Source organism: Apodemus sylvaticus, chromosome 2, assembly GCF_947179515.1.
Source record: "Apodemus sylvaticus chromosome 2, mApoSyl1.1, whole genome shotgun sequence".
NCBI classification, from domain to species: domain Eukaryota; kingdom Metazoa; phylum Chordata; class Mammalia; order Rodentia; family Muridae; genus Apodemus; species Apodemus sylvaticus.
Window position 1 is genome coordinate 98375587 of NC_067473.1, and position 72089 is coordinate 98447675.

Here is a 72089-nt window from a genome sequence, read left to right on the forward strand (position 1 = left end):
CCATAGGAGGAACAACAATATGAGTCACCTAGTACTCTGAGAAGTCCCAGGGACAAAACAATCAACCAGAAAGTGCAAATGGTATTACCCATAGCTCCAGATACATATGCATCAGAGGATGGCCTTGTTGGACATCAAAGGGAGGAGAGGACCTTGGTCATGGGAAGGGTGGATGCTGCAGTGTGGGGGGATGTCTGGACAGGGAAGGGGAGAGGGTTGATTGGGGAGCAGGGGGAGGGAAAATGGGTTATGAGACTTTCAGGGGGGCATTAAGCAGGAAAAGGGACATTTGAAATGTAAATGAAGAATATATCTAATAAAAAAATTAAGAAAAAATATATTTGAGAGGCAACCCAATCACAAAAGAACACACATGGTATGCACTCACTGATAAGCTGATATTAGCCCAAAAGCTCAGAATACTCAAGATACAACACACAGACCACATGAAACTCAAGAAGGGAGACCAAAGTGTGGGTACTTTGATCTTTATTGGAAGGTGGATCAAAATATCCATGGCTCATGACTAACCAATAGACTGAGCATTGGGTCCCCCAATGGAGCAGGTAAAGAAAGAACCCAAGGAGCTAAAGAGATTTGCAGCCCCATAGGAAGAACCATATGTAATAACCAGTAACCCAGAGCTCCGAAGGACTAAACCACTAACCAAAGCATGCACGTGGAGGCACCCATGGCTCCAGCTACATACTGGCAGAAGATGACCATGTCAGACATCAATGAGAGGAGAGGCCATTGGTACTGTGATGGCTCAATGCCCCAGAGTATGGGAATGCCAGTCATAAAAGTGGGTTGGGGAAAGTGAGCTGCAGGAGTGGGGAAGGGTCTAGGGGTTTTTGGAGGGGTAACAAGGAAATGGGATACCATTTGAAATGTAAATAAAGCAAATATCTAATAAAAGTCATTTTAAATTTTTTAAAATTAATAAAAAAAAGGAAAAAAAAGAATGAAAGAAATATGGGAGAGCTGCCTGTCCTTACTGCTGGGGCAGACTCTTGCAGCGTCTGCCACAGTGAGGACACCATCTCCTGATACAGACACCATCTCCTAAATAACCCACTGCACTCAGGGCATTTGGTCCCTCCAAAGCAGTGAGGAGAGGCTTGGGGCACAGTGTGACATATCCCGGTGGAACAGGGAGATAGCTGACTTAAAGTAAGAACTATGAGATTTGGGGATATTTAAAAGTGTATGGCTCTTAGCATGGATAATATATGTTGCATAATAAAGAAATAATTTTTATCTTGGGTATAAATGAGAAATATCACCTAACTTTCCACATTATAGCTGGTCAACATACTAATTTTTTTAACATACTAATTTTGAATACCAAAACCAACTAGAAGTGAACATACCTCAAAAAAGAAGGTAAAATGTGAAGAATAACTTCTTAATTTCAGGCAGTGTATATACGTTTTTCCCTGTCTATCTCAACTTTGAACTGTAGCTGGTTCACTACACTGAATGTGCATAATAAAACAAAAGGAGGCAGTGCAGTGCTGGTGGTTGGCAGGGTGCTTGTCAAGTGGTTGTGTCTCTCAAATGCTGTATGACCGCATTATGGCAGGACCCGGGCTCTGAAGGCAGCATTGAGGCACAAGCTATGTCCCAGGGCTCCGAGCCAGGCACCACCAGTCCCTGGTCAGCCACTCAGGTGATGGTGCTCCTGATGCAGCAGGACAAGGCCTAGGCGGGCGGTGCTCTAAGGCTGGACCTGGCTGGGCTTGAGGTGGAGGCAGATGCAGCAGATGCCAGAAAAAGGCAGGGGAGGATGACGCTGACCTACTGGACACATCGGACCTGGCGACTAGCAGCGAGCATGTGGAGGATGAGTTGGAGACAGACCGGAAGAGTTGGAGGATGAGGATGAAAAGGGTGGCAGCAGCTCACTGGCAAGGCTCCAATACCTGTACCCATGAGGGCTTTCGTGAGACCACCAGCCAGGTAGCCAAGCAGCACAAGCCCTGGATGTGCAAGAAGCACCTCAACAAGATGTACAAGGACAAGGACAAGAGTGACCAGGCTCTGGGCTCTGGCGGCCCCTCTGCAGCCAGCACAGGCAGCATCAATCTGGAGGACAGCACAGACAACATATTCTCCATTGTCAAACAGAGAACAGGATCTTTTGTCAATTGCCCTGCAAGACCTACTCTTTTAGAGCAAGTGTTAAATCAGAAAAGACTGTCATTACTAAGAAGTCCAGAAGTTGTCCAGTTTTTACAGAAAGAGCAGCAGCTACTAAATCAACAAGTGTTGGAGCAAAGACAGCAGCAATTCTCAGGAGCGCTGGTGTAAGGCTGAGGAAGTCTGCTGTGCTTTATCTTACTGTAATGGACAGTCAGTTGTGCTTTTAGACTAATACAACACCTTGAGAATGGAAAACTGAGCCAAGAGGATCCCAATTCCAAAGCCAGCCTGGGCTACACAGTAAGTTTCTTGACAGAGAAAGAGAGAGAGAGAGAGAGAGAGAGAGAGAGAGAGAGAGAGAGAGAGAGAGAGAGAGAGAGAGAGAGAGAGAGAGAGAGAGAGGAGAGAGAGAGAGAGAGAGAGAGAGAAATGGAAAAAACCACTTTCTGTTAATGTGCATGTACATTTGAGGATAAATAAGTACTGAATTTTTACATTTAATTGTTTCACATCATTATGTTTGAAAAAAAATCACCTTTATACTTTTTAATGTTTCTCTTCAGTTATGCTTGCTGAAGCTAATGAGGCAGTTACTTTCTGTGGAAGTCATAAATGCAATAGCAATACCAGTGCTGTGATTCTCATCATGAGGCACTGAACAGGAATGACATGTCTTGGGTTGTCACTATGACCTTCAACTAGCCAGGCTGCAGTGAGGGGCCAGGAACCTTAACATTCTGCAGCGTCTGTGGTATTCCACCAACTAAATGCTACCTTGCTAGCAATGCGCCTCAGGTGCATTGATGACCTGAGGTCAGTACTAGGTCAGTTGCTTGTACTAACCTTTTTGTAGAGTTAAAGTGGAGTTGTGAAAGCTAAGCAATTTTACACCCACAAGGAACATTGTCACTGACTCTTCATGGAACTAAAGAAAGAGAGGGCATTAGAATTGGTGCCTCAGTGTTTGAGGGTCACTCTCCTTTAAAGCAGGTTGTCTCCTCAGTTGAATTTGTGAATAGTTCAGACATACTCAGCCCACTAAGGCCAGGACAGAGTTGGTTTTCTTAGAGTCATTCTTAATGTTCTTTATAAAGGAGATCCTGAAGGTATTGTAATATTCATGTATTGTCAGTGCTTTTCTTGATCTTTTAAGCTTTATTTATTTACTATATGTGAGTACACTGTAGCTGTCTTCAGACACTCCAGAAGACAGCTACATTTAATTTAGATCTCATTACAGATGGTTGGGAGCCACCATATGGTTGCTGGGATTTGAACTCAGGACCTTTGGAAGAGCAATAAGTGCTCCTAACCACTGAGCTGTCTCTCTAGCCCGTCAGTATTTTTCAAAATTGAGTACTTATTCCTGGCCACTGTTAAAGGAATGGTGGATTACCTGGGTAATTTTTTTTTAACCTTTTCCCAGGAAAACATTAAAAAGGCAAAGATACCATAAGATACAGATTCAGATGTCAAGAGAGTAGTATATCCAGGGGTAAGTTAATAAGTGATTCAAGGCAAAATGTGTCAGTTTGTTGATTCCTAAACTCTGAAATATATGTGATGTGAAACATAGCTATGGTAAGCCCCCACAGTGCTACAGATGTAGCATAGCCTTACTGTACCCACTTAGCATGTACAAGGCACTCACCCCACTCCCCATACTATCCACCACAATAAACAAATACACAGAAGAGTAATTTTTTTATTATTTTCTACATTCTTTGTTTACATTCCAAATGTTTTCCGTCCTTCCTTCCTACTCTACACATTTCTTATTAAATTAAAATACTACTGTCACATCCCACATTAAAATCTTCCTAGGAAGTCCATACTGCTGACTGGTTAAACCTAGAAAGTGGCAGAAGACTGAGAATATGAAGAAATATTTATTTCTCTATCTACCTATCTAACTATTTATCCATCTATCTGTATATCTTACAATTTCTCTGGGGAAGAAAGAAGAGTTTCATTAATTAGCATTTATCACCATGACTAAATACAAGATATAAGTCTTTTAACAATATTGGATGTTTTTAAGAACTACATAAAAGATGTATCTGGGCACATCCCTGTTACAGGCTTCTTTTCATCATTTTTGAACTTCTGTATATCCTGCAGTATTATTTCAGTTCAATAAAAAGAATTTCCTCTCACTGGATTTACATGAAGACAATGGGTTGGCAGGGTGGGTCTGTGAGCAAAGTGCTTGTCACATATGTGTGAGGACCTGGATCACATCCCAGGTACCTACAAAATCCCAGACACAGCAGCAGCATGGACTGTATTTGGTGAGATGCTGTGGCAAGAGGGGAGACAGAAACAAGAGAATCCCACAAGAGCCTGACCTAAAAAGCATTTCATGAACAGAGGTGAACAACAGACCTCTCTCAGATCTACACCCAAACTTGTCTTCTGATCTCCACCCACACACCATGATAAGAGAGGTTGACTTCAAACATGAACATGAACAAATATATAAAGATAGAAACACACATCATACACACGGATCTAAGACATGGATCTGAAACAATAAGGCACTATACCAAGACTTACGTAACTCTTTTTCATGGAATCATTTCTCTCTATTCACTCTCAGATAATACTTTCAAATGGGTGGATAAAATTTTGAGGGATCAAGTTCTTGCTGAAGTAGCTGACATTCTCTACATACTGCATCCATAATAGGGTACAAATTTAATAGAGTAGAGTGCCAAAAAGCCTGGGTGTGAGTTGTACACACCTTTAATCACAGCTCTCTGGAGGCTGAAACAGAAGGATGTGGTCTACAGAGTGAGCTTCAGGACAACCAAGAATAGAGAGATCCTGTCTCAAAAAGATGTATTTAGAAGGCTCTTTTAAGACACATGTGATGCTCTAGTAAATTTCCTGCTGACACCAACTCCCTGTGGATGAAACAGGAGCAGGTACCCTTTGAGCAGAAGTACACACTCTGCTGAGCTGATTTGCATATGGAGTCATTATCCAACAGCCTAGGCTCCTTTAAGGAGAGCTGCCAGGTGCCTAAGAAGCATCCTCTCTTCCAGCTCTCAGAGATGGAGACAGACACACTGCTGCTATGGGTGCAGCTGCTCTGGGTTCCAGGTGAGGATGCAGAAAAGTGCTGGGAGCTAACGCTGTGGCCATCATGACTTTCCATTGCTCTGGGCTCTTGGTCATTGTAATTACTGCATTTGTAATGTCTGTGTGTTTATCATTCCAGGCTCCAATGGTGACACTGTGCTGACCCAATCTCCAGCTTCTTTGGGTGTGTCTTCAGGGTAGAAGGCCGCCATCTCTCCTTCAGGGCCAGCCAAAGTGTCTCTTTATTTGACACTATACATTTAATGAACTGGTACCAATAGAAATTAGGACAGCCACCTAAACTCCTCATCTATGAGGAATCCAACTTAGCATCTGGGGTCCCTGACAGGTTCAGGGGCAATGGGTCTGGGACAGACTTCACTCTCACCTTCAATCCTGTGGAGGTTTTTGATGCTACAACCTATTACTTTCAACAAAGTAAGGAACTTCTCACAATACTCCAGGGCTGAACAAAATCCTCCTGGGGTTGTAACTCACTGAGGCTCAGTCTCTCAATTCTCCCTTACTCTCTGTCATCTCAATACAGAGCTCTAAGCTTATGTGAAAAAATATCTCAAATAATGAAACAAACTTTATAAACAGATATATATATATATGTGTCCCATCCTTCCTGCTTTGTAATTTAATTATTTTCCAACAAAATATATGATTTTTTAAATTATCATTTACCATTTAAATTTTTATTAGCACATATGTATCTTTGGATAATTTTCCCTTCTCCCCTCACACCCTGACTACATCTCTGCCTACTTTTCTTTTCTTTCTTTTTTTTTTATTCGATATAATTTATTTACATTTCAAATGATTTCCCCTTTTCTAGCCCCCCCTCCCCGAAAGTCCCGTAAGCCCCCTTCTTTTCCCCTGTCCTCCCACCCACCCCTTCCCACTTCCCCGTTCTGGTTTTGCTGAATACTGTTTCACTGAGTCTTTCCAGAACCAGGGGCCACTCCTCCTTTCTTCTTGTACCTCATTTGATGTGTGCATTATGTTTTGGGTATTCCAGTTTTGTAGGTTAATATCCACTTATTAGTGAGTGCATACCATGATTCACCTTTTGAGTCTGGGTTACCTCACTTAGTATGATATTCTCTAGCTCAATCCTTTTGCCTAAGAATTTCATGAATTCATTGTTTCTAATGGCTGAATAGTACTCCATTGTGTAGATATACCACATTTTTTGCATCCACTCTTCTGTTGAGAAATACCTGGGTTCTTTCCAGCATCTGGCAATTATAAATAGGGCTGCTATGAACATAGTAGAACATGTATCCTTATTACATGGTGGGGAGTCTTCTGGGTATATGCCCAGGAGTGGTATAGCAGGATCTTCTGGAAGTGAGGTGCCCAGTTTTCGGAGGAACCGCCAGACTGATTTCCAGAGTGGTTGTACCAATTTGCAACCCCACCAGCAGTGGAGGAGTGTTCCTCTTTCTCCACACCCTCTCCAACACCTGCTGTCTCCTGAATTTTTAATCTTAGCCATTCTGACTGGTGTAAGATGAAATCTTAGGGTTGTTTTGATTTGCATTTCCCTAATGACTAATGAAGTTGAGCATTTTTTTAAGATGCTTCTCCGCCATCCGAAGTTCTTCAGGTGAGAATTCTTTGTTTAACTCTGTACCCCATTTTTTAATAGGGTTGTTTGGTTTTCTGGAGTCTAACTTCTTGAGTTCTTTATATATATTGGATATTAGCCCTCTATCTGATGTAGGATTGGTGAAGATCTTTTCCAAATTTGCTGGTTGCCAAATTGTCCTCTTGATGGTGTCCTTTGCCTTACAGAAACTTTGTAATTTTATGAGGTCCCATTTGTCAATTCTTGCTCTTAGATCATACACTATTGGTGTTCTGTTCAGAAACTTTCTCCCTGTACCGATGTCCTCAAGGGTCTTCCCCAGTTTCTTTTCTATTAGCTTCAGAGTGTCTGGCTTTATGTGGAGGTCCTTGATCCATTTGGATTTGAGCTTAGTACAAGGAGACAAGGATGGATCAATTCGCATTCTTCTGCATGCTGACCTCCAGTTGAACCAGCACCATTTGTTGAAAAGGCTATCTTTTTTCCATTGGATGTTTTCAGCCTCTTTGTCGAGGATCAAGTGGCCATAGGTGTGTGGGTTCATTTCTGGATCTTCAATCCTGTTCCATTGATCCTCCTGCCTGTCACTGTACCAATACCATGCAGTTTTTAACACTATTGCTCTGTAGTATTGCTTGAGGTCAGGGATACTGATTCCCCCAGATTTTCTTTTGTTGCTGAGAATACTTTTAGCTATCCTGGGTTTTTTGTTATTCCAGATGAATTTGATAATTGCTCTTTCTAACTCTGTGAAGAATTGAGTTGGGATTTTGACGGGTATTGCATTGAATCTGTATAGTGCTTTAGGCAAAATGGCCATTTTAACTATATTGATTCTACCGATCCAAGAGCATGGGAGGTTTTCCCATTTTTTGAGGTCTTCTTCCATTTCCTTCTTCAGAGTCTTGATGTTCTTGTCATACAGATCTTTCACATGTTTGGTAAGAGTCACCCCAAGATACTTTATACTGTTTGTGGCTATTTTGAAGGGGGTCATTTCCCTAATTTCTTTCTCAGCCTGCTTATCCTTTGAGTATAGGAAGGCCACTGATTTGCTTGAGTTGATTTTATAACCTGCCACTTTGCTGAAGTTGTTTATCAGCTCTAGGAGCTCTCTAGTGGAGTTCTTTGGGTCACTTAGGTAGACTATCATGTCGTCTGCAAATAATGATAGTTTGACTTCTTCCTTTCCAATTTGTATCCCTTTGACCTCCTTATGTTGTCGAATTGCCCGTGCTAGTACCTCAAGTACAATATTGAAAAGATAAGGAGAAAGGGGGCAGCCTTGTCTGGTCCCTGATTTCAGTGGGATTGCTTCAAGTTTCTCTCCATTTAGTTTGATGCTGGCTACCGGTTTGCTGTATATTGCTTTTACTATGTTTAGGTATGGGCCTTGAATTCCTGTTCTCTCCAAGACTTTAAGCATGAAGGGATGCTGAATTTTGTCAAATGCTTTTTCAGCATCCAATGAAATGACCATGTGGTTTTGTTCTTTGAGTTTGTTTATGTAGTGGATTGTATTGATGGATTTCCGTATATTGAACCAACCCTGCATTCCTGTGATAAAGCCTACTTGATCATGGTGGATGATCGTTTTGATGTGTTCTTGGATTCGGTTGGCAAGAATTTTATTGAGTATTTTTGCATCGATGTTCATAAGAGAAATTGGTCTGAAGTTCTCTTTCTTTGTTGGATCTTTTTGTGGCTTTGGTATCAGCGTAATTGTGGCTTCATAGAAGGAATTGGGTAGTGTTCCTTCTGTTTCTATTTTGTGGAATAGTTTGAAGAGTATTGGTGTTAACTCTTCTTTGAAGGTCTGGTAGAATTCTGCACTGAAGCCATCTGGTCCTGTGCTTTTTTTGGTTGGAAGACTTTCTATGATTCCTTCTATTTCTTTAGGCATTATGGGACTGTTTAGATGGTCTAGTTGGTCCTGATTTAATTTTGGTATTTGGTATCTGTCAAGGAAATTGCCCATTTCTTTCAGATTCTCCAGTTGTGTTGAGTACAGGTTCTTGTAGTAGGATCTGATGATTTTTTGGATTTCCTCAGTTTCCATTGTTATATCTCCCTTTTCATTTCTAGGTTGTTAATTTGGATACTTTCTCTCTGCCCTTTGGTCAGTCTGGCTAAGGGTTTATCTATCTTGTTGATTTTCTCAAAGAACCAGCTCCTGGTTTTGTTGATTTTTTGTATGGTTCTCTTTGTTTCTACTTGATTGATTTCGGCCCTGAGTTTGATGATTTCCTGCCTTCTACTCCTCCTGGGCGAAATAGCTTCTTTTTGTTCTAGGGCTTTCAGGTGTGTCATTAAGCTGGTAATGTATGCTCTCTCCATTTTCTTTTTGGAGGCACTCAGGGCTATGAGTTTTCCTCTTAGCACTGCTTTCATTGTGTCCCATAGATTTGGGTATGTTGTGTTTTCATTTTCATTGTGTTCTAAAAAGTCTTTAATTTCTTTCTTTATTTCTTCCTTGACCAAGGTATCATTGAGTAGAGTGTTGTTCAGTTTCCACATGTATGTGGGTTTTCTGTTGTTTCTGTTGCTATTGAAGACCACTTTTACTCCATAGTGATCAGATAGGAGGCATGGGATTAGTTCTATCTTCTTATATTTGTTGAGGTCTGTCTTGTGACCAATTATATGGTCGATTTTAGAAAAGGTACCATGAGGTGCTGAGAAAAAGGTATATTCTTTTGTTTTAGGATAGAATGTTCTATATATATCTGTTAAATCTAATTGGTCCAAAGCTTCAATTAGTTTCATTGTGTCCCTGTTTATTTTCTGATTAGTCCCTTTTCCTGATCGGTCCATTGAGGAAAGTGCAGTGTTGAAGTCACCCACAATTATTGTGTTAGGTGCAATGTGTGCTTTTAGTTTTACTAAAGTTTCTTTTACGAAAGAGGGTGCCCTTGCATTTGGGGCATAGATGTTCAGGATTGACAGTTCTTCTTTTTGTATTTTTCCTTTGACCAGCAAGAAGTGTCCCTCAGGGTCTCTTTGGATGACTTTGGGTTGAAAGTCAATTTTATCTGATATTAAAATGGCTACTCCAACTTGTTTCCTGAGACCATTTGCTTGTAAAATTGTCTTCCAGCCTTTTACTCTAAGGTAGTGTTTGTCTTTGACCCTGAGGTGTGTTTCCTGTAAGCAGCAAAATGTAGGGTCCTGTTTACGTATCCATTCAGTTAGTCTGTGTCTTTTTATTGGGGCATTAAGTCCATTGATGTTAAGAGATATTAAGGAATAGTGATTGTTACTTCCTATCATTTTTGACGTTATTTTTTAAATTTGAATGCTTAACTTCTTTTGGATTTGATGAAAGGTTACTATCTTGCTTTTTCCAGGGTGAAGTTTCCCTCCTTGTATTGGTGTTGTCCTCCTATTATCCTTTTTTGGGCCGGGTTTGTGGATAGATATTGGGTAACCTTGGTTTTGTCATGGAATATCTTAGTTTCTCCATCTATGGTGATTGAGAGTTTTGCTGGATATAGTAGCTTTGGTTGGCATTTGTGTTCTCTTAGAGTCTGCATGAGATCTGTCCAGGACCTTCTAGCCTTCATAGTCTCAGGTGAAAAGTCTGCTGTGATTCTGATAGGTCTTCCTTTATATGTTACTTGGCCTTTTTCTCTTACTGCCTTTAGTATTCTTTCTTTGTTTAGAACATTTGGTGTTTTGATTATTATGTGACGGGAAGTATTTCTGTTCTGGTCCAGTCTGTTTGGAGTTCTGTAGGCTTCTTGTATATTCATGGGCATCTCTCTCTTTAGGTTAGGGAAGTTTTCTTCCATAATTTTATTGAAGATATTTGCTGGCCCTTTAAGTTGTAAATCTTCACTCTCATCTATGCCTATAATCCTTAGGTTTGGTCTTCTCATTGTGTCCTGGATTTCCTGGATATTTTGGGTTACAAGCTTTTTGCATTTTGCATTTTCTTTAACTGTTGAGTCCATGGTTTCTATGGAATCTTCACCATCTGAGATTCTTTCTTCTATCTCTTGTATTCTGTTGTTGATATTTGCATCTCTGTCCCCTGATTTCTTCCCAAGGCTTTCTATCTCCAAAGTTGTCTCCCTTTGCGTTTTCTTAGTTGTTTCTACTTCTGATTTTAGATCCTGGATGGTTTTGCTTAGCTCCTTCACTTGCATGTTTTTGTTTTCCTGTAATTCTTTAAGAGATTTTTGTGTTTCCTCTTTCATGAGCTCAGCCTGTTGACCAAAGTTCTCCTCTATTTCTTTAAGAGGTTTTTGTGTTTCGTCTTTCATGACCTCAGCCTGTTGACCAAAGTTCTCCTGTATTTCTTTAAGTGTTTTTTGCATTTCCTCCTTGTTGGCTTTTGTATTCTCCTGGATTTCTTTCAATGATTTTTGTGTTTCCCTTGCAAGGGCTTCTAACTTTTGATCCATTGTCTCCTGAATTTCTTTAAGTATGTCCTTCATGTGTTCCTGTACCAGGATCATGACCAGTGATTTTAAATCCAAATCTTGTTTTACTGGTGTGATGGGGTATCCAGGACATGTTGGAAGAGGAGAATTGGGTTCAGATGTTGCCATATTGCCTTGATTTCTGTTAGTGACGTTCCTGCGTTTGCCTTTTGCCATCTAGTTCTCACTGGTGTTAGTTTTTCTTGTCAGTGCTGGACTCACCCGTGCAAGCTGCCCCTTCCCAGTTGGCCTCTGGTGCACAGCTTACCTCCTGCGATGCTTGTAGACAGGGTGCTGCTGCCCAGGCTGTTCAGATCCCAAAGCAGGCACCCGAAAGCTCCCGCTGGGGCCCGCTGGATTCACTGGAGCACACTGACTTCTCCCAGCTGGCCGCCCAGAAGCCCAGCTAGCCACTTGCAGGACTTGGAGATGTGGTGCTGCCGCCCAGGCTGATCTAGATCTGGAAGCGGAGAGAGTAGAGCTGAGGGCTTCTGCCTGAGGCCTTGCCCCAGATTGTGTCTGTGGACCAGATGGAGCCCGTGTGCACCCCCAGGGAGTGCCGATGTTGTATGCTGCTGTGACCTCCCCTGTGTTCCGATCACTCCGCTGAGCAGCCGATCCGCCAACCGGGCTGTCGCACACAAGGTTAGCCTGGCCGCCCAGTCCCTGAGTCCAGGCAAAAGCCTGGGAGGCCAAGGTCCGAGCAAAGTTCCCCTAGGGCTATGACTGTTAATTGGGTCCGCCAGGTGACCTGGATGGCCGGCGTGTGCGTCCGCGCTCCCCGAAAGTACTGGGAGAGTCTGCTCTGCTAACAATCTCCTGGGCGGGTTGACTCACAGATGGCCCACCAAGCTGCCCAGTTCTTGGGGTCAGTCCTGTGCCTTTTGAGGCCTAGACCCCCGCTTTGTTAGCCTCAGGCTATGCCTGTTACAGGTCTGCCCGCCAGAGCTCTCTGTTGTCCTGCAGGCAAAATGGCGGCGGCGCGCGCGCAGGCCTGGGCAAAAAACCTCCTGGCTGGGTTGGCACCCCGATGGCCCCCCAACCAGCCCAGGGCCTGGGTGCAGGCCAACGCCAGTCGGGCTCAGACCACCGCGGTGTTGGCCTCGGATTATGTTTGTGTACCTCAGTCTGTCCGATCTCTGTAGTCCGGAACCAAGATGGATGCACCTCTCCTGACAGGTGGGAGGCCGAGTTCTGAAGTGGCTTCCGTGCAGGAAAGGCGCCGCACAACTGCAGCTGCTTGCCGCCCGGCTGGTCAGCGAAGGTCAGTGGTCGTGGGCGCAGGGCCTAACTGGTCCCTGTGTCGCCTTGGTTCCACTGCTGATGGCCCTTCAGCTGGACCAGCCGCTGCTGCACTCTTCTGCCTACTTTTCTACCCTCAGAATCCTCCTTTGACTTTCGTCATTGAGGATTTACTGTCTTTTACTTATAATTCTGGAAATAGAAAAAAATCACTGGTCAGGATGCTGATGGAGGTCTTCAAGAAGGACATAAATAATTCCCTTAAAGAAATACAGGAAAACACAAGTAAATAGGGAGAAGCCCTTGAAGAACTAAAGAAAATCATAGCAAAACAGGTGAAGGAATTGAACAAAGCCATCCAGGATCTAAAGAAGGAGGTAGAAACAATAATGAAATCACTAAAGGAGACAACTAAGGACGTAGAAAACCCAGGAAAGAAGTCTGGAGTCATGGATCCAAGCATCAAAAACAGAATATAACATATAAAAGAAAAAAATACAGGAAGGAAATAAAAGGAAGGAAGGAAGGAAGGAAGGAAGGAAGGAGAGAGAGAGAGAAAGAGAAAGGAAGAGATGGAGAGAAAGAAAGAAAGAAAGAAAGAAAGAAAGAAAGAAAGAAAGAAAGAAGAAAGAAAGAAAGAAAGAAAGAAAGAAAGAAAGAAAGAAAGAAAGAAAGAAAGAAAGAAAGAAAGAAAGAAAGAAAGAAAGAAAGAAAGAAATTATGTCTTATCCTTGGCTCCTTCTCCTTCTCAGGTTTTCTGCTATGATCTATGATGAGGTGAATATCACACTCCTGCCATCTACTTCCTCCATGATACTCAACCTAACCATTAACCCACAGCAGTGAAGCCAGACTAACAAGAACTGAAACTGAGACGAAATAAGTATCCTCTCTTTGTCACAGTGCCTTGTCACAGTAAAGAAACAAAATACTTAGCAAACAACATACATGCCAGTGATTTTCCTCAGATATACCTGACACATCTGTGCTGGTACTATACACTTGGGTGCTGGAAGCAAGCTACGGAGAGCCTATTTACATGCAAATTAATGTAAGATAGTTGGAATTCTCAAACAACTATTTGTAACCCTATTCTATCTCTGTGTTTCAAAATGGTGCACAAGGCTGGATGTGATGGCCCATGCCATTTATAACAGTGATTAGAACAAGGTAGGTGGAATTTTGTGAGATCAAAATACACTTCCCAGTTTAACAGGCCATGAGACCTTCTCTCAAAAACAAATAACAAGTAAAATATATGCTTTCAACTACTTTTAATTAATACATTTGAGATTAGTTAACATATTGATTTTATTGAAGTACAAAGTATTTCCCTCAACAAATATCAAACAGTATTATGATAAGACAGAAAAAGACTTGATTCCTATGATACAAAATCATATTTACCATTAGTGTAGTGTAGTATTATATGAGTTATCACAATCTGCATATTAGGAAAATAAATGAAAAGACAGAGGAAGGAGATGTGGCCTAGGAACAGGAAGCATGCATAAGACGTTTTTTAAAAAGTCAAACAACAGGTTTTCTATGGATTTTGTATCTACATTTTTCTACATTCATAAAACCCTCTGTGTGGGAGTGTGTGTGTGTGTGTGTGTGTGTGTGTGTGTGTGTGAATGTGAGTGGGCACATATGTATGTCATAAAGAAATAGGTAGAAGGCAGAGAATGGAAGATTATTAGTTGGAGGGACATGTGGTGACAGAAGAAAAAAGGAGAATGAAGATTGTCAAAATACATAAAATACTTTTTATATATTTGCATTATAAAACACTTTATATATGGGAATAAATAAAGTTAACCAAAAGGACAAATTGAACAAAATTGCCAGGAGTCCGAAAGTAGGAGAGACCCATCAGAGCTGAGCTAAGCAAAAGCCAAGTTCTCTTCTGTACCTTCCAATGTGAATATAGCCAGAAAGGCTCTTGATTTAGTTCATGTAGACTCACATTGGAACTTTTCTTTCCAGAATATAAGATAATAAATTTGTCAAGCTCAATACACAGAATCTAAGCATGTGAAATTAAAAAAAAAAAGACACAATTGTCTTTACATCCTTTTTGCCATAAGAGACTTCCAAGACAAAAGATCAGTTCATTAATTTTCTACCAAACTCTGCAACAGTTAAGCATAGCATCTTCAGGGCAAAAAGGAAGTGTGTAGGCCTGGGGATGTGTGGTGTGGTGCAGGCAGCCAGTTAGAATCTCAGAGGAGGTTAGTGTAGGAGGCTGATGCACTGTGGGAGGAGAGCTGTAAACCTGTGCACAGTAATAATCTGCCAGGTCTTCAGCCTGCACACTGCTGATGGTGAGAGTGAAATCTGTCCCAGATCCACTGCCTGTGAAGCGATCAGGGACCCCAGTTAACCTGTTGGATGCCCCATATATCAGCAGTTTAGGAGACTGTCCTGGTTTCTGCTGGTACCAATTCACAACTGTACCCACATTCTGACTGGCCTTGCAGTTCATGGCCTCCCCGTCTCCCACTGATGTGGATATGGATTTTTGTGTCTGGGTCATAACAATGTCTCCATCAACACCTGCAATCAAAAACAGATAATGAGTATACACTTATATACTCAAAAATTTTGTAATACACATCTTAGAATCCAACTGTCTTTTCTAATGTAATTTTCTTTTTTATCACTTGCTTCCTATAGGAAATAGGTATTTCTCTACAAATGAATTACTTTTAAGACAATATAATACTTTTAAATGTCTCACCAGAAAACCAGAGCAACACGAATATGAAGACCTGAGTCTGTGACTCCATCTTGATGCCGATGCTGGTCTGAGGCATTTCAGATCACACTTTAAAGGCCTGGTTTATAAATCATGGGCAGATGGTCTGGTCTGTTAAGAACCTATGCAAAGTAGTCTTCAAATAAGGAAGTAAATTGGCTGGACACAGCTGTGTGACAGCATCCAGGTCAAATCAACAGCCAAAAGTACTATAAAAGACAGGAAGTAATCACTGGAAAGGAAGTCAACATAGAAGCTCAAGGACCAATTTAAAGCTCTGAAACAACAAGTGTGTAGATGCTCTCATGACAGGCTTCCATTGTAAATTAAGAGATAAATTTTACAGAAATAATAGAACAACTACCTTTGATTCAAACCTGAGGAAACAATAATTCCTATATAACAACAACAAAATAAACAGGGAAAGTGGAAAAAGAAAGGAAAGAAAGAAGTGAAAGGGGAGAGGAGGGAAAGAAAGAGAAGGATGGAGGAGGAATATTGAACTGCGTAGGTAAGAGAAAAGTGGAGGTCAGTCCCTGCAGCTACTGAAACAGGACTCACTTTGTGTCACCTCTGGTCAGCATCTGCAACAGACTGACATCCTGGTGGTCCTCTGGGTCCAGCAGCATCTCCATGCATCCAGCCATCTGTGCCCCTGTGCTGTGAGTGCTTTTGAAACTCAAAGGAGACAGTATTCAGAGTTCTTGTATAAGTTGGCCTTGTGAGGAGTTGGCTATAATTTAATTCCATCTCCCGGTTTTCTGTAAGCACATCGAGAACCATGACTAGCTTTACTAAAGAAAAGTTTGAATGACATATCCTTGATGAAGGCTTTATATACTGCTAAAGACATTCTGGACCAAATATATATCAATGAAGTATCTTTCTCTGACTGTAAGGATCCTTTCTATGTTGTGAACTTCTGGGACATTTTAAAGAAGTATCTGAGGTGGCTAAAGCTCTGCCCTGTGTCACTCCCTTTTAAGCAGTGAAATGTAATGACAGCAGAGCCATAGTGAACACCCTAACTGCTATTGGGACAGAATTTGACTGTTCAAGGAAGACTGAAATACAGTTGGTGCAGGGAATTGGGGTGCCTCCAGAGAGGATTATCTATGCAATTACTTGTAAACAAGTGTCTCCCATAAAGAATGCTATCAGTATCAGAGTCCAGATGATGACCCTTAACAGTGAAACTGAATTGATGAAAGTCAGCAGAGTATATCCAAAGGCAAAGTTGGTTTTGCAGATTGCCATTGATGATTCCAGAGCATTTTGTCACCTCAATGACAAATTAGTTGCCACACTCAAAACCAGGAGCTTCTCTTGGAATGGGCAAAAAAGCTAAATGTTGAAATCATTGGAGGGCAGTCATTGTACTTACCCTGAGATCCTCATGCATGAAGTGTCAGATGCCCCCTGTATATTTGATATGGGAACAGAAGTTGATTTCAGCATGTATCTGCTTGATATTGGTGGTGGTTTTCCTGGATCTAAAGATACAAAGCTAAAATTTGAAGAGATCACCAGTGTGATCATCCCAGCTCTGGACAAGTGTTTCCCATCAGACTCTAAAGTGAGAATCTAGCTGAGTGAGGCAGATACTATGATCAGCTTTAACACTTAAAGTCAATAATGCTCCCCCCAAAAAAGCATGTGGAATGAACAGACCAACTCTGATGATGACGATGAGTCAAATGATCAAATCATCATGAATTATGTGAATGATGGAGTGTATGGATCATTTAACTGCAATCTTTATGATCATGCACATGGTAAGGCCCTGCTGCAGAAGAGACCCAAGCCAGATAAGAAATATTACTCATTCACCATATGGGGACAAACATGTGATGTACTTGATAGGATTGTTGAGTGCTGTAACCTACCTGAAATGCATGTGGCTGATTGGATGCTGTTGGAGGTCATGGGTGCATACACTGTTTCTGCTGCTGCTACTTTCTTTCTTTCTTTCTTTCTTTCTTTCTTTCTTTCTTTTTTTTTTTTTACTTATTTTATTTTATTTTATTTTATTTTATTTTATTTTATTTTATTTTATTTTATTTTATTTACATTGCAAATGATTTCCCCTTTTCTGGATCCCCACTCCCCGAAGGTCCCATAAGAACTCTTCTGTCCCCCTATTCTTCCATCCACCCCTTACCACTTCCCTGTTCTGGAATTCCCCTATACTCTTGCACTGAGTCTTTCCAGAACCAGGGGACACTCCTCCATTCTTTTTGGACAACATTTAATTTGTGGACTATGTCTTGGGTATTCCAAGTTTCTAGGCTAATATTCACTTATCAGTGAGTGCATACCATGATTGATCTTTTGAGACTGGGTTAGCTCACTTAGTATGATGTTCTCCAGCTCCATCCATTTGTCTAAGAATTTCATGAATTCATTGTTTCTAATGGCTGAATAGTACTCCATTGTGTAAATATACCACATTTTTTGTATCCATTCCTCCGTTGAAGGACACCTAGGTTCTTTCCAGCTTCTGGCTGCTACAAATAGGGCTGCTATGAACATAGTTGAGCATGTGTCCTTATAGCAAGCTGAAGAATCTTCTGGATATATGCCCAGTAGTGGTATAACAGGGTCCTCAGGAAGTGACATGCCCAGCTTTCTGAGGAACCGCCAAACTGATTTCCAAAGTGGTTGCACCATCTTGCAATCCCACCAGCAGTGGAGGAGTGTTCCTCTTTCTCCACATCCTCGCCAACACCTGCTGTCTCCTGAGTTTTTGATCTTAGTCATTCTGACTGGTGTGAGGTAAAATCTCAGGGTTGTTTTGATTTGCATTTCCCTAATGATTAATGATGTTGAACATTTCTTAAGGTGTTTCTCAGCTCTCTGAAGTTCTTCATGTGAAAATTCTTTGTTTAGCTCCGTACCCCACTTTTTAATGGGGTTATTTGGTTCTCTGGGTTCTACTTTATTGAGTTCTTTGTATATATTAGATATTAGCCCTCTGTTGGATTTAGGGTTGGTGAAGATCCTTTCCCAGTCTGTTGTTTGACCTTTTGTCCTTTTGACGGTGTCCTTTGCCTTTGGAATGTAAACAAAGAATATAGAAAATAAAAATATTAAAAAACATACAAGGTTTAGACCAAGTGTTTTTAAAGCTGCTATTATAAAGTGATAAGGAAAATTAAGTAATGGAAGTTAATACTCAGTCAATCAATCTCATAGTCATTTCAGATATTAGTTTATATACGTTCTGGTTTGTATAGTTAATAGGTAGTTGAAGACAGGCAATATTTGCTTGTTCATATATGCTATGAATAGACAGATGGTTTTCAAAAACCTCAGAGACTCATACAATATGACATTTAAAGATATTTTCACTATTTTAAGGATTTTTTTGACATTGAGACATGTCAACTCCTGGCAGTTTCCCCATCTACTTGGAAGGTGATAAACATAAAAAGACTTCCACATGGAGTTGCTTCAATTTGTGCCTAGCTAGTCATTGGGCAAAGAAAATGCCCAAACTTTATCTGCAGATAGAATGATATCTAGAAAGAACAAATGGACGCAAAAAAGACAAATGCCAACCTCTGCCAACCACAGGGTAAGCAAGTCTTTCAAAACTACTGCTTCACAAAACATCTATCAAATATTCTGGGCCAGACAGCTGAAGATAAATACTCCAGTGTTATGAGAATATTGGTGCCAGGAGCTATCCTCACTTAGATCTCAATGCCAAGAACTCTCCATACCAGGAGTCATCCCCACCTAGATCTCAATGCCAGGAGGTCTTGATACCAGGACTCATTCTCACTTAGATCTCCATGCCAGGAATTATTCTTACATAGATCTCAAAATCCCCTCCTTTGGAAGCTCATCTGTGGATAGGTTACTATAGCAACCCCTTTCCACTTCACCTCCTCATGACCCCCTTTATCATGCCAGAATTCCAGCCGCAACAATTAACCTTACTCAGAAATTATGAGAAAATGTTTCTTAGAAATGATGCCAGCCCCCTGAGATGGTTCCCCCTTAACCCCTCCCTACACCTATACCTTTTCCTTTAAATTGGCTTGTGTAAAAAAATAAAATTTGACGGCTTAATCAGAATCAGACTTGCTGTCTGCCTTCTTGTGTCTCTTGTCTCTCACCTTCTCCTTAGGTAGTTCTGGGGACCCTGTTGACTGTCCTGTGGGTCAGGACATATTGGGCCATTCTCTCTTTGTGTGCAGAGCAGCCCCAGCATGCTGGTTACAATAAAAATTCCTCATGTATTTTTCATTGATAATCCACATGCTTCACTCAGAGAGCCCAGTAAGTTAAGATGGTTCGGGTTTTACAATTGATGCATTGGCCAGGAACCCTCCTGTGAGAACCATTGGAGAAGAGGAAACTGAGGTACCATTGTAGGTTTTCTGTCTGTTTCACTGTTTGTCAAAGTCTGAGTCTGTAAGCCTGTCTGAAATTTTGTTTTTGCTTGCAAGCATCTGGGGTTTGGAGAGCCTGTCTTGTGAACTGAGTTTGACTGGCAGACATGTTAGAGTTGAGACAGCGGGAGTCTGGAGGATGCTTCAAGTCCTGGAAAGGGCTGGGTAAGGCTATTTTTCATCTGTAAATAGCAAGACATTAATGGCGGGAACCGAGTTTTGCTGAAATCTGATTTATCTGGTTTCTGTGGCATGTGCAGGGGCACCTGGTAGCTGAAACTGGGCCCATCTAAGGGGGAATTGTGTGTTGATTGTCCTTGCTCTGTGTTCTTGGTTCTAGAGGCATGACCTTGGCAGGGTCAGGTTGTCTGTGTGGTGACTGTTTTTCTCTGTATTGTTTTGTAACTTGTTCTGTGTTTTTGGACTTAGACGGACTATATTGTTTGGAAATTAGACCAACTGAAAAGCAATTCTCTTTTTCTGTAGGGACCTTAGACTTAAAAAGCACCAAAATCGGATCATGTGACTCTAGTGAGCCGAGTTAGAACAAAAGGAGAGACAAATTACTTGAGCTCTGAGGCCCCATGGTGGGGAAAATAAGTCTTTTTTTTTATTTGATATATTCTTTATTTACATTTCAAGTGATTTTTTCTTTCCTGGATCCCCCCCCAGAGAGTCCTAAAAGCCCTCTTCCCTCCCCCTTTCCCCCCATCTACCCTTTCCCAATTCCCCATCCTAGCATTCCCCCACACTGCTGCACTAAGCCTTTTCAGATCCAGGGTCAACTCCCTCCTACCTCTTGGGCATTATTCTATATGTGAATTATGTCTTGGGTATTCCAAGCTTCTAGGCAAATATCAGTTTATCAGTGAGTGCATACCATGAGTGTTCTTTTGAGACTGGGTTATCTCATTTAGGTAGATGTTCTCCAGTTCCACCCATTTGTCTAAGAAATTCATGAATTCATTGCTTCTAATGGCTGAATAGTACTCCATTGTGAATATATACCACATTTTCTGTATCGATTCCTCCATTGAGGGACATCTGGGTTCTTTCTGGCTTCTGGCTATTATAAATAGGGCTGCTATGAACATAGTGGAGCATGTATCCTTATTACATGCTGGGGAATCCTCTCGGTATGTGCCCAGGAGTGATATAGGAGGGTCCAGTGGAAGCATCATTCCCAGTTTTCTGAGGAACCACCAGACTGATTTCCAGAGTAGTAGTACCAGCTTGCAACCCCACCAACAGTGGAGAAGTGTTCCTCTTTCTCCTGTTTTCTCCTGAGTTTTTGATCTTAGCCATTCTGATTGGTGTGAGGTGAAATCTCAGGATTGTTTTGATTTGCATTTCCCTGATGACTAAGGATGTTGAACATTTCTTTAGGTGCTTCTCAGTAATTTGATATTCCTCAGATGAAAATTCTTTGTTTAGCTCTGTACCCCATTTTTAAGGGGGATATTTGGCTCTCTGGAGTCTACCTTCTTGAGTTCTTTGTATATCTTGGATATAAGCCCTCTGTTGGATGTAGTGTTGGTAAAAATCTTTTCCAAGTTTGTTGGTTGCTCTTTAGTCCTTTTGACAATGTCCTTAGTCTTACATAAACTTTGTAGTTTTATGAGGTCCCATTTCTCAATTCTTGATCTTAGAGCATAAGTTATTGGTGTTCTGTTCAGGAAAATTTCCCCTGTGCCCATGTCCTCCATAGTTTTTCAATATAATACTTGAAGTTCTAATTAGAGCAATTAGACAACAAAAGAAGATCAAATGGATACAACTTGGAAAGGAAGAAGTCAAACTATCACTATTTGCAGATGATATGATACTATACTATACTTAAGGAACACAAAAACCCCACCAGAGAAATCCTACAGCTGATAAACAACTTCAGCAAGGTGGCTGGATATAAAATTAACACAAGCAAATCAGTAGCCTTCCTTACTCAAAGGATAAAAGAGAAAGAAATTAGGAAAATGACACCCTTCATAATAGCCACAAACCATGTCAAGTATCTTGGTGTGTCTCTAACCAAACAAGTGAAAGATCTGTATGACAGGAGCTTCAAGTCTTTGAAGAAAGAAATCGAAGAAGACCTCAGAAGATGGAAAGATCTTCCATGCTCTTGGATGGACAGGATTAATATAGTAAAAGTGGCCATCTTGTCAAAATAAGTCTACAGATTCAATGCAATCCCCAACAAAATCCCAACTAAATTCTTCCTAGACTTAGAAAGAGCAATTCTCAAATTCATCTGGAATAACAAAACACCCGGGATAGCTAAAACTATTCTCAAAAGTAAAAGAACTTCTGGGGGAAATCAGTATCCTAGACCTCAAGCAATACTGCAGAGCAATTGTGTTAAAAACTTTATGGTATTGATACAGTGAAAGGCAAGTAGATCAATGGAATAGAATTGAAGACCCAGAAATGAACCCACAGAATTATGGTCACTTGACCTTTGAAAAATGAGCTACAACCATCCAGTGGAAAAAAGAGTCTTTTCACCAAATGGTGCTGGTTCAACTGGAGGTCAGCATGCAAAAGAATGCAAATTGATCTATTCTTATCTCCTTGCACTAAGCTCGAGTCCAAGTGAATCAATAACCTCCACATAAAAGCAGACACACTAAAACTAATAGAAAAGAAACTGGGGAAATAAGTCTTAACCAGACACTCAAGGTGGCATGTGCAGTAATTCTGGGTTTAAGCTGGAACAGATAGTTTATTTCACTTGTTTTAAATTGTTTTTTTTTAATTTTTTAATTTTTTATTTGATATAATTTATTTACATTTCAAATGATTTCCCCTTTTCTAGCCCCCCCACTCCCCGAAAGTCCCGTAAGCCCCCTTCTCTTCCCCTGTCCTCCCACCCACCCCTTCCCACTTCCCCCTTCTGGTTTTGCCGAATACTGCTTCACTGAGTCTTTCCAGAACAAGGGGCCACTCCTCCTTTCTTCTTGTACCTCATTTGATGTGTGGATTATGTTTTGGGTATTCCAGGTTTCTAGGTTAATATCCACTTATTAGTGAGTGCATACCATGATTCACCTTTTGAGTCTGGGTTACCTCACTTAGTATGATGTTCTCTAGCTCCATTCATTTGCCTAAGAATTTCATGAATTCATTGTTTCTAATGGCTGAATAGTACTCCATTGTGTAGATATACCACATTTTTTGCATCCACTCTTCTGTTGAGGAATACCTGGGTTCTTTCCAGCTTCTGGAAATTATAAATAGGGCTGCTATGAACATAGTAGAGCATGTGTCCTAGATTATTATGGCGGGTGTTATATTGAACTTTGTGGTTATATTGTTCCTCTGGGAGAGATGTCAAAATATGAGATTTTCTGGCTCAAGGATATGATGATTAAAAAAAAAAATGGTTTGTCTTTATGTTCTCAACAAGCATGATTAGACTCTGACATCTTCCAGAAATGATGTAGGGAGGCATTCAGAGAACTAGATTCTGACATATTAAATGAAAAATCTGTCTTTGTGATACTAAACTCTTGCTTTGAGATTTAGATTACAGAAAATACCACTCCCCTTCATGCTTGAAGCATAATCCTCCCATATTATGCTTGAAGAAGTTATGAAGATTCATCCACCCAATTCCCTGCTTTTTGAGGCCAGAGAGGGTTGTTATTGTTTTCAAAATGGATTTCTAGAGAATATAGAATTGGTCAAATTTAAAACAGGGAGAAAAATAAAATTAATTATATAGACATAATTTCATTTGATAAAAAACTTTATAATTGATATTAAGTTCAAGGCATATGTTCTATGATACAGAATTTATCTTGATTCAAAATCAAGGTTTTCATTGGTATAAATACCAAAAATTTGAAAGTACGGGATTCAGATCCAGTCCTTCTTGCTGCTATTATTACAGATCTGCCATGTTTAAGCCTGTGAGTTTATGGCCAAATAAAAATGTAAGGCTCTGAGTTTATTGTTAGGCTGTTTTCTAGGTTTTAATCAGAAATGGCTGAAGATAGTTTAACAGACAACAGTCTACATTACTTTACATAGATAGTTGGTTTTCAAAAACATCAGAAATCCATGGAATGTGATATTTAATGTTATTTATTTTTGTTGTAGAGACTATTCTGTTCCTGACAGCTTCCCTTTCTTAGATTTAAAGAAGAAACTGACCATCTATAGAGCTGGTTCTATTGTGGTGAGACAGCCATGAGGCAAATATTGTCTCTCTTCATCTGCAGACAAACTCTGTCCAGAAAAAGGACACTTTTACAGTTTAGGACAGCTGGATTTCTGCCAAGACAGTATGCCTCATCCTTAATAATTCCTGATTCTTTAAGTCTTTCAGATGTTCATGCACCAGAAGGCTGAAGACCAATGCTCCAAAGTTTTGAAGTATAAATGTTTCAGGTGTTCAGCAGTCTCTATCATTTGGATCATATATTTCTGAAGAAAATAACAGAAAATAATCCCTCAGACAAAAGGTAAGAGGTACCTGAAACTTAGAAACTGGGTTAACCTTCCTATATATTTTCAGTTAATAATGGTCACTCTTGCATTTCTGATGGGGTTGAAGACTCTTAGTCTCATAGGTGACCCAAACTGTTTAATTTTGAGAAAGCTTATATAGATTTAAATAGATGGTTTTCAGATGACAGAAAATTTATAGCCAAGTCATGAGTCAGGTGTTAAGTCTTACAGTCTTTTATGATAGTACAGATGACAAAGGTTCTGTTTAATTGACAGAGCTGATACACTGGGTGTTAGGTCTATTTTATAGTTTATAATTTACAAAATGCTAGTAGTTATGCTCAATTTATATTTAGAGAGGACTACAGAAGCGAAACAGGAGAAGACCTGAGACCACCTATCCTGATACCACAGTGGTTCTCTCACTAAGAGCATATTTCAAGTCTCTTTAAAACTGTTTTATTTGTAATAGAGGAAGCCAAAAAATTAACCCCTCAGACAAAAGGTAAGAGGTACCTAAAGGACTAACACCAGACTCGAGTGGCAGGTCTTGAGGGCATGGCAGCCCACAAATTTGACCAAGGTACGTGAAGTTAAGCAGGGACCAGATAAATCACCTGCAGCCTTAACAAAGCAGATCATAGAGGCATATACACCCTATGACCCCAGGGGCAAGGAATATAAAGCTACTGTAACAATGGATTTTATAGACCAGGCTAGTGGAGATAGCAGGACTAAAAAATGCTTCAGAGGCTAGAGCAATTTAGTGTAGTTTGTTGAGAATGGCTGTAGAAGTATTTAGTGCAGGTTGTTGAGAAAGTCTGTAGAGAGATTTAGTGCAGGTTGTTGAGAAAGTCTATAGAGAGATTTAGAACAGTTTGTTGAGACAGAGAGAGGGGAGGAGGAGAAGAAATGGAAAAAAGAAGAAAATAACAGAGAAGGAAGCTACAGAGAGTCCTGGCTATAATAGTTAGAAAAATCAGAGAAGAGAGACAGAAAAGGGACCAGTGTGCATACTGCAAGGAGAGAGGATACTGAGCCAGAGTGTGCCCTAACTAACAGAAGCCTTGATTATGGTGTCTCTTCAAAACAATGGAAACCCTAACTAAGATAAATGGGAACCCCATAGGAAGAACAACAGTGTCAGACAACCTGGTCTCCTGAGAGTTCAAAAAGCTTAAGACACCAACCGAAGATCATACAGAGTCTAATCTAAGGCCCACAACACATATGTAGCACAAGACTGCCTTGTCTAGCCTTAGTTGGAGAGGATACACCTAATCATTTAGAGACTTTTATTCCAGGAATTGGGGTTCCTGGGGGACACCCTCTCAAAGGTGAAAGGTGTGGTGGATGAGGGGAGGAACTCATTGATCAGGGACTGGGAAAGGGGACAACATTTAGGATATAAATTAATAAAATAATCACTTAATAAAAATAACTAAAAGAAGTCAAACTTAGGAGGACTACAATTTAAGTGAAACCATAAATCAAATGGTCTTAGAAGAAATTCATGAATGTCCAGTAAGAATATCTTTCCTTCTCAGTAGCTCCTGGAATGTTTCTCAAATTCTACCATGTATAGGATATGAAACAGGTCTCAACAATCATAGCAAAAGTAAATTAATACTCTGAATTCTGTATTACCACAATGTAATAAAGGTGAGTATCAGTAGCAAAAGAAAGTATATGAAGCCCACAGAGTCCCATAAATTCATCATCATCAGGGTGAATAGTAGTTTGTTTAAGGTAAAGAATTAAGAAGGGAATTTTAGAGTTCCAAATATCGGGGGAAAATAAAATACAAAGCTTATATAATCAGCCAGATATCTCATACCCTTTCCCACAGGGTATTCCTAGAAATTCCCCTGACCCCTACAAGCTACAACCCTTCTCAACAAAACAGAGGTGGCCTTAGTCTTACAGCCAATGTGAAAAGTGTGGTTGGTCACCCATACCTGTGCAGCAAGCAATGTCTAGGCTTCTGCCAGGACCATTCCCGCCCACACATCCACACCTAGGGCACTCCTATGTGACATCAACATCTTTTCTGAGCCACATGTAACCTGTCATTCAAGACCTGGACTGAGAACACCATTCTGCTTCTCATGATTCTATGTTTACCTGATTTATTTCCTTCTAAACCATGTCAAGTGTTTAAATCCAATCGTCCCACACTCTCTTTTGCCTGAACTTGCTTTGTGCATATTAACTTAGAACTAACAAAAATTCACATGTCAAGATCTCATTGCAGTATTACCATCACTATTAAAGATCAATCAGGCACCTTTTCTCTAAAACCTGCAAGTACAAAACCTTTAAGAGATGCTTGCCAATGAGAATTACCTAGATGAATCATGGGATGGAGAATTCAAAAGAACAACCATTAACTTCATCAGAGAATTCAAGAAATTTAAAGGCAGATACAAAGAAAAATCTCTATGAATTTAAGGAGAAAGATAAAGGAAAATAAACAATCAAGTGATGCTCAAGAAAATACAAATATAAGGCTGATGTAGTAGACAATGACAATTTAGGACTTGAGGAAGAAACTCAATAAGAACATAGAAACACTAGAGAACACTAACTTTGAAATACCAACAATATTGAAAAATATAGTATCTTAAGTATAAACAAACAAACAAAAAGCCTTGCAAGTATAATGAATCAGAATATAGACTATCAGCGTTTCTAACTGTTATGCCCATTGGATACCCGGGGCTGCTACACAGGTAGGTGATTTTCATTGTTATTACATCTCCTGTCTCATCCCTGGCATGATTACCAGTTTGCTGTTAAGAGCCCCTCATCTTCCCTCTACCTAGAGAATCCACCTCTTGATGCCCTCTAAGAGTCTGGGATTTCCTATGTAAATTTTGGAAAATATGAACACTTATAAGAGTGGATATCTTTTTTATATATGAACTCATCAATTATTTTTCTCCCCTCTGGCCTTTTTTCCCAATGCAAAACACATGAGGAATTTTTATTGTAACCAGCATGCTGGGGCCACTCTGGTCATGAAGAGAAAACTACCCTGCATCTTAACTACCCTGCATCTTGTGCTGTACTCCCCTACAATACTAGATCAGGCCTTTCCCTGATCAGGGCCAGCTCCATACTTCTTCATGGGCATCATTTGATATGCTACTTGTGTCTTGGGTATTCAGAGCTTCTGGGCTAGTTAATATCCACTTATCACGGGCGGTGGTGGCGCACGCCTGTAATCCCAGCACTCTGGGAGGCAGAGGCAGGCGGATTTCTGAGTTCGAGGCCAGCCTGGTCTACAGAGTGAGTTCCAGGACAGCCGGGGCTACACAGAGAAACCCTGTCTCGAAAAAAAAAAATATCCACTTATCAGTGATTGCATTCCATGTATATTCTTTTGTGATTGGGTTACCTCACTTAGGATGATATTTTCCAGTTCCAACCATTTGCCTACAAATTTTATGAATTCATTGTTTTTAATTGCTGAGTAGTATTCCATTGTGCAAATATACGACATTTTCTGTATCCATTCCTCCATTGAGGGACATCTGGGTTCTTTCCAGCTTCTGGCTATTATAAATAAGGCTGCTATGAACATAGTGGTACCCAGAATAGCTAAAACTATTCTAAATAGTAAATGAGCTTCTGGGGGAATCAATATCCCAAACGTCAAGCAATACTACAGAGCAATAGTGTTAAAAACTGCATGGTATTGGCACAGCAACAGACAAGTGGACAAATGAAATAGAATTGAAGACTCAGAAATGAATCCACACACCTATGGTCACTTGATCTTCGACAAAGGAGCTGAAAACATCCAGTGGAAAAAAGATAGCCTTTTCAACAAATGGTGCTGGTTCAACTGGAGGTCAGCATGCAAAAGATTGCAAATTGATCCACTCTTATCTCCTTGTAATAAGCTCAACTCCAAGTGGATCAAGGACCTCCACATAAAACCAGATACACTGAAACTAATAGAAAAGAAACTGGGGAAAACCTTTGAGGACATGGGCACAGGGGGAAAGTTCCTGAACAGAACACCAATAGCTTATGCTCTGAGATAAAGAATTGACAAATGGGACCTCATAAAATTACGAATTTTCTGTAAGGCAAAGGACTCCTTCATTCCAAAGGACAAAACAGCACCCAACCAATTGGGAAAAGATCTTCACCAACCCTACATCCGATAGAGAGCTAATATCCAATGTATACAAGGAATTCAAGAAGGTAGACCCCAGCAAACCAAATAACCCTATTAAAAATGGGGTGCAGATCTAAACAAAGAATTTTCACCTGAAGAAATTCAGATCCTGAGAAGCACCTCAAGAAATACTTATCATCATTAGTCATTATGGAAATGCAAATCAAAACAACCCTAAGATTTCACCTCACACCAGTCAGAATGTCTAAGGTTAAAAACTCAGGAGACAGCAGGTGTTGGTGAGGATGTGGAGAAAGAGGAACACTCCTCCACTGCTGGTGGGATTGCAAAAAGATACAACCACTCTGAAAATCAGTCTGGAGGTTCCTCAGAAAAATGAACATGACACTACCGGAGGACCCTTGCTATACCACTCCTGGGCATATACCCAGAGGATTCCCAGGCATGCAATAAGGACACATGTGCCACTATGTTCATAGCAGCCTTATTTGTTCCCCTTCTAAGTGACATTAAACATTCTCACCTGGGCCTTCTTTCTTCTTTAACTTCTTATGGTCTCTGAGATGTATCATGGACATTCTTTACTTTTTGGCTAATATCCACTTATCAGTGAGTACATACCAGTCATGTCCTTTTGGGTCTGGGTTAATTACTCAAGATGATATTTTCTAGTTCCATTCATTTGCCTGAGAATTTTATAATGCCCTCATTTCTAATAGATGAACAGTATTCCACTGTGTGATGCATTGATGTGCTTGCAGACAGGAGCATAGCTATCCTCTGAGAAGTTCAACTAGAATCTGACTGAGACAAATGCTGATATTTATACCCAACTGTTGATGTAAAAGACCCCTATGGTTGAATTGGATGATGATTAAAGAAGCTGAATGGGAGAGCTACCCCATAGGAAAATCAGCAGTCTCAACTAACTGGATACAAGGGAGTTGCAGAGATTGAGCCACCAACCAGACTACATACAGTGGTGGATCTGAGGCCCCAGGCACATTGACAACAGAGGACTGTTTCTGGTCTGGCCTTAATGAGCTCCTAATAATCTAGAGACTTGATGCCTCATGAAAAAGGGAGGTAGGGTGGGGAAGGAAGCACCCTCTCAGAAGCATGAGGAAGAAAGAAAGAGATAAGAAACTGTGGTAGGGGGACCAGAAGGGGAAGCAACAAAGGCTGGATTGGACAGAAAGAAAGAATGAAAGAAAGAAAGAAAGAAAGAAAGAAAGAAAGAAAGAAAGAAAGAAAGAAAGAAAGAAAGAAAGAAAGAAAGAAAGAAAGGAAGAAAGGAAGGAAGGAAGGAAGGAAGGAAGGAAGGAAGGAAGGAAGAAAGAAAGAAGAAAGAAGGAAGGAAGGAAATAAAAAAGAAAGAAAGAAAGAAAGAAAGAAAAAGAAAGAAAGAAAGAAAGAAAGAAAGAAAGAAAGAAAGAAGGGAGGGAGGGAATAGGGAGGGAAGGAAGGAATGAGTACAGGAGGGGAAGAAGGGAAGGAGGGAATGTGGAAGGGGAGGGAGGGAGAGAGGGAAGGAAGTAAGGAAAGAAGGAAGGAAGGAAAGAAAGGAATGAAGGAAGTAAGGAAGGAAAGAAAGAAAGAGAGAGAGAGAGAGAGAGAGAGAGAGAGAGAGAGAGAGAGAGAGAGAGAAAGAAAAGCATACCCACAAATACATGCCTAAATCTGCCAAATGGCATTGTGATACTGTCTTTGGGATACAGGTGATAATAAAGCACCTTTCAAAAATGCATTGAATAATGATTTAAGATCAAAATTTAAATATATATTTTGTATGGTTTGTTGTATAAATAGTTCATTTGATAAACATTACACACTAGAAACTTTAATATTTAAATTAACATAAATTGTTTGCTCTAAAATAAATAAGTTTCTTTTCAGTTTAGCTAACATTTAGAACTGATTATTATTTATGAAAGCGCTTGTACTAGTAAGAAGTCTCCTTCTGTGTCCCTTTTGATGACTTTAAGTTGACCGTCAATTTTATCTGATATTAGAATGGCTACTCCGACTTCTTTCCTGAGACTATTTGCTTGGGAAATGAAAATTAAAACAACCCTGAAATTTCACCTCACAACACTCAGAATGGCTAAAATTAAAAACTCAGGAGACAGCAGGTGTTGGCGAAGATGTAGAGAAAGAGGAACACTCCTCCACTGCTGGTGGGATTGCAAGCTGGTACAACCACTCTGGAAATCAGTCTGGCGGTTCCTCAGAAAACTGGGCATGACACTTCCAGAGGACCCTGTTTTACCACTCCTGGGCACATACCCAGATGATTCCCCAGCATGCAATAAGGACACATGCTCCACTATGTTCATAGCAGCCTTATTTATAATAGCCAGAAGGTGGAAAGAACCCAGATGTCCCTCAATGGAGGAATGGATACAGAAAATGTGGTATATTTACACAATGGAATACTACTCAGCAATTAAAAACTATGAATTCGTTAATTTTTTTAGGCAACTTGTTGAAACTGGAAAATATCATCCTAAGTGAGGTAAACCAATTACAAAGAATACACATAGAATGTAATCACTGATAAGTGGATATTAATTAGCCCAGAAGCTCTAAATACTCAAGACACAATTAACATAGCAAATGATTCCCAAGAAAAGGAAGGAGAGGGCCCTGGTCCGGGAAAGGCTTGATCCAGCATTGTAGAGGAGTAACAGGACAGAGAAATGGGAGGGGGCTGATTGGGAAATGGGCAGAGGGAAGAGGGCTTATGGGACTTATGGGGAGGGGGAACAGTGAAAGGGGAAGGCATTTGGAATGTAAACAAAGAATACAGAAAAGAAAAAAAAGAAAAAAACTGTAAAGAAAGACAAGCCTGGGATATGTTCAGAGTCCTGTCTCAGTAAACTGAAATAGGGGCTGGAGAGAGGGCCTGGTGCATAATCGTGCAAGCAAATAAGACTATATATCCAGCAGCCAAGTAAAAATAGGCCTGGGATACCAACAAGTACAGCATGGTTGGAGAGGTGGGCAGTGTCAGTGGAAACAGGAGGATAGCCAGGGCTTACTAACTGACAGCCCAGTCTCAGGTCTAGTAAGAGAAACTGGCTCCAGGGAATAGTGCAAAGAGAGATAATAGGACACCTGACTCCTTTGGTGGCCTTGGCACATATGAACAGAGGCATGCATATTACCACCCCTCCCACACACACACACAAAGAGAAAGAGAGAGAGAGAGAGAGAGAGAGAGAGAGAGAGAGAGAGAGAGAGAGAGAGAGAGAGAGAGAGAGAGAGAGAATAGATAACACTTTTCATGGAATGCCTTCCTTTTCCAAATGATTGTATAAAACACTTTTAAAGGTATTAAATTCTACATCAAACCTACCAAGACATGATATCGAGATTGTGCTATCTTTTCTTAGAACAGCTGTATATTCTCCTGGTGGAGCCTCACCTGTACTGTGGGGATGCCTGGTAAACTAGGCTAAGCCATAGTCAGCCAGGATATTCCCCTTGCAGTGAGGCAAATCTACCTAGAATGGCTAAGCAGGCTTGTGGGATGGCATTGAAGCAGATCAAGAGAAATCAATAGACTCTCCATGACTTAAACTATTCTCCTGATTCTTATGGTGGTGTTGGTGGAGAATGGCCTTAATGAAAGAATATGATTAAAAAAAAAAAACAAAAAACAAAAACCTTTGCTTATCAGGATACTCTTTAGTTGTTAAAATACACTTATACAAACTGTCTGAACTGTCTCACTCCACCAGAGGCAATTTGATTTATTTCAGATAAATGCATATTCAGTGACAAGGCTGTTTTTAAAATGAAGATTATCTTTAAAAATCCATTGAAAATGAAAATTACAAGACCATAGACTCTCTCAGCTGTGTTATAATGACTAATAGGATAATAGAAAAATAGTTCAAGTTCTAAAATTATATTGTATGAAATTATGGCTGCATAGGAGTCAGTTTCCTCTGAGCTTCAATAATTAACATTTTGAATAGAGCACTGACACATGGTAATTACAATATTAAAACATGAAGATGATCAAAAGCTCGAACAAGGTGCCCTGAATGTCTGAAAAGAGTTTTCAAATGTCATGAGAGCCTGTACTAATGATTGTGTTACATTTCTGGGAGGTTGTCTGTTCCATCTGCAACACAGATGGGAGATTCACCTTCATATCTCTCTACTGAAAGTGATTCTGATATTTCCAATTGAATGCAATGCCCCCTCATATTTTTTTCTGGTATAGTGAGGTTCTTTCGCCTATCTTTCTTCTCCCTCTACCCAGCAGTCTTTTCCAGAGCAAATCTTCCCCCCCCACATGACTCCCTCCCTGCACAAGTAATTCACATTTCCTTCTCCTGGGTCATTTGAGCTCCTACTTCTGGGTTTCTGTGCTCAGCCCCATTAGTTCTCCACTTCTTCTTTCAATTTCCCTACAATCTTAATTCTTTTATTTTAAAATTAAAGTCAAATGAAAACTTAGTATCTGTGAATGCCCCCTCACCAGCTCAAATTACTATTCATTCCACTTACTCCACTTGTCTACCTAACCTGAAATGTATTCATTTATACTATTAAAATGTTTGTGTTTGCAAGCTGGTACAACCACTCTGGAAATCAATCTGGCGGTTCTTAAGAAAACTGGGCATGATACTACTGGAGGATCCCATTATCCCACTCCTGGGCATATACCCAGAGGATTCCTCAGCATATAATAAGGACTCGTGCTCCACTATGTTAATAGCAGCCCTATTTATAATAGCCAGAAGCTGGAAAGAATGCAGATATTCCTTAATGGAGGAATGGATACAGAAGATGTGGTATATTTACACTATGGAATACCACTCAGCTATTAAAACAATGAATTCATGAAATTGTTAGGCAAATGGGTAGAACTGGAAAATATCATCCTAAGTGAGGTAACACAAGCACAAAAGAAAACACATGGTATTCACTCACTGATAAGTAGATATTAACCCAGAAGCTCAGAATACCCAGAGACACAATTCACATATCAAATGATGTCCAAGAAGAAGGAAGGAGAGGACCCTGGTCCTGGAAAGGCTCAGTGCAGCAGCATAGGGACAGGGAAACAGGAGGGTGTTGATTGGGGAACAGGGGGAGGGGAGAGGGCTTATGGGACTTAAGGGGAGAGAAGAACCAGGAAAGGGGAAATCATTTGAAATGTAAATAAAGAATATATGTAATAAAATATTTTTAAAAATTAAAAAAATAAAAAATGAAAGTACTTATGACATAAAATACTGTCAAACATGTGATATAGTATCAACAACAGCAGTTCTTGCAATAGAGCACCAACTGCTACATAGAAACTCCCTTTGAGCTTCCAATTGCTCCTCTCTCATTTTTAATCACACAATAAAATGAGTAACCATAATGTAGTGTAATGTCATTAGGATGTATAGATATTTTAGTGTCTAACAAAAATTGATTTTTAAATCCAAAATACAACAAATAAAAATGGGCACTTAATATGCAATAACAGATGAATCCATCAAAAGAATACTATAAAAATACATTCAGATACAAAACAAACACAGCATAACCAATTACTTAAAACAATATGATGATATGAAAAGCCACAGATTATGCCAGGTGGTGGAGGCACACACCTTTAATCACAGCACTTGGGAGTCAGAGTCAGGAAGATTTCTCAGTTCAAGGAGAGCCTGGTCTACAGAGTGAGTTACAGGTGAGCCAAGAGCTACACAGAGAAAACCTGTCTTGAAAAAAAACAAAAAACAAAAGAACAACAGCAAAAAACCCCCAAACCTATAGATTCACTACAGCATAGTAACAGTGGATGATTATATATATATATATATACATATATATATATATATATATATATATATATATATATATATATATATATATATGTATATATATATATATATACACTACGCACTCACCAATAGATATGTCATCCTAGTAAAAAGCAACAGAAAAGCATGATCTAATAATAGAATATACAAAAGTATGTTACATCATAAAACAAATAACCTGACATCTGTAGAACATTTCATCCAAATACTGAAGAAAATAAATTCTTCTAGGCAGGTCATAGAACTTTCTCCAAAACCGGTTGTATAGTAAAAAGCAAGTTTCAACAAACAGAAAAATTGAAATAAGACCCTACATTTTGTGTGACCACGAAAGATATAAACAACAGTAGAAGCCACATTAAGTATGCAAACCCCTGTGAACTAAACAATACATTGTAGAAGGATGTATGTGCTACTGAAGAAATGAAAATAACTTATGTCCTAAAAATTGGAGTCTAGGATGGAGCCCACGCTGAACTAAATTGCCATCCAACTATGATACTAAAGTATTTTCCAACTCTGTAGATTAGAATAGTATAAACAATATATATATGCCATAGTCATTAAATTCTAAGACAAAAAAGAAAATAACATAGTTATTAATTTGTACCATGATTTTGACTATTCTTTCCATCTACTACTTGGTGGGTTTCCATTATTGTTGTTGTTCATTTTTCCAAAGCAAAGCCTATAGCTTATCATTGAGTTATTATCTAGAGATTCCTCAAAAATTTTCAGGTAGGCATTCAGTGCTGTAAATTTTCATCTTAGGCATGTCTTCATTGTATCCCATAGATTGGGATGTGTTATATCTTCATTTTCAGTAAATTCTGGCACTTACTTTGATGCTAAAGTTTATTTTTTTTAATTTTATTCGATGTATTTTTTATTTACATTTCAAATGATTTATTGTTTTAAATAGTAACACACAAAATCTACTATTTTTTTTAAACTGGGATTGCTTTTATTTTTGAAATTAAAATTTTGTAAAATTGAATTTAACTGAAATGAAAAAACTGAAAAGTAATATGATCTTTTAATTTTGTAAATTACTTTTATAAAACCCACAAACTTATATGGCCAATTTCCTTTTGGCCTGATTACTATAATTCATGCACTACCTTTAAAATGATAATCCATGATGTACAGAAATATCATGTACACATCTAAGCAGTGGAATCTTGAATGGATGAATAACACTTGAAATGTTAAACATACTTAGCCTTCAGAAAAATGCAAGTCAAACTACTTTGAGATTCCATCTTACACCTGTGAGAATGGATATCATCAAAAAAAAAAAAAAAAAAAAAAAACAAGTGACAGCTCATGCTAGCAAGGAGAAAAATCTTCCATTATTGATATGAATTCAAACTTCTACAGCCACTATGAAAATAAGTATGAAGTATCCTAAGAAAACTGGGAATCAAGCTACCTCGAGATACATTGTGGTAACTTTACACAGTGGACTACTGCTCATATTAAAAAGAAAATGTGATTAGCTTAAAATTGGGTAAAATTGCAAAAACAAAAAACCTTCCTGATGTAACCCAGACCACCCACCAAATAAACATGGTATATATTAATTTATTTTTTTAGCTTCATGCATGCATATTTATTTTTTGAAAAGCAAGTTCTTTTACTAAAAAAGGAAGTAAAAACATTTTATGATAAACTTGAGGATTTACATGGAAATTATTTCTGATACAATAGAAGAGATATATAGAAAAAGACGTCAAAATTGACTATTTTCATGGAAAATTAAAGAATAAAATGGTAGACAAAAACATTGCTAAATTCATTGAAAAAGGAATTAAAAACATTTTATCATAGAATTGCAGATTTACATGGAAAGTATTTCTGATAATGTAGAAAAATGTAGAAAAACATGTTAAAATTGAAGATTATCATGGAAAATTTTATATAGATATAATAATGGTAGGCATGAAAGTATTTCTAAGCTGATTGAAAGTGGAATTATAAACATTTTCTGATGAAGTTGAAGAATTACATGGAAATATTTCCGATAAAATTGAAAAATATATAGAAAAACATTAAAATTGAAGTATATGATGGAAAATTATACAGATAAAATGGTAGGCATAAAATAATTATAAGCTCATTGAAAGTTGAATTATAAAGGTTTTCAGGTAAAATTGAAAAAAGTTTTAAAATTTAAAAAAATTAAAATTGAAAAAATTAAAAATTAAAATTAAAAAAGAAATATATAGAAAAAGATGTTAAAATTGAAGATTATCATGAAAAATAATACAGATAAAGTTATAGGCATAAAAATTACTAAATTGATTGAAAGAGAAATTATAAACATTTCCTGATAAATTGAAGATTTACATAAAAAATATTTCTGTTAGCCGATATATTTTTATTGGGTAACTGAGTCTATTGATGTTAAGAGATATTAAGGATTAGGGATTGCTGCTTTCTGTTACTTTTGATGTTACTTTTATGTTTGTGTGGGTTCTTTTGGGTTTGTTGGAATATTAGTTTCATGCTTTTTTTAGGGTGTAGTTTCCCTCCCTGTGTTGATATTTTCCATCAATTATTATTTTGTAGGGCTGGATTTGTGGGAAAATATTGTGTAAATTTGGGTTTGTTGTGGAATATCTTGGTCTCTCCATCTATGGTGATTGAGAGTTTTGCTAGCTATAGTAGTCTATGCTGGCATTTGTGTTCTCTTAGGGTCTGTATGAGATTTGCCCAGAATCATCTAGTTTTCATCGTCTCTGGTGAGAAGTCTGGTGTAATTCTGATAGGTCTGCCCTTATAAGTTACTTGCCCATTTTCCCTTTCTGCTTTTACTATTCCTTCTTTGTTTAGTGCATTTGATGTTTTGATTATTATGTGACAGAAGGAATTTCTTCTAGTCCAGTCTGTTTGGAGTTGTGTAGGCTTCTTGTATGTTCATGAGCATCTCTTTTTTTAGGTTAGAAAAGTTCTCTTATATAATATTGCTGAAGATATTTGCTGGCCCATCAAGTTGTACATCTTCAGTCTCTTCTATATCTATAATCCTTAGGTTTTGGTCTTCTCATTGTGTCCTGGATTTCCTGCATGTTTTGGGTTATAAACTTGTTGAATTTTGCATTTTCTTTGACTGTTGAGTCACCCAGCTGCTCTGACCCAGCTGTTCCACTGATCGAATGCCCTGTGTACTCCTAGTCAATGTTTTCTATGTATCCTCAGCACCTGCAATTCTTCCTTGTATCTCTTGTATTCTGTTGTTGATGCTTGAATCTATGACTCCTAATATCTTTCCAAGGCTTTATATCTCCAGAGTGGTTTCCATTTGTGATTTCTTTATTGTTCATACATCCACTTTTAGATCATGTATGATTTCATTCACTTCCTTCACTTCATTGTTTGTGTTTTCCATAACACTTTAAGGAATTTTTGTATTTTCTCTTTAAGGGTTTTTCTCTGTTGTCCCATGTTCTCCTGTATTTCTTTAAGGGAGTTATTTATGTCCTTCTTGAAATCATCTATCAGCATCATGAGATGTGATTTTAATTCGAACTCTTGCTTTTCCGGTGTGTTGGGGTATTCGGATCTTGCTGTGGTGGAACAACTGGGTTCTGATGTTGCCAAGTAGCCTTGGCTTCTGTTGGAAGGGTTCTTGTGCTTGCCTTTCACCATCTGGTTTTCTCTGGTCTTAGTATGTCTTGCTGTCTCTGGCTGGAGCTTGTCCCTCCTGTGGGTGTGTAAGCCTGTGTCTGTACTCCTGGGAGACATACTCCCTTCTGTCAGTGTCTTTGCACTTAAGGCTGTGGAGTTGCCTGGCTCCTTGGTACAAATGGCAGCCAGAAGACTTCTGACCCAGCTTCTCCACTGATCAAATGTCCTGTATACTCCTAGCTGTTTCCCTCTGGAGAGAAGTTGGAGACCTCACCTCTGTGCTCAGAAGTGAAAACGCTGTGAGGAGATCACTCTCTTGTGGTGGGCTTTGCACAGAAGGCTCTGGAGCCACCTGGCTCTCTGGTGCAAATGGTGGACTGAAGACATCCATCTCATCTGCCATGGTATATATTCATTAATATGCAAATAATCACTTAACTCAAAGATAATCATGCTAAAATCCACAGACCCTCAAAAAAGAAAAGTAACAAGGAGAGTTCACAGGAGAATGCAAGCATGGATCTCCCTGAGAAGGAGAAATAGAATATATTTCACACGTGGACTGAGGGTAAAGCGGAGTGGAAACAGGAGAAATCAGGTGGGTGCTTTATGGAGGAAGAGAGTATTGGGGAGGTGACTGAAAGTGGGGCCCAATCGAGGGCAATATGGAAAGATACTGTAGTGGAAATTCCATGGAATCTATGAAAGTGCTTCTAGTAAAAACACCTAGTAATGCCTGATACTGAGCCAAAACTAGCCATCTTCTGTTACCAGGCAAGGCTTCCAGTGGTGGGACTTGTCACCAACACAGACACAAAACCTTTGGACTACAATCTCTCCAGGCTCCAAGTTGTGCTGGAGTTATGGTATTACAATAAGTTTGTGATAGGCCAACTGATGATTGGTCCTGTGCTAGGAACCTGAAACAACCTGGATGGCCAGGAACCAGAGGATGGACAACCAAGGATGTGATGATAAAACCAAACATGACTGAAATAATAAAATTCAGTGAAATATTTATTAATGACATTCTGCTATACTCAGAGATGGATCCAACAAAATTGTCATCAGAAAAATATCATCAAGGATCTGATGGGATTAGATTCAGAAACACAGAGGAAACACTAGAAAGACCCAGGGGAACTTTGTAGAAAAGAGAAAGGATGGTAAGAGCAAGAGAGATCTGGGACACTATGAGAACATGGCCTATAGAATTGCCAAATTAGGGCTCCTAAACCTCACATAGCCTGAAGTGGCCTTCATGGACCTGCATAAGACAAAGTATGATCTATAATCTCTGCATATACATAAGGGTTGTATAGCTGGGTATTGTTGGAATCCTAACAGTGATCTTGCTGGAATCGTAACATTGAAACATAAGGATGTCATTGTCTCTTTTGTGTGATTTTAGAACCATTTTCTTCCTACTGAGTTGCTTTAGCCAGCATGATATGAGCCTTTGTGCCCAGTCTTACTGTAACTTTTTATCCTATGTTTAGTTTATATCCATGTTAAGTGTAAATGTTTGTTTGTTTTTATCTTTGGTTTTGTTTATTTAATAGTTTGCTTGCTTTAAGGGAATCAGATGAGCAGTGAATCTTGAGGAGAGGGAAGTTAAGGCTTCTGGGAAAGGTGTCAGGAGAAGAAAATGGTTGGCATGTAACATGTGAGTGAAAAATTTTTTTAAAGATAGAAAATTGGACTTGTACCTTACCCCTTCTGCTCTCTCTGGATTCCTGCCACCAGGAGGTGAGCACCACTCTCCTGCAATGCATGCCCTCCGTAATATCCAATCTCACCTTTAACCCACAGCAGTGAAACCAAACCACCATGGACTGACACAGTGAGAAAAAATAAAGTTTCCTTTCTTTAAATTGTTTCCTAAGATACATTGTCATTGTAAAGAGACAACACATTAGCACAGTCCACACAATCTAATGATCTTCATCAAGTACACCTGAACATCTATGTTCATTCTGTAAAGACAGGAAGAGAAATGTGGAAGGTCTATTTGCATGACGACTGATAAAACTTATTTGGAGTTCTCAAAACAACTGTTTTTAACTTAAAGAGCTCCTGTCCCTGTTCTAACTCTGTGAGTCACACTGGTACTCAAGGCTGAGTGTGGTTGCCCAAATCATTGATCCCAGCTCTCAGGAATGGGCAGGTGGAATATTCTGAAATCAGAATCCTGTTTCTTGAGCAGTGATACTTAACTCAAAAATGAATACCAAAAACAAAATATGGTTTCAGCTAATTTAAAATAATGCATGTTTGAAATTAGTTAACATAGTGTTTTTATTGAAGAACAAAATATTTGTTCAATAAATATTTAACACTGTTAATTATTGTACGACAGAAAAAAACTCAATATTCATGATACAAAATCACATTTACTATTAGTGTAGTTTAGTATAAAATGTGTTTTCACAGTCTCCACATTGGGAACGTACATGAGAAAACAGCAGAGAAAGATGTGGCCTAGGAATAGGAAGCATAGGTCAGATATGTTGTTTAACAAATCAAACCTCATGTTTTCTCTGATTTTTTGCATCCTAGGTTTTTATGGATTCATAAATCTCTCTCTCTCTCTCTCTCTCTCTCTCTCTCTCTCTGTGTGTGTGTGTGTGTGTGTGTGTGTGTGACAGAGGGCACATGTATGTCACATAGAAATAGGTGGAAGGAAGACTAGGGACTGTAAGTATGTAAGATGGAGGGAAAAGTGGTGACAGAAAGAGGAGACAGTGGAAATAAGACCCTCAAAATATATGATACAACTTTATATTTCTATGAAAACCAACATTATAGGTATAAATACATCACCATAACCAGAAGTAGAAGTGGAGGGATACTGACAGGAGGCCAAAAGAGAGGAATACTTCTCAGAGCTGGGCAAAACAAAATCCAAGTTCACTTTTATATCCTCCAGTGAGAATATGGCAGAGGCTTTTGATTTACCCCATGGAGGCTCATGGCAAAATAAGATATAAGATAATGTTCAACACACAGAATTTAAGCATCAGAAGAAAAATGAGACTTTTTTTCTTCACTTTATTTTTTCCATAAGGACCTTCCAATTCAAAGGATCTAAAATTTTTTTTATCCAATTTTGTAACAGTTAGGTATAGCAGCTGCAGGCAGAAGGGGAAGTATATAAGTCTGGGGATTGTGCTGCAGGCAGCTGGCTTGAATCTCAGAGGTTTGTGTATGAGGCTGAAGCACTGTGGGAGGATTACTTTGATACTGCTGACAGTAATAATCTGCAAGGTCTTCAGCCTGTACACTGCTGATGGTGAGAGTAAAATCTGTTCCAGATCCACTTCCTGTGAATCTATTAGGGACCCCAGTGAAGCGGTTGGATGCCCCATAGATAAGCAGTTTAGGAGACTGCCCTGGCTTCTGTTGGTACCAGCTTACATAACTATTCACATTCTGACTGGCCTTGCAGTTCATGGTGATGCTTTCTCCTACTGATGTGGACAAAGATTTGTGAGACTGGGTCATTACAATGTCTCCATCAACACCTGCAATGAGAAATAGATAATAAGTATACACTTATACACACAAAGACATGATACAAATCTTAGAATCCAAGCTGTCATTCTAATGAAATTTTCTGCATAATATTGGCTTCCTATAGTAAATAACTATTTCTTTCCAAATGAATTAATTTTAAGGTAATATAATGCATTTAAATGTCTCACCAGACAACCAGAGCAACATGAATAAGAAGATCTGAGTCTGTGAATGCATCTTGATGCCCATGATGGTCTGAGGCATTTCAAATCACACTGCAAAGGCTGGGTTTATAAATCGTGGGCACCTGGGCTGGCCTCTAGAGACCTATGCAAAATAGTCATCAAAAAAGGAAATAAATTGCCTAGAAACCACTGTGTGAGAGTATCCAGGTCAAATCAACAGCCAAAAGTATTATCAAAGACAGGAAGTAATCAATGTTAAGTAAGTCAACATAGAAGCTCAAGGACAAATTTAAAGCTCTGAAACTGCAAGTGTGAAGATGCTCTCCTGACAGGCATCCATTAAACAGAAATAATAGTGCCAAACAAAAGAAATAATAGAAATACTAATAGTATTTATCTTTGATTCAATCCTGAGGAGAAAAAATAAAACCTTATAACAACAATGAAATAAACAGGGGAAGTAGAAAAGAAGAAAGGAAAGAAAGAAGTAAATGGGGGAAATGAGGGGAAAGATAGAAAAGTATGAAGAGGAGAAGGAATATTGAATTGGGGAGGTGAGAGAAATATGGTGGTCAGTCTCTGTAGCTGCTATCACCGACAGCCATAATCAGACAGAAGCTCAGGGCCCCCTTCGGTCAGTCTCTGCAGTGGCATTGATGAGGCAGAAGCCTGTAGATAACAGGGCACTCCTCCAGTTCTGTGGTAGAGTCTCCGTGGGAACAGCAAGCTGCACCCCTGTACTGTGAGTGTTTTCACTGCTTCATAGAGACAGAATTTAGAGTTCTTGCATAAGGGCCTTGAGATGAGCAGGTGATAATCTACTTCAATCTCTAGGTTTTCTAAGGCACATAGAGAACCATGAGCAGCTTTACTAAGGAAGACTTTGACTGCCATATCCTCAATGAAAGTTTTAATGCTAAGGGCATTTTTGACCAAAAGAATGAATGAAGTCTCTTCCTCTGATGATAAGGATGTTTTCTATTTTGGAGACCTGAGACACTCTAAAGAATCAACTGAGGTGGCTAAATTTCTTCCCTGTGTTACACAGCCAAGTGTAATGACAGAAAGCCACAGTGAGCACCCAATCTGCTGTTGATACAAAGTTTACATTTGAAGAGATCACCAGTGTGATCAACCAAGCTCTAGACAAGTAATTCCTATCAGACTCTTGCATGAAAATAATAGCTGAGTTGGACAGATACTATGATCAACTTTCACACTTGGAAGAAGCAAACTGCCTCTGATGATGAAGATGAGTCAAATGAGCAAACCTTCATTATTATGTGAATGATGGAGTGTATGGATTGTTTAACTGCATTCTTTATGATTATGCACATGTGAAGGCCCTGCTGCAGAAGAGACCCAAGCCAGATGAGAAGTATTATCCATCCAGTATCTGGGTCTCAATATGTGATGTCCTTGATCAGAACCTTGAGCTCCATAACTTAACTTCCTGAAATGAATATGGGTGATTGGATGCTGTTTAAGAACATGGATGCATACACCATTGCTACTGCTTCTACTTTCAATGGATTTCAGAGGCCAAACATCATGGCCAATGTGACAACTCATTGAGGAGATCCAGAGCCATGAATTGCCACTGGAGGTGGAGGAGCAGGATGTCAGCTCTCTGACCATGTCTTGTGCCCAGGAGAGCGGGATGGACCATCACACTACAGCCTGTGCTTCTGCTAGTATCAATGTGTAGATGTCATTCTTGTAGCTCTTGCCTGCAAGTTTAGCTTGAATTAAGGAATTTGGGGGGCATTTAACTTAATTACTACTAGGTTGGAATGTCTTTTTAAGAGTAGGGTTGGCATCATTGCAGTATGGAAGGCAAGGAGATGGGGGGGCGTCATGCTTAACTGTGTTCCCGTGGAAACTTGGAATATTTGTTTTCTATGGATTTTATTCACTTTTCATACATCATACTAATGTGTGCTCCTAAGCTACTGAGCAAGCATTGATGTTTGTACATTGGTAGATTGGGCCAAAAGCTTAAGATGCGACCCATTTTGAAAATAAGGTATCTTGAAGTAATTGGGAATCAGGGAATGTTTGCAAGTATCCCTTAAAGAAGGCACAAACTTCTGCACAGGCTTCTTGCTGTATCACTGCAGTGAGTCTATTCCAGCACTGCAAGTGGAGAGGTATATGGTAAAAGTCTGTGCCCTCTATCTCTGTACAACACCAATCTGCTTAGTCCATTCTAAGTGTGTGCAGTTGACTCTAAACTTTGGTGCCCAGAGTCTGTTGGTAATGAATGCCATCTGTCTAATTACCTGTTGGCCTGGCCACTTCGTAGGAAGGGCATGTGAGTTTCCTTGAACCTTGCTGCAGAAACCCTGACAGTTCCTTCAACCCTTGACTTCACCTGCATTAGCATCTAGTAACTGCTGAAAGTATCATACAGCATTTGAAAGTCAACTTCCTGTAAAAAAATTCAAGAATGGCAGAGAGAAAGAACTGAGAAAAAGCATCCAGGATCTAAAAACAGAAGTAGGAAAAAACTAGGAAATCACAAAGGGAGACAACTTTGGAGATAGAAAACCTAGGGAAGAAATCAGGGACCATAGATGCAAATATCAACAACAGAATACAAGAGATAGAAGAAAGAATCTCAGATGCTGAAGATACCATAGAAACCATGAACTCAACAGCTAAAGAAAATGCAAAATGCAAAAAACTTGTAACCCAAAACATCCAGGAAATCCAGGACACAATGAGAAGGCCAAACCAAAGGATTATAGGCATAGATGAGAGGGAAGATTTACAACTTAAAGGGCCAGCAAATATCTTCAACAAAAATATGGAAGAAAACTTCTCTAACCTAAAGAGAGAGAAGCCAATGAATATAAAAGAAGCCTATAGAACTCCAAACAGACTGGACCAGAACAGAAATACCTCCCGTCACATAATAATCAAAACCCCAAATGTACTAAACAAAGAAAGAATATTAAAGGAAGTAAAAGAAAAAGGCCAAATAACATATAAAGGAAGACCTAATAGAATTGTACCAGACTTCTCACCAGAGACCATGAAATCTAGAAGATCCTAGGTAGATATCATGCAGACTCTAAAAGAACACAAGTGCCAGCCAAAACTACTATACCCAGCAAAACTCTCAATCACAATAAATGGAGAAAGCAAGATATTCCATGACAAAACCAAAATTATACAATATCTTTCAACAAACCCAGCTCTACAAAGGATAATAGGGGGGAAAACACCAATACAAGGAGGGAAACTCCACCCTGAAAATAGCAAGATAGTAACCATCTTTCATCAAAATCAAAAAAACATAAACAATCAATTATAAAAAAATAACATCAAAATGATAGGAAGTGATAATTACTATTCCTTAATATCTCTTAACATAAATGCACTCAATTCCCTAATAAAAAGACATAGACTAACAGACTGGATACATAAATAGGACCCTACATATAGCTGCATACAGGAAACACACCTCAGTGTCAAAGACAAACACTACCTTAGAGTAAAAGGCTGGAAGACAATTTTACAAGCAAATGGTCTCAGGAAACAAGTCGGAGTAGCTAGGCTAATATCAGATAAAATTGACTTTCTTAGTTGGATCTTTGTGTGGTTTTGGTGTCCGCGTAATAGTGGCTTCAAAAAAGGAGTTGGGTAGTGTTCCTTCTGTTTCTATTTGGTGGAATAGTTTGAAGAGTATTGGTGTTAAGTCTTCTTTGAAGGTCTGATAGAATTCTGCTCTGAATCATCTGGTCCTGTGCTTTTGTGTTTTAGAATTGTTTTTGTCTTTGACATTGACAATTTTACAAGCAAATGGTCTCAGGAAACGAGCAAGAGTAGCCATTCTAATATCAGATAAAATTGACTTTCAACCTAAAGTCATCAAAAGAGACACGGAGGGACATTTTTTACTGGTCAAAGGGAAAATACACCAAAAAGCACTTTCAATCCTGAACATATATGCTCCAAATGCAAGGGCACCCTCATTCATAAAAGAAACTTTGCTAAAGCTCAAACACACATTGTACCTAACACAATAATTGTGGGTGACTTCAACACTGCACTTTCATCAATGGACTGATCAGGAAAACAGAAACTAAACAGGGACAAATTGAAACTAATTGAAGCTTTGGATCTTTTAGATTTAACAGACATATATAGAACATTTCATCCTAAAGCAAAAGAATACACCATTTTCTCAGCACCTCATGGTACCTTCTCCAAAATCGATCGTATAATTTCTCAAAAGACAGATCTCAACAAATATAAGAAGATCGAAATAATCCCATGCCTCCTATCAGATCACTATGGAGTAAAAGTGGTCTTCAATAGCAGCAAAACAACAGAAAGCCCACATATACACGGAAACTGAACAATATTCTACTCAATGACACCTTGGTCAAGGAAGAAATAAAGAAAGAAATCAAAGACTTTTTAGAATTTAATGAAAATGAAGACACAACATACCCAAATCTATGGGACACAATGAAAGCAGTGCTAAGAGGAAAACTCATTGTCCGGAGTGCCTCCAAAAAGAAAATGGAGAGAGCATACACTAACAGCTTAACGACACACCTGAAAGTCCTGGAACAAAAAGAATCTCATTCATCCAGGAGGAGTAGACGACAGGAAATCACCAAACTCAGGGCTGAAATCAATCAAGTAGAAACAAAGAGAACCATACAAAAAATATCAACAAAACCAGGAGCTGGTTCTTGAAAAATTCAACAAGAGAGATAAACCCTTAGACAGACTAACCAAAGGGCACAGAGACAGTATCTAGATTCACAAAATTGGAAATGAAAAGAGGGCCGGGCCGTAGTGGTACATGCCTTTAATCCCAGCACTTGTGAGGCAGAGGCAGGCAGATTTCTGAGTTCAAGGTCAGCCTGGTCTACAGAGTGAGTTCCAGGACAGCCAGGGCTATACAGAGAAACCCTGTCTCAAAACAAAACAAAACAAAACAAAACAAAAACAAAAATCAAAAAACAAATGAAATTAAAAGGGAGATATAACAACAGAAACTGAGGAAATTCAAAAAATCATCAGATCCTACTACAAAAACCTATACTCAACACAGCTGCAGAATCTGGAGGAAATGGACAGTTTCCTAGACAGATACCAAACACGAAAAATAAATCAGGATCAAATAGATCACCTAAATAGTCCCATAAACCCTAAAGAAATAAAAGGGGTCATAAAAACTCTCCCAACCAAAAACACTCGGGACCAGATGGCTTTAGTGCAGAATTCTATCAGACCTTCAAAGAAGACTCAACACCAATACTCTTCAAACTATTCCACAAAATAGAAACAGAAGGAACACTACCCAACTCATTGTACAAAGCCACAATTATGCTGACACCAAAACCACACAAAGATCCAACAAAGAGTACTTCAGGCCAATTTCCCTTATGAATATCGATGCAAAAATACTAAATAAAATTCTTGCTAACTGAATCCAAAAATACATCAAAACGATCATCCACCATGATCAAGTAGGCTTCATCACAGGGATGCAGGAATGGTTCAATATAAGGATATCCATCAATGCAATCCACTACATAAACAAATTCAAAGAAAAAAAAAACCACATGATCATTTCATTTGATGCTGAAAAAGCATTTGATAAAATTCAGCATCCTTTCATGTAAAAAGTCTTGGAAAGAACAGGAATTCAAGGCCCATACCTAAACATCGTTAAAGCAATATACAGCAAACCGATAGCCAACATCAAACTAAATGGAGAGAAAATTGAAGCAATCCCACTGAAATCAGGGACTAGACAAGGCTGCCCCCTCTCTCCATATCTTTTCAATATAATACTTGAAGTTATAGCTAGAACAATTAGACAACATAAGGAGGTCAAAGTGATACAAATTGGAAGGGAAGAAGTCAAATTATCACTATTTGCAGATAATATGATAGTCTACTTAAGTGACCCAAAAACCTCCACCAGAGAATTCCTACAGCTGATAAACCACTTCAGCAAAGTGGCTAGTTATAAAATCAGCTCAAGAAAAACAGTTGACTTCTTATACTCAAAGGATAAGCAGACTGAGAAAGAAGTTAGGGAAATGACACCCTTCACAATAGCCACAAACAATATAAAGGATCTTTGTGAGACTCTAACCAAACAAATAAAAGATCTGTATGAGAAGAACTTCAGGTCTCTGAAGAAGGAAATCGAAGAAGACCTCAGAAAAATGGAAAAATCTTCCATGCTCATGGATTGGCAGGAATAACATAGTTAAATGGGCATCTTGCCAAAAGCAATATAAAGATTCAATGCAATCCCCATCAAAATCCCAACTCAGTTCTTGATAGAGTTAGAAAAAGCAATTTTCAAATTCATCTGGAATAACAAAAAACCCAGGATAGCTAAAACTATCCTCAACAGCAAAAGAAATTCTGGGGGAATCAGTTCCCCTGACTTCAAGCAATACTACAGAGCAATAGTGTTAAAAAATGCATGGTATTGGCACAGTGACAGATAAATGGAGCAATGGAATAGAATTGAAGACAGAGAAATGAATGCACGCACCTATGGTCACTTGATCTTCGACAAAGAAGCTGAAAATATCCAGTGGAAAAAAAATAGCCTTTTCAACAAATGGTGCTGGTCCAACTGAAAGTCAGCAGGCAGAAGAATGTGAATTGATCCATTCTTATCTCCTTGCTCAACTCCAAATGGATCAAGGACCTCCACATAAAACCAGACACACTGAAACTAATAGAAGCGAAACTGGGGAAGACCCTTGAGGACATGGGCACAGGGGAAAAGCTCCTGATTAGAACACCAATAGCTTATGCTCTAAGATCAAGAATTGACCAATGGGACCTCATAAAATAACAAAGATTCTGTAAGGCAAAGGACACTATCAAAAGGATAAAACAGCAACCAACAAATTGGGAAAAGATCTTCACCACCCCTACATCTGATAGAGGGCTAATATCCAATATGTACAAAGAACACAAGAAGTTAGACCTCCAGGAACCAAATAACCCTATTAAAAATGGGGTACAGAGGTAAACAAAGAATTTTCGCCCGAAGAATTTTGGATGGCTGAGAAGCACCATAAGAAATGCTCAACATCATTAGCCATTAGGGAAATGCAGATCAAAACAACCCTGAGATTTCACTTCACACCAGTCAGAATGGCTAAAGTTAAAAACTCAGGAAACAGCATGTGTTGGAGAGGATATGGGGAAAGAAGAACACTGCTCCACTGTTTGTGGGGTTGCAAGATGGTACAACCACTCTGGAAATCAGTCTGGGGATTCCTCAGAAAACTGGGCATGACACTTCCGGAGGACCTGGCTATACCACTCCTGGGCATATACCCAGAGGATTCCCCTGCATGCAATAAGGACACATGCTCCACTATGTTCATAGCAGCCTTATTTATAATAGCCAGAAGCTGGAAGGAAACCAGATGTCCCTCAGTGCAGGAATGGATACAGAAAATGTGGTATATTTACACAATGGAATACTACTCAGCAATTAAAAACAATTAATTCATGAAATTTTTAAGCCAATTTTTGGAACTGGAAAATATCATCCTAAGTGAGATAACCCAATCCTAAAAGAATACACATGGAATGCAACCACTGATAAGTGGATATTAATTAGCCCAGAAGCTCTGAATACTGAAGACACAATTAGCATATAAAATGATTCCCATGAAGAAGGAAGAAGAGGGCCCTGATCCTGGAAAGGCTTGATCCAGCATTGTAGGGGAGTACCAGGACAGAGAAAAGGGAGGGGGAATGATTGGAGAATGGATGGAGAGAAGAGGACTTGTGGGACATATTGGGACGGGGGAAATGGGAAAGGGGAAAACATTTGGAATGTAAACAAAGAATATAGAAAATAAAAAATATATATACAAAAAATTGAATTTCTTACCTGAACTGAAATAACTGAAAATTAATATCATCTTTTAATTTAGTAAATTACTTTTATGACACCTATATGGGTAATTTCCTTTTTGTCTGATTACTGTAACTCATGCCCTAGTTTTAAAATTAAAATTCATGATGTAAAATAATATGTATACTTCTAAACTGGAATCTTGATTGGATGAGAAACACTTGAAATCTTAAACATCCTTACCATTCAGGTAAATTCCAATCAAACTACTTTGACATTCCATATTAAACCTGTGAGAATGGCTGTTATCAAAACACAAATGAAAGCTCATCCTGACAAGAATGTCAAGCAAAGAGGAAAATATTCCATTAGGGGTAACTTATACCACAGTCAGAAGGCATTCCAGGAGATCCACTGTACACTGGGCAACTGAGCAAATGATTACCACCTTGTCTGCTCACCTGAAGACACCACAGTTTGAAGACCTCCTTGGTGCTCTGCTGCAAGCAGGGCAACTGACCTAACAGACTGAAAGCCTACCTGGAGTTCTGCTGCACACAGGGAAACAGAAATGACAGTCCATAAACAACCCTTGGAGAACATTTTCACACAGGATAAGAGCTTGACTGCTCCTCTGAAGACCCAATAGTTCAAAGGCCTCCCAGGAGGTCTACTTCATTGAGAGCAGCAAATCAGCAGCCTCTCTGCCCCTCAAAAGAGCCCCTAGTTGGAAGGCTCCACAGGTGGTCTACTACAGCCAGGGACTCATGCCTACCAAGAGAACTAAGGCAACCCAGGGACAAAAGAAACAGACACCTGACAAAGACACCCAGACCAGCAAACACCAGGGATAACCAAAGGGCAAGAAATAAGAACAAGACCATAAACAACAGAAGCCAATATACCTGGGCATCATCAGAACCTTGTTCTCTCACCACAGAAAGCCCTGAATACATGAACACATCTGAAAATCAGGAAGCTGATCTAAAATCCTATCAATAGCAATAAAGAATACATAAATGGAGGCAAACCTGGAAATGTAAAATTTAGCAAAGAGATCAGGAATTACAGAAATAAATATCACCAACAGAATACAAGAGACAGAAGACAGAATTTCAGGTGTCGAAGATATCTTAGAAGAGATTGGCACAGCATGAGAAAGAAATGAGGGAACAGATACCCTTCACAACAGTTACCAACAATATAAAGTATCTAGGTGTGACTCTAACCAAACAAGTGAAAGAGCTGTATGACAAGAAATTCAGGTCTCTGAAGAAGACCTCAGAAGATAGAAAAATCTTCCATGCTCTTGGATTGGCAGGATTAATATAGTAAAAATGGTGATCTTGCCAAAAGCAATATACAGATTCAATGCAATCCCCATCAAAATCCCAACTCAATTCTTCATAGAGTTAGAAAGAGCAATTCTAAAATTCATATGGAATAATAAAAAACCCAGAATAGCTAAGACTATTCTCAACAGTAAAAGAACATCTGGGGGCATCAGTATCTAGTACCTCAAACAGTAGTACAGAGCAATAGTGTTAAAAACTTCATAGTATTGGTACAATGAAGACAGGTAGATCAATGGAATAGAATTGAAAACCCTAAAATGAACCCACACACCTATGTCCATGTGATCTTTAACAAAGAAGCAAACACCAGCCAGTGGAAAAAAGATAGCCTTTTCCACAAATAATGCTGGTCCAACTGCAGGTCAGCATGCAGAAGAATGAAAATTCCCTGCATTTATTAATTAATTAATCCACTCTTATCTCCTTGTACAAAGCTCAACCCCAAGTGGATCAAGGACCATCACATAAAACCAGACACACTGATACTAATAGAAAAGAAACTGGGGAAGAGCCTTAAGCACATGGTCACAGGGAAAATTTTCCCGAACCAATAGCTTATTCTCTAAGACCAAGAACTGACAAATGGGACCTCATAAAATTACAAATATCTGTAAGGCAAAGGACACTGTCAATAGGACAAAATGACAACCAACAAATTGGGAAAAGTTCTTTACCAACCCTACATCTGACAGAAGGCTAATATCCAATATAAAAAAGAACTCAAGATATTAGACTCCAGAGAACCAAATAACCCTATTGAAAATTGAGGTACAGAGCTAAACAAAGAATTTTCACCTGAGGAATGGCTGAGAATCACCTAAAGAAATGTTCAGTATCGTAACTCATGAGAGAAATGCAAATGAAAACAACTCTGAGATTTCACCTCACACTAGTCAGAATAGCCAAGGCAAAAACTCAGGAGACAGGAGTTTCTGGCAAGGATGTGGAGAAAGAGGAACTCTCCTACACTGCTGGTGGTGCTGCAAGCTGGTACAACCAGTCTGAAAATCAGTCTGGCGGTTCCTTAGAAAACTTGGCACGATATTACTGGGGGACCCTGTTAAACCTCTCCTGGGCATATGCCTAGAGGATTCCCCAGCATGTAATAAGGACACATGCTTCACTACAATCATAATAGCCCAATTTATAATATCCAGAGGCTCGAACAAACCCAGATGTCCCTCAATGGAGTAGTGCATACAGAAAATGTGGTATGTGTACACAATGAAATACTACTCAGCTATTAAAAACAATGAATTCATGAAATCCCTTACGCAAATTGGTGGAACTGAAAAATATTATACAAAGTGAAGTAATCCAATGAAAAAGAACATACATGATAAGCACTCACTGATAAGTGGATACTAGCCCAGAAGCTTGGAATATCCAAGACACAATTCACATATCAAATGATGCCCAAGAACGAAAAAGGAAGTATGGATACTCTGGTCCCTCTTAGAAGGAGATACAAAATACCCACAGAAGAACATACAGAGACAAAGTGTGGAGCAGAGAATGAGGGAAAGACCATCCAGAGACTAACCCACATAATGATCCATTCCATATACAGTTACAAAGCCCAGAAACTATTATGAATGCCCACAAGTACTTGCTGACAAGCTGGATATAGCTGTCACCTGGGAGGTTATGCTAGTGCATAACAAATACAGAGGGGGACAGTTTCAACCAGCCATTGAATTGATCACAGTGTTCCCAATGGAGGAGCTAGAGAAAGAAACCCAGGGAGCTGGTAGGGGTTGCAGCACCATAGGAGGAACAACTATATGAGCCACCCAGTACTCCCTGAGCTTCCAGGGACAAACATCAACCAGATAGTACATGTAGTGTTACACATTGCTCCAGATGCTTAGGCAGCAGAGGATGGTCTTGTTGGAAGAGAGACCCACGGTTCTGGAAAGACTCAATGAAGCAGTGTAGGGTAATACCAGGACAGGGAAGTATGAGGGGGTTGATTGAGGAAAAGGAGGAGGGGAGTTCGGTTATGGGACTTTGGGGTGTGGAACAGGAAAGGGTAAATCATTTCAAATGTAGATAATAAATATATCTAATAAAAAATAAAAATAAATTATAGAAGAGAATGAAACCCCTGTTAAAGAAAATTCAAAACATAAAAAAACCTCCCAATCCAAGCATCCAGGAAATTCAGGACACAATGAAAAAACAAAATCAAAGAATCATCAGAATAGAGGAGAATGAAGATGCCCAGCTCAGAGAACCTGAAAATGTCTTCAAAATTTTCATAGAAGAAAACTTCCCCAACATAAGAAAGAGACACAAAGGTACAAGAAGCCTTTAGAACACCAAATAAATGGGACCAGAATAGAAAATCCTCTTGTCCCATAATAATCAAAAGACTAAAATCACAAAACAAAGGAATAATATTAAAAGTTGCAAGAGAAAAGACTACGTAGCTTACAAAGATAGACCTATCAGAACTATACCAGACTTCTCAACATAGACTATGAAAGCCAAAAGAGCCTGGTCAGAGGTCAAACAGACTCTAAGAGAACATAAATGCTAACCCAGGCTACTATACCTAGCAAAACTTTCAATCAACAAAGATGGAGAAACCAAAATATTCCAGAAAAATCAAATTCAAACAGTATCTATCTGTCAATCCAGCACTACAAACTATCCTAGAAGGAAAAATTTTAACACAAGGAAGGTGCCTACACCAAAGAAAAGACAAGATATTAAGTGTCGCACAAAGAAGCAAAAAGGAGAGAAACACAAACACATGAATTCACCAACAAAAACAACCACATCAGGAACCAACAGTAATCTCTCTTTAATATCTCTCAGTATTAATGGACTCTACTTACACATAAAAGGATATGAGCTAACAAACTGGATACACAAACAAGATCCTGTATTTTCCTGCATACATGAAACACACCTAAATAACAGAGACAAATACTATCTCAGAATAACAGGATGGAAAAAGGTCTTCAAAGTAAATCGTCCCAGGAAAGAAGCTGGGGTTGCCATCATAATAACCAAGAGTAGATTTTCAACCAAAAGTTATCAAGAATGATGAGGAAGGACAGTTCATACTCATCAAAGAGAAAATCCATCAAGAGAAAATTTCAATTCTGAACATTTATGTACCAAAACCAAGGGCACCCACATTCATAAAATACACTTTACTAAAGCTCAAAACACATATTGAAGCTCAAAAAATAATAGTAGGATTCTTAAATACCCCAATCTCACCAATGGGCAGGTCATTAAAACAGAAATGAAACAGAGACACAATGAAAGTAATAGAGGTTATAAACTAAAGGGATTTAAGAGATATCTATAAAATGTTTCTCCCTAAAATAAAAGAATATACTTTCTTCTCAGCACCTCATGACACCTATTTCAAAACTGACCATATAATTGGTCTCAATACAACCATCAACCAATACAAGAAAATTGAAATAATCTCATGCTTCCTATCAGCTCACCACATATTATTGCTGGTCTTCAATAACAGCAAAAACAATAGAAAACCCAAAATCACATTGAAACTGAACAACTCTCTACTCAATGATAACTTGGTCAGCAGAGAAATGAAAAAAAAAAAGAATTTTAAGACTTCCTAGAATTTAATGAAAATATTTACACATCATACTCAAACTTATGGGACACAATGAAAGCAATGCAGAGAGGAAAATTCATAACATTAAGTGCCCTGGTAAAGAAACTGGAGAGATCTTACACTAGCAACTTAACAGCACACCTGAGATTTCTAGAACAAAAAGAAGCAAATACACCCAAGAGGAGGAAAAGGCAGGAAATTGTCAAACTCAGGGCTGAATCAACCAAATAAAAACAAACAAAACCAAAAGATGGTTCTTTGAGAGAATCAACAAGATAGATAAGTCCTTAGCCAGACTAACGAGAGGGCATAGAGACAGTATTCAAATTAACAAAATCAGAAATGGAAAGGGAGCTATAACAACAGAAACTGAGAAAACTCAAAAGAACCTTCAGATCTTACTAAAAAAGCTTATACTCAATAATACTGGAAAATATAAATAAAATGCACAACTTTTCTAGATAGACACCAGATACCAAAGCTCTATCAGAGAATGCCTAGAGCTAAAAAGAAAAAAAAAAAAAAAAACAACTTCAGTATATAAAATTAACTCAAATAAATCAGTAGCCTTTCTTTATACAAATGATAAACAGGCTGAGAAAGAAATTAGGGAAACAAGTCCCTTAATAATACACATAAATAATATACCTTGGTGTAACTCTAACCAAACAAGTGAAACATCTGTATGACAATAACTCCTTGTCTCTCAAGAAGGAAATCTAAGAAGATCTCAGAAAATGGTGAGCTCTCCCATGTTCATAAATTGGCAGAGTTAACATAGTCAAAATGACAATTCTACCAAAGGCAATCTACAGATTAAATGCAATCTCCATCAATATCCTAACACAATTCTTCAAAAACATGGAAAGAGTAATTCTCAAATTCATCTGGAAAGGCAAAAAAAAAAAAAAAATAACCAGAATAGTGAAAACAATTGTTGACAATAAAAGAACAGCTGGGGGAAATTACCATCTCTGACCCTAAGCTTTACTACATAGAAATAGTGATAAAAACAGCATGGCACTGGTATAGAGATAGGCATGTTGATCAATGGAATAGAATGAAGACAAGAAAATAAAACCACACACTTACAGATACTTGATCTTTGACAAAGCAGCAAAACATATATAATGGGAAAAAAAGAAAGCATCTTCAAAAAATGGTGCTGGTCTAACTGGCTGTCTATATGTAGAAAAATGAAAAATTTTACATATTTGTCACCTTGCACAACGATCAAGTCCAAGTGGATCAAGGACTTCAACATAAAACCAGATTCAATAGAAGAGAAACTGGGAATGATCCTTGAACTCATTGGTATGGAGGAAATTTCCTAAACAGAACTCTAATGACTCAGGCTCTAAGATCAAGAATTGATAAATGGGACCTCATGAAACTGGAAAGCTACTGTATGGCAAGGTACAAAATCAATAAGACAAATCAGCAAGCTACAAATTGGGAAAAATCTTCTCTAACCCCACATCTGATAGAGGGCTAATATCCAAAATTTATAAAGAACTCAAGAAGCTAAACATGAAAAAAAAAAAAACCAATAAATTAAGGAAGATAGAACTTAACTGAGATTTCACAACAGATAAATCTTGAATGGCTCAGAAACACCTAAACGTTCAAAGTGATAATAGAAATGAAAATCAAAATGTCCCTGAGATTCCACCTCACAGCAATGAGAATGGATAAGATCAAAACCTAAGGCAACAGCACATGTTGGTGAGAACATGGAGAAAGAAGAACACTTCTCCATTGCTGGTGGGATTGCAAACTGGTACAACCACACTGGAAATCAATCTGGTGTTTCTTCGAAAAGTTGGAAATAGATCTACCAAAAGACCCAGCTATACCACTCTTAGGAATATACCCAAAAGATATTCTACCGTGCCACAGGTTCCACTATGATCCTAGAACTCTTGTTTTTAATAGTCAGAAGCTGGAAACAACCCAGATGTCTCACAATAGAAGAATGCTTACAGAAAATGTGCTTCATTTACACAGTGGAATACTGCTCAGCTATTAGGAATGAGGAAATCCTGAATTTTGCAGGAAAATGAATGGAACTAGAAAATATCATACTGAATGAGGTAGCTACACTATGTTCATAGCAGACTTATTTATAATAGCCAGAAGCTGGAAAGAACCCAGATGTCCCTCAATGGAGGAATGGATACAGAAAACGTGGTATATTTACACAATGGAATACTACTCAGCAATTAAAAACAATCAGTTCATGAAATCTGTAAGCAAATGGTTGAAACTGGAAAATATCATCCTAAGTGAGGTAACCCAATCACAAAAGAATGTACATGGAATGCAATCACTGATAAGTAGATATTAACTAGCCCAGAAGCTCTGAATACCCAAGACACAAGTATCATATCAAATGACTTCCATGAAGAAGTAAGGAGAGGTCCTAGATCCTGGAAAGGCCTGATCCAGCATTGTAGAGGAGTACCAGGACAGAGAAAAAGGAGGGAGGTAATTGGAATATGGGTGTAGAGAAGGCTTATGGGATATATGGGGAGGGGGGAAACTGTGAAAGGGGTAAGCATTTTGGAATGTAAACAGAGAATTTAGAAAATAAAAAAAAATGAAGGAAAAAAGGAACCTCAGGAGATTGGAGGTTGGGAGGACCCTGCAAAATGCACCAGAGACCAGGGAGGTAAGAGATACTCAGGACTCAAAGAGAAGGATCTTAGATGAAATGCCCAACAGTGGGGAGAGGTAACTTAGAGAACCCACCTCCAGCAGGAAGACAGGGCATCAAATGAGGGATGGGGTTTCCATCCCACAGTCAAAACTCTGACCTACAATTGCTCCCATCTGAACAAACTGCATGGATGAAAATGGAGAAGAGCCCAAAGAAAAGAAAGTTAAGTGACAAGCCCAAAGTGGGATCCAGCTCAAGGGGGTGCCACATTGGCCTATCACTACTACTGAGGCTATGGAGCACTCACAAAAATGGACTGATCATGATTGCCCACTGAAAGACCCAACAAAGAGCTGAAAGATTCAGATGCAGATATTTGCACCCACCCAATAGACAGAAGCTTCTGACCCCTGTGATTGAATTAGTGTAAAGCTGGAAGAGACTAAGGAGGAGGCAACCTGTAGGAAGACCAGCAGTCTAAATTAACCTGGACCTCCAAGATCTATCAAACACTGGACCACCAACCAGGGAGCATATGCCAGCAGATATGAGGCCCCAACACATAAAGAGCAGAAGATTGCTGGGTCTGGGCTTAGTCAGAGAAGATGTACATAACCCTCAAGAGACTGGAGGATCCAAGGAGTTTAGAGGTCCAGTGGGATGGAGGTGGGGGGTGGGGACATTCTTCTAGAGACATGGGGGCAAGGAGGAGATATGGGATGTGGAACAATCAAAGGGTAAACCAGAGAGGAATAAAATCTGGAATGTAAATAAATAAATAAATAAAAATAAATAAATAAATATATAAATAGATAAATAAATAAATAAATAAATAAATAAATAAATAAATAAATAGATGGATGGATGGATGGATGATGGATAGATGGATGGACAGATGTGACACAATCAAAGGGTAGACCAGAGGGGAATAAAATCTGGAATGTAAATTAATTAATTAATGATAAAAAAGAAAACGTGAAATCGATTTGCACCAGTGAACCAGGAAACTCCACAGCTTTCTGTGCACAGCCTGCCAGGAGAGAGTGATCTCCCAGCAGCGCTTTTATTTCTGAGCACAGATGTGAGATCACTACCTTCTTTCTGGAGGGTAACAGCTAGAAGCACACAGGGCATAAAGTCAGTGGAACAGCTGGCATGGAAGTCATCCTGCTGCCATTGGCACTAGGGAGCCTAGAGAATCTACAGCCTTCTGTGATCAGTCAGTGGAGCAGCTGGGATGGAAGTCTTCCAACTGCTATTTGCACCAGGGAGCATGGAAACTCCACAGTCTTCTGTGGATAGCCTGCCAGGAGAGAGTGAACTCCCAGCAGTGCTTTCATTTCTGAGCTCAGAGGAATAAGGACACAGGCTTACAGGCCCACAGGACAAACAAACTGCAGCCAGAGACAATACCAACTAGAACTAGAAGTAACCAGATGGCAAAAGGCAAGCACAAGAACCCTAACAACAGAAACCAAGGCCACATCACAACATCAAAACCCAGTTCTCCCACCACAGCAAGTCCCAGATACCCCAGTACACCAGAAGAGCAATAGTTGGATTGAAAATCATATGTCATGATGCTGATAGAGGGCTTCAAGAAAGACTTAAATAACCTTTAAGAAAGGAATTCCCTGTTCCTTTAAGAACAGGAGACAACAGGTGTTGGCGAGGATGTGAAGAAAGAGAAACACTCCTCCACTGCTGGTGGGGTTGCAAATTAGAACAACCACTCTGGAAATCAGTCTGGCGGTTCCTCAGAAAACTGGGCACGTTACTTCCGAAAGATCCTCCTATACCACTCCTGGGCATACACCCAGAGGATTCCCCAGCATGTAATAAGGATATATGCTCCACTATGTTCATAGCAGCCCTATTTATAATAGCCAGAAGCTGGAAAGAACCCAGGTATCCCTCAACAGAAGAATAGATGCAAAAAATGTGGTATATATACACAGTGGAGTACTATTCAGCCATTAGAAAAAATGAATTCAGGAAATTCTTAGGCAAATGGATGGAGCTGGAGAACATCATACTAAGTGAGGTAACCCAGTCTCAAAAGATCAATCATAGTATGCAATCACTAATAAGTGGATATTAGCCTGGAAAACTGGAATACCCAAAACATAATCCACACATCAAATGAGGTACAAGAAGAACGGAGGAGTAGCCCCTCGTTCTGGAATGACTCAGTGTAGCAGTATAAGGCAAAACCAGAACAGGGAAGTGGGAAGGGGTGGGTGGGAGAACAGGGGGAAGGAAGGAGGCTTATGTGACTTTCGGGGAGTGGGGGGCCCAGAAGAAGGGAAATCATTTGAAATGTAAATAAAAATATATCGAATAAAAATTACAAATAAAAAAAGACGGAAAAGAGTCTAATTAATACAAATTGTCTGCAATTTAAAGATATAAAGAAATAAAAATGAACATTTGTCCTCTTTGCCAGAGAATGTACACTTGTGCAACTGATAGTAATAAGTAGAATAATTCCATTACCTCAATTCATTAAGCACATGTTCTTTTTATTTTAGAACTTGTATATCTTTCTTATGAATAAAAAGATATTTTAACATTTGAAAATAAATGATCAGGGGTCAACAGGTAAAAGCCCTTAAAGAGGAAACACAAAAATCCCTTAAAGAATTACAGGAAAACACAAACAAGCATGTGAAGGAAATGAATGAAACCATCCAGGATCTAAAAGTGGAAGTAGAAACAATAAAGAAATCACAAAGTGAGACATCTCTGGAAATATAAAACCTTAGAAACAATTCAGGAGTCATAGATGCAAGCATCAACAACAGAATACAAGAGATAGAAGAAAGAACCTCAGGTGCTGAAGGTACCATAGAAAACATGGACACAACACTCAAAGAAAATGAAAAATACATAAAGATGGTAACCCAAAACATCCAGGAACTCCAGGAGACAATGAGAAGACCAAACATATGGATTATAGTTATAGATGAGAGCAAGGATTTACATCTTAAATGGCCAGTAAATAGCTTCAACAAAATTAAAGAAGAAAACTTCCTGAACCTAGAGAAAGAGATACACATGAACATACAACAAGCGTTCAGAACTACAAACAGACTAGACCAGAACAGAAAGTCCTCCAGGCACATAATAAAAAAACACCAAATTCACTAAACATAGAAAGAATATTAAAAGCAGTAAGCGAAAATGCTAAAGTGCCTTATTAAGGCATATCTATCAGATTACACCAGACTTCTCACCACAGATGAAGAAAGCTAGAAGATCCTAGGCAGACCTCATTCTGACCCCGAGAGAACACAAACGCCAGCCCAGGCTACTATGCCCAGCAAAACTCTCAATCATCATAGATGGTGAAACCAAGATATTCCATGATATTACCCAAATTTACACAATATCTGTCCACAAATCCAGCCCTACAAAGAATAATTAATGGAAAATTCCAACAAAAGGAGGGAAACTACACCCTAGAAAAAGCAAGAAAGTAATCCTCTTCCAACAAACCCAAAAGAAGATACCCACCCAAACATAAAAATAACATCAAAAATAACAGGAAGCAACAACCACTATTCCTTAATATCACTTAACACCCATAGACTCAACTCCCCCCAAAACGACATAGACTAATGAAATATTTCTAAGGCAAATCTTCAATTTAATCAGAAAATGTTTGCAATTCCCCTTTTAATTAATTTAGTATTTTTATGCCTACTATTTTATCTACATTATTTGTCATGATAATTGTCAAATTCAATATGTCTTTCTATATATTTCCTCTATTTTATCAGATATATTTTCAATGTACGTCTTTGATTTTATCACAAACATTTCTAATTGCACCTTCAATTCATTTAGAGTTTTTATATCTACCATTTTATATGTACAATTTTCCATGAAGTAGTCAATTTTAGCATGTTTTCTATATATTTCTTGAATTTTACCAGAAATATTTTCCATGTAAATCTTCAATTTTATCTGAAAATATTTATGATTCCACATTCAATCAACTTTGAGTTATCTCTATGCCTATCATTTTATCTATATAATTTCAATTATCTTTAATTTTAACATGTTTTTCTATATCTTTCTTCAATTTTATCATAAATATTTTCCATGTAAATCGTCAAGTTTATTAAAAAAATATTCATAATTCCAATTACAGTCAAGTTAGGAATACTTTTATGCCTACCATTATTCTAGCTATATAAAAATTTCCATGATAAGCTTCAATTCTAACATGTTTTTCTACATTTCCTACAATTTTATCAGAAATATTTTGCATGTAAATTTTCAATTCTGTCATAAAATGTTTCTATTTCATATTTTTATTAATTTAGCAAAGTTTTGCACGTCTTCCACTTTACTCATTAGTATTTTGTGAAAATTGTCAATTTTAACATGTTTTTCTATGTATCACTTCTATGTTATCTGAAATATTTTCCATGCAAATCATTAATTTTATAAAGTGTTTATACTTCCCTTTTCAATTAAAAAAGGGAAAAAATAGAAAATACAATAGTAAAATAAAAATTATTGTTATTTGGATCATTCAAACTTGGCTATCACTGATTATTAAATCTGGTAATTAAAATAAATGATATTCATTTATTTCATCAATAAAATGTTGAAATAATAAAATTTTAAAATATTTTCAGATGAAAAGAAAAGAAAACTTGGAATCAAGCTACCTCAAGATACATTGTGGTAACTTTACACAATGGACTATGGTTCATATTTAAAAAAAATAATTTTATGAGATTTGCAAACAACTGGGTAAAATTCTGAAAACAAAAATCCTTCCTAGTGTTGAAACACTCACACCCTCCAAAAAATGAGGTATATATTCATAATGTGCAAATAATAGTTAAATGAAAGATGATTCAGAGAAAACCTACAGATTCAAAAAAAGCAAAGTAACAAGGACAGATCAAGGAAGGATGCATGCTTGGATCTCCCTGAGAAGGTTAAATAGAGTACGTTTTACAGATTGATTGGAGGAAAAGTGGAATAGAAGCAGGAGCAATAATGTGGGGGCTGTAGGGAGGAAGAGAGTATTGGGGAGGTGACTGAAATTGGGGCCAACTGTGGGGCAATATGTAAACATACTGCATTGGAAATTCCCTAGAATATTCTTCAAGTGCTTCTAGTGAAAAGCCTAGTAATGTCTGATCCTTTGTCTAACTGGTCATCTTCTATAAACAGGCAAGGCTTCCAGTGGTGGGACTAGACACCAACACAGACACAAAACAGTTGACCTACAATCTCTCCAGGCTCCAAGTTGTGCTGAGGTAATGGTGTTACAGAACTTTTGCAAAAAGCCAACTTATGATTGGTCCCATGCTAGGAGTCTGAGCCCAGGTCTGACAATGCCTAGGTGGCTAGGAACCATAGTATGGACAATCAAGAATCTAATGATAGAACCAAACACAACTAAACTAAAATTCAGTGAAATATTTACTAATAACATTCTGCTATACTCAGAGATATGCCCTACTTAATTGTCATTAGAAAGTTGTCATCCAGGATCTGATGGGATTAGAGGCAGAAAGACAAAACAAACACTAGGCAGACCCAGGAGACCTCTGTAGAAAGCACAGGGAAAGTATGGTTGGAACCAGAGAGGTCAAGGGCTCATAGGGTGTTCTTGTTGGAATCCTAAGAGTGAAAGAGGAGTACGTCATTGTCTGATTCTTTAGCCTGCTCTTGGAAACATTTTCCTCCTACTGGGTTGCTTCACCCAGGGTGATATGAAGTTTGTTACCAGGCTTGCTGTAACTTATTATCCTATGTTCAGTTTCTTTCCACTTTCAGTTTTTAGTTTGTTTGTTTGGATATTTGTTTGTTTGTTTGTTTGTAACTTTGTTTTGGTTTTAAGGGAAACAGATGAACAGTGAAACTTGAGAAGGGAGTTGGGGATGGCAAGAAAAGGGTCAGAAGGAAAAAATGGTTGGCATGTAACATGAGAGACTAATATTTAAAAAGATAAAAAATAGGCCTTGTCCCTCACCTCTTCTGCTCTCTCTGTATTCTTGCCAGCACTCTCCAGCTATGTACTTCCTCCATGATATCGAACCTGACTTTTGACCTACAGCAGCAAAGACAGAACACCATGGACTGGCACAGTGAGATAAAGTAAAAGTTTCCTTTCTTTAAGTTGTTTCCTAAGTTACATTGTCATTGTGAAGAAACAACGCAGTAGCACAGTCCACACAAACTAATGTTTTCATCAAATATGCCTGACACATCTGTGTTCATCCTGTAGACACTAGAAGGAAACTATAGAAGACCTACTCACATGAATATTGATGGAAGATATTTGGAGTTCTCAAACAATAGTTTTTAACTTAAAGAACTTCTGTCCTGGTTTCAATTTTGCAATTCAAACTGGTACTCGAGAAGCCCAGCGGCCATATTTGCTGTCTGCAGGGACACAAAAGGATCACTAGGTACTCTATCACCCTGAGCTTTAGATTTCTGGTGGTGCAAACCTCCAGGGGTCTGCCTGCACTCAGAAACTGAGCACGTAGGCGGCTTTTGTCTGCCAGCCTGCTGGGCTTTGGGGCCGTGTCCTGCCCAGGAAGCTGTGGAATGAGAGAAGGCCCGCGGCCATATTTGCTGACTGCAGGGACACAAAAGGATCACTAGGTACTATATCACCCTGAGCTTTAGATTTCTGGTGGTGCAAACTGCCAGGGGTCTGCCTTCATTCAGGAACTGAGAACATAGGAGGTTCATCTGCAAGCCAGTCCATCGCAGGACCGGTGTCCTATGTGAGAATCAACAGAGGGAGTGACCCCCACCACAACTTTTTCCCTCCATAATAGAGCAGACAGAGAACACCTGGTTGACCTTGACAACCTAAGTATAACATTGCTCAAGACAAGACTGAGAAGGGCTCCAAAGGCACAAAAGAGGAAGCCAGCATATCAGTAATTTGTGCCAGAAGAAACCCAGTCATCCAGTGTTGCAGAGATAATCTTAAAGATCGACAGTAGGTTGAAGCACCAGCCAGTGACAATAAGACCATCTAACTCCTGGGAGAACCAGATGGCTAAAGGCAAACGTAGGAATGCTACTAACAGAAACCAAGGCATTATAGCAGCATCTGAACCCAATTCTCCAACATTAGCAAGTCCTGGATACTCCAACACACCAGAAAAACAAGATTTGGATTTAAAATCACTGGTCATGATGCTAGTACAGGAACACATGAAGGACATATTTAAAGAAATTCAGGAGAAAATGGATCAAAAATTAGAAGCCTTCACAAGGGAAACACAAAAATCATAGAAAGAAATTCAGGAGAATACAAAAGCCAATAAGGAGGAAATGCAAAAATCACTTAAAGAAATACAGGAGAACCTTGATCAACAGGCAGAAGTCATGAAAGAGGAAACACAAAAATCGCTTAAAGAATTAGAGGAAAACACAAAGAAGCAAATGACAGAACTGAGAAAAATTTCCAGGATCTAAAAACAGAAGTAGAAACAACTAAGAGAGCACAGAGGAAGACAACTTTGGAGATAGAAAACCTTGGGAAGAAATCAGGGACCATAGACGCAAATATCAGCAACAGAATACAAGAGATAGAAGACAGAATCTCAGATGCCGAAGAATACCCAAAACATAATCCACACATCAAATGAGGTACAAGAAGAAAGGAGGAGTGGCCCCTGGTTCTGGAAAGACTCAGTGAAACAGTATTCGGCAAAACCAGAACGGGGAAGTGGGAAGGGGTGGGTGGGAGGACAGGGGAAGAGAAGGGGGCTTATGGGACTTTCAGGGAGGGGGGCTAGAAAGGGGAAATCATTTGAAATGTAAATAAATTATATCGAATAAAAAAAAATTAAAAAAAAAAAGAATGACCACGATGCAGAGTCAGATCTAAAGGGCTGACTTTAGGATGAAGGAAATGCATCTCCACTCTAATAGATGAGAGTGAGAGGTGTTAATTCTCTAGGTATTGATGGTTTTTCTTCAGAAGCATGAAGTGATTCGTTTTATATCATTCTTAATCCACTTGACCCTGCTACTACTATTATGTATGTTGTCATATTTAAGACAACAATATTTGGGTTTAAAAAGAGCTTCCAAAAGCAATGGTAACCCTCAGTCTCATCTAGAACATCTATCTGAATGACTGAGAGAAGCAGTGAAGGGTGGACAATTAATGACCAATAATCCTTGGCTTCTTGGTTAGGAAAGAAGTAAAATTTTTTTCTCTGATTTACAGACTACTAAAACAATTATTAAATTGTTAAAAGAAAAAAAAGAAAAAAAAAGAAAATGCAAAATGCAAAAAACTTGTAACCCAAAATATCCAGGAAATCCAGGACACAATAAGAAAGCCAAATCTAAGGATTATAGGTATTGATGAGAGTGAAGATTTACAACTTAAAGGGCCATCAAATATCTTCAACAAAATTATGGAAGAAAACTTCCCTAACCTAAAGATAGAGATGCCCATGAAAATACAAGAAGCCTACAGAACTCCAAACAGACTGGACCAGAACAGAAATACCTCCCATCACATAATAATCAAAACACCAAATGTACTAAACAAAGAAAGAATACTTAGGGCAGTAAGAAAAAAGGGCAAGTAACATAAAGGAAGACCTATCAGAATTACACCAAATTTCTCACCAGAGACCATGAAAGCTAGAAGATCCTGGGCTGAGCTCATGCAGACTCTAATAGAACAAAAATACCAGGCGAGACTATTATACCCAGCGAGACTCTCAATTACTATAGATATAGAAACCAAGATATTCCATGACAAAACCAAACTTACACAATATCTTTCTACAAACCCAGCCTACAAAGAATAATAGGGGAAAAGCACCATTACAACGAGGAAAACTATACCCTGGAAAGAGCACGATATGAAGCTTCTTTCATCAAACCCAAAGAAATAACATACACGTATAAAATTATAATAAAAAATGATAGGAAGCAATAACCACTACTCCTTGATATCTCTTAACATCAATGGACTCAATTTCCCAATAAAAAGACATAGACTAACAGACTGGTTACATAAACAGGACCCTACATTTTGCTGCATACTAGAAACACACCTCAATGTCAAAGACAAAAACTACCTTAGAGTAAAAGGCTGGAAGACAATTCTACAAGCAAATGGTCCCAGGAAACAAGCCAGAGTTGCCATTCTAATTTCAGATAAAATTGACTTTCAACCTAATGTCATCAAAAGAGACATGGATGGTCACTACTTGCTGGTCAAAGGAAAAATCCAACAAGAAGAACTCTCAATCCTGAACATATATGCCCCAAACACAAGGGTGCCCTCATTCATAAAAGAAACTTTACTAAAACTCAAAGTACACATTGCACCTAACACAATAATTGTGGGTAACTTCAACACTCCACTTTCACCAATGGACCAATCGGGAAAAAAGAAACTAAACAGGGAGACAATGAAACTAATTGATGCTTTGAACCAATTGGGGTTAACAGATATATACAGAACTTTTTATCCCAAAGCAAAAAAAAATATACCTTTTTCTCAGCACCTCATGTTACCTTCTCCAAAATAGATCATATAGTTGGTAACAAGACAGACCTCAACAAATTTAAGAAGATTGAAATAATCCCATGCCTCCTATCAGATCACTAGGGAGTAAAAGTGGTCTTTAGTAACAGTAAAAACAACAGAAAGCCCACATACACATGGAAACTGAATAATACTCTACTCAATGATACCTTGGTCTAGGAAGAAATAAAGAAAGAAATCAAAGATTTCTTAGAATTTAATGAAAATGAAGGCACAACATACACAAATCTATGGGACACAAAGAAAGCAGTGATAAGAGGAAAACTCATAGCTTTGAGTGCCTTCAAAAAGAAATTCGAGAGAGCTTACACTAGAAGATTAACGGAACAACTGAAAACCCGGGAACAAGAAGAAACTAATTCACCCAGGAGGAGAAGAAGATAGGAAATCATCAAACTCAGGGCTGAAATCAATCAAGTAGAAACCAAGAGAACCATACAAAGAATCAAAAAGACCAAAGGCTGGTTCTTTGAAAAAATCAACAAGATAGATAAACCCTTAGCCAGACTAACCAAAGGGCACAGAGAAAGTATCCAAATTAACAAAATTATAAATGAAAACGGAGATATCACAACAGAAACCGAAGAAATTCAAAAAATCATCAGATCCTACTACAAAAACCTGTACTCAACACGACTGGAGAATCTGGAGGAAATGGACATTTTCTTAGACAGATACCAATTACCAAAATTAAACCAGGATCAAATAGACCATCTAAACAGACCCATAACCCCTAAAGAAATAGAAGGGGTCATAGATACACTTCCAACCAAAAAAAAAAAAAAAAAAAAAAAAAAAAAAAAAAAAGCCCAGGAACAGATGATTGCAGTGCAGAATTCTATCAGACCTTCAAAGAGGACTTAACACCAATACTCTTCAAACTTTTCCACCAAATAGAAACAGAAGGAACACTACCCAACACCTTCTTTGAAGCCACTATTATGCTGACACCAAAACCACACAAAGATCCAACTAAGAAAGAGAATTTCAGGCCAATTTCCCTTATGAATATCGATGCAAAAATACTAAATGAAATTCTTGCCCACCAATCCAAGAACACATCAAAATGATCATCCACCATGATCAAGTAGGCTTCATCCCAGGGATTCAGGCATGGTTCAATATAAGGAAATCCATAAATGCTATCCACTACATAAAAAAACTCAAAGAAAAAAAAACCACATGATCATTTAATTAGATGCAGAAAAAAAAGTATTTGACAAAATTCAGCATTCTTTCATGCTAAAAGTCTTGGAAAGGACAGGAATTCAAGGCCCATATCTAAACATAGTGAAAGCAATATACAGGAAACCGGTAGCCAACATCAAACTAAATGGAGAGAAACTTGAAGCAATCCCACTGAAATCAGGGACTAGACAAGGCTGCTCACTCTCTCCATATCTTTTCAGTATAGTTCTTGAAGTCCTAGCTAGAGCAATTAGACAACAGAAGAAAGTCAAAGGGATACAAATTGGAAAGGAAGAAGTCAAACTATCACTATTTGCAGATGATATGATCGTATACTTCAGTGACCCTAAAAACTCACCTAAAGAACTCCTAGAGCTGATAAACAACTTCAGCAAAGTGGCTGGCTACAAAATCAACGCAAGCAAATCAGTAGCCTTTATATATTCAAAGGATAAGCAGACTGAGAAAGAAATTAGGGAAATGACCCCTTCACAATAGCTACAAACAATATAAAGTATCTTGGGTGACTCTAACCAAACAAGTGAAAGACCTATATGACAAGAACTTCAGATCTCTGAAGAAGGAAATCGAAGAAGATCTCAGAAAATGGAAAAACCTTCCATGCTCATGGATTGGCAGGATTAATATAGTTAAAATGGCCATCTTTCCAAAGGCAATCTACAGATTCAATGCTATTCCCATAAAAATCCCAACCCAGCTCTTCATGGAGCTAGAAAGAGCAATTCTCAAATTCATCTGGAATAACAAAAAACCCAGGATAGCTAAAACTATTCTCAACAGTAAAAGAACTTCAGGGGGATTCAATATCCCAGACTTTAAACTCTACTACAGAGCAATAGTGATAAAAACTGCATGGTATTGGTACAATTTCAGGCCAGAGGATCAATGGAATAGGATAGAAGACCCAGAAATGAACCAACACACATATGGTCACTTGGTCTTTGACAAAGGAGCTGAAAGCATCCAGTGGAAAAAAGGTAGTCTTTTCAACAAATTGTGCTGGTTCAATTGGAGGTCAGCATGCAGAAGAATGCACATCGATCTATTCTTATCTCCTTGTACCAAGCTCAACTCCAAATGGATCAAGGACCTCCACATAAACCTGACACACTGAAAGTAATTGAGAAAAAACTGGGGAAGACCCTGGAGGACATGGGCACAGGGGAAAAGTTCCTGAATAGAACACCAATAGCTTATGCTCTAAGATCAAGAATTTACAAATGGGACCTCATAAAACTACAAAATTTCTGTAAGGCAAAGGACACCGTCAAAAGGACAAAACATCAACGAACAGACTGGGAAAGGATCTTCACCAACCCTAAATCCAACAGAGGGCTAATATCTAATATAAACAAAGAACTCAAGAAAGTAGAACCCAGAGAAACAAATAACCCCATTAAAAAGTGGGGTACGGAGCTGAACAAAGAATTTTCACATGAAGAACTTCAGAGAGCTAAGAAACACCTTAAGAAATGTTCAACATCATTAATCATTAGGGAAATGCAAATCAAAACAACCCTGAGATTTCACCTCACACCAGTCAGAATGGCTAAGGTCAAAAATTCAGGAGACAGCAGGTGTTGGCGAGGATGTGGAGAAAGAGGAACACTCCTCCACTGCTGGTGGGATTGCAAGATGTTGCAACCATTATGGAAATCAGTCTGGTGGTTCCTCAGAAAACTGGGCATGTCACTTCCTGAGGACCCTGTTATACCACTACTGGGCATATATCCAGAGGATTCTTCAGCATGCAATAAGGACACATGCTCCACTATGTCCATAGCAGCCCTATTTGTAGTAGCCAGAAGCTGGAAAGAACCTAGGTGTCCTTCAACGGAGGAATGGATACAAAAAATTTGGTATATTTACACAATGGAGTACTATTCAGCCATTAGAAACAATGAATTCATGAAATTCTTAGACATATGGATGGAGCTGGAGAACATCATACTAAGTGAGGTAACCCAGTCTCAAAACATCAATCATGGTATGCACTCACTGATAAGTGGATATTAGCCTAGAAACTTTTAATACCCAGGACATAATCCACAAATTAAATGATGTCCAAAAAGAATGGAGGAGTGGCCCCTAGTTCTGGAAAGACTCAGTGCAAGAGTATAGGGGAAATTCCAGAACATGGAAGTAGGAAGGGGTGGATGGAATAATAGGGGGACGGAAGAGGGCTTATGGGACTTGGGGGGAGTAGGGACCCAGAAAAGGGGAAATCATTTGCAATGTAAATTAAATAAATAAATAAATAAATAAATAAATAAAATATTATAGAACAAACAAACAAACAAACTGGTACCCAAGGCTGGCTGTGGTGGCCCACACCATTGATCTCAGTGCTCAGGAAAAGACAGGTGGAATTTTGGAAAGTCAAAATCCACCTGGTGGTTTTTCTAAGCAGTGATACTTAAGTAAAAGACGAGTAACAAGAACAAAATACATTTTCAACTATTTTAAATTAATATGTGTTTAAGATTATTTAACATATTGTTTTTATTGAAATACAAAATATATCGTTCAACAAATATCAAACATTTTAATTATTAAGACAAACAAAATTGATTCTCATGATACAAAATCATATTCACCATTAATTTAGTGTGGTGTACAATCACAACCTACATTGAGAAAATAGAGAGCAGATGCAGATGTGGCCTACAAATGAATAAGCATAGATCAGATATGTTGTTTAACAAGTCAAACCCCATGATTTCTCTGATTTTTGCATCCTAGATTTTTATAGATTCATAAAAATATCTCCGTGTATGTGTGTGAATGTATATGTGTGTGTCTTCTTGTGCTTATGAGAGAACACATGTGTATATCACAGGGAAATAGTTGGAAGTCTAGGGATTGGAAATATGTTAGTTGGAGGGAAATGTGGATACAGAAAGAAGAAACAAGGGAAAAGATTGTCAAAATGCAAGATATGATTTTTATATTTTTATGAAAGTCAACAGTATATGTGAAAATACAAAATCTTAAGCAGAAGAAGAAATGGAGGTAAATTGCCAGGAGTCCAAAAGAAAGGAGACCTCTCAGAAACTGGCAAAACAAAAGCCAAGTTCTCTTCTATATCCTCCAGTAGGAATATAGCAGAGACTTTTGATTTAGTCATTTGAGACTCATGAAATTTTCACCGCAGAATATAAGGTAATAAATTTGTCATGTTCAAAACACAGAATTTAAGCATGAGGAAAAAGAAAAGACACAAATGTCTTCACTCCATTTTGCCATAAGGACCTTAAAATTAAAATGAACAGTTCATTCATTTTCTACCAAACTTTGCAACAGTTAATCATAGCAGCTGCAGACAGAAGGGGACATGTGTACTTCTGGGTACCTGTGGTGCAGGAAGCTGGTTAGAATCTCAAAAGAGATGTATGTAGGAGACTGAAGCACTGTGGGAGGATAGCTATAAAGCTGTGAGCAGTAATAAACTGACAGGTCTTCAGCGTGCACACTGCTGATGGTGAGAGTGAAATCTGCCCCAGATCCACTGCCTGTGAAGCGATTTGGGACCCCAGTGTAATAGTTGGATGCCCCATAGATAAGCAGTTTAAGAGACTTCCATGGTTTCTGTTGATTCAAGGCTACAACCGTACACACATTCTGACTGGCCTTGAAGGTCATAGTGACCCTGTGTCCTAATGATGTAGCCATGCATTTGGAAGAATGAGTCATCACAATAGTCCCATCAGAAATTAACAATGATTATATATACATACACAGAAAGACTTCATGGCACAAAGGATAGAATCTAAAATGTCTTTTCAAGTGACATTGTCTGCTTACCAATGACTTGCTGTAGAAAATGGCTATTTCATTACAAATGAAATGTTTTTAAGATACTATAAAACATTTAATGCCTCACCAGACACGCAGAACAGAAGATATATGAATACCTGTGCCTCCATCTTGAGGCCCCTGCCTGTCTGATTCAATTCAGATCTCACTTCAAAGGCCTGGTTTATAAAACAGGGGCAGATGGTCTAGTCTTAGGAACCTATGCAACGTATTAAGCAAATAAGAAAGTAAGTTTCCTAGACACAGGGTTGTGAGAGTATCCAGGTGAAATCAAAGACCAACAAATACCATCAAAGACAAGAAGTAATCACTGGGAAGAAATTTAACATAGAAGCTCAAGGACCAACTTAGAACTCTGAAACAATTATCTAGATTCCCTTAAGACAGGCTTTAATTAAGAATTAAAGACATTGATAGCAGATAAGTTTTGCAGAAACCCAACACTCTATTAAGAGTATATGTCAATATAGTTAATTTTCTAGCAAGAACAGGAGATACGGAATACAGTTGGTAGGTAAATGCCCTCTGAGGCTCTGCTGCTGCCTGCATGTTCTGTTCACATCCCAATACATGGAGACTGTAGTATTTAGA

General features: G+C 38.7%; 2 pseudogenes and 1 gene segment (V, D, J or C); 2 read left to right on the plus strand and 1 right to left on the minus strand.

The window, feature by feature from the left end:
* The first annotated feature begins 1612 nt into the window (after positions 1 to 1612).
* Positions 1613 to 2313, plus strand: LOC127677177 (regulatory factor X-associated protein-like; annotated as a pseudogene).
* Positions 2314 to 16034: 13721 nt separating this feature from the next.
* On the plus strand, positions 16035 to 43167 carry LOC127677126 (ornithine decarboxylase-like; annotated as a pseudogene).
* LOC127677146 (Ig kappa chain V-V region MOPC 21-like) lies at positions 40792 to 41528 on the minus strand. The segment is given in 2 exon segments: positions 40792 to 41243; positions 41424 to 41528. Coding segments are annotated over 2 exon segments (501 nt in total).
* Positions 43168 to 72089: the final 28922 nt, after the last annotated feature.